The sequence below is a fragment of the Platalea leucorodia genome (assembly GCF_965183815.1).
Source record: "Platalea leucorodia genome assembly, chromosome: 6".
Taxonomy (NCBI): domain Eukaryota; kingdom Metazoa; phylum Chordata; class Aves; order Pelecaniformes; family Threskiornithidae; genus Platalea; species Platalea leucorodia.
The window spans coordinates 77571740-77643012 of NC_138828.1; the positions used below are offsets into that span (position 1 = coordinate 77571740).

The window sequence follows — 71273 nt, forward strand, 5'->3', positions numbered from 1 at the left end:
CAACTGCTGCAAAGCAGTACCTAACACCAGCACAAACGCCAGTTTTTGGCCCAAAACACGAGGGAACGTCGTTGCACGCACGCTCTGGTGTTGGCGTACTGTACTTAGGGCTACGGTGGTTACACGCTCGTTGGCCACGCTGGCCTAAACCGCTCAGGACGGCTTCGTGAGGTACCAGCGCCCTCCCCTCGGGCAGCGGTCCCTCAGCGCGCCCGGCCTGCGTGACCTTCCCGGCACGGCGGGGGATGAGCGGGCTGCGAGCCGCGGCCCCGCCGCACGCCGTTTCCACGGTCCCCTCGGGTGAACAAGCCCCGCGCTGCCTCCGGGGCGGCTCACACGGCCTTCTGCAGCCCCGGTACCGGCAGGAGGTCCCTAACAACCCGCCCCTCCACCGGCTGCCGGAGAAGAGAAGCGCTGACGCGGTCGGCGTGCCTGAGGGGGGACTACATCTCCCAGCATGCACCGCGCCTCGCCTAGCGCCATGCTGACGCCTAGGACTACAGATCCCGGCATGCTGCGCGCCCCGCGCCCGCCGGCGGCTTACCGTGCGCCCCCGAGGACTACAGTTCCCGGCGTGCCCAGCTCCGCGGGGCGGCGCTATGCAAACGCGGCCGGCGGTGGCGGCTGGGCGCTCCTGGGCGTGTGGGGATCGCAGCGCCGGGCCCGGGCGGCGGGACATGAGCAGGCCGGCAGCCCGCCGCCGCCGCTAGCCCGCCGCCGCCGCCCAGCCGTGCGCCAGCGACAAGATGGCGTCCATGCTGCTACAGACCTGCGGCCGGCGGGCCTGCCGCCTCCCCCGAGCGCTGCGCCGCCAGCCCCAGCTGGGTGAGGCTCCCCGTCTCCGGCGGCGGGGAGGGAAGCGCGGCCGCCCCGCGGCCCGGCCCGGCCCGGCCCTGGGGTGCGGTGCGGTGCGGCGCGGCGCGGCCGCCCGGCCTGCGAGGCCTGTGCTGCCGGCGGCGCCGAAGGCTTGGGAGGGAGGGAGGGAGAGAGGGGGAAGGGAGGGCGGGCGGAGGCGGCGACGACGACGTCTGGGGGCTCCCGGTGTGGGCGGAGAGGTCGTTGCGGGAGGGAAGGGCCGCGGCGGGGCCCCGGCGGAGTCCCCGCCGCTCCGTCCCCCGTCAGGGAGCCGGGGCTGGGCACGGCGCTCCCCCCATGCCGCCCTCGGCCGCTCCCGCTGCTCCTCCCGGCGGGGCCCTCGCCGCCCGGCTGCCGCGGCCGGGGATGGGCGGCTCGGCTCTTCGCATCTGCTCCCCTGCCAGGGCGGTGTGAGGGGGCGATTTCCCCTCCTGGCAGTTAGGACACATCCAGCTCTTAAATGCCAGCTGGCCGAGGAAGGAAAACCGTGTGGTTTTTATTACGGTACAGGAGTAAGTGACTGCGTTTCAGTCCTGGCAGCCTTGTTCTCAGCCTAGCTTGGCTGTGAAGTCGTGTCGTCACTTATCAGTAGCCTTTAAGAAGGTTACTTTCTTAGTCAATGGTAGGAAGGAAATGTGAATTTACCTTTTTCCAAGTGGCTTTGAAAGCTTGGGGAAAATAAAAAGGAAACACAGTGCGTGTTGCTGTTTCCATTAATAATCAAAATAATTTGGCAGTTTAAATATCTGTGGGTGGTGGAGTTTAATGGCATGAAACAGCTGATAACTTGTGACATACGTGAGGCCTGTGGTTGCTTTTTACGTCCGTGAGCTGGAACAGCAGGGAATGGCAGCGAGGAATGAGTGAGAGCTTAACAGGAGCGGTTTGTCGCTGAGGTTGAGCCCTGGCTGGTCCCTGGAGTGCTGTCAGTGAGAACAGGGTATATCTGCACATCCACGTTCTGGCAAACCTGATCAACCATATGGATGCTTGTTCGTTTTGATAAACAAGCTGTCTTCTTGGTTACCAATAATCACTCAAGTGTGGTAGCTTGTTCTAGTTGATGTTTTTTTTAGCTACTGCTATAAAGACATTTACTTAGGTTGAGCTTGTACAGTGACCTGAACAAAAAGCTGAGGTATCTTAGCCATCCAGTTTATTTAAAACAGGGAAGAAACACATCCATGTACTTTCAAGTTAGATGGGAGCTTTGATTCTTCTTGTGGCATAGCATAAGAAGAAATACTAATGATCACTACATTTTTGCATGTTATAAATCTCACTCCACATGAAAATTCTCATTTGTTGAGATACTGTGATAGAATAAAATCATTTGTGTGCTGTGATGCATTATACTTATGATATAATCAATGCTTTTAATTTGAGTGTTAATCTATTATTAACACATTATTCCGTGGTGTAATTTTTCATATAGTGTTTTGCTTTACTTAGCTCATCTTCTTTGCTTTACGTGTAAGTAGTCTAAGATTAATTTAAAGCTAAGTGCTTCTGAGAATCCTAAATGTTCTTCCCGTAAAGATGAAGCTGTTAAGTACTGCAAGCTTATACTTCTGTAGGGACTTACTTCATGTTAGCCTTTTATTTTTAAAAGCTTTAAACATAGCAACAGTACACAGCTATTCTACATTTAAAACTTTGTTTTTGAAGTTTCATTGAATTTAAAAGTAAAGTTTCTCATGACTGCTTTTCCATGAGGAGTGTGTTAACATATAGCTTTTCTGGCACTACTGCCATTCTTACTTCCAAACTGAATAATTCTAATGCAGGTTTCTTAAATGAACAGTATTGAGTATGGTAAGGTACATTCACCTCGTTTAGACAGTCCTGGATATCTGTATTATCTTAGAAGCAAGGAGTATGGACTTTGCTCCTTTCTGAAGAAAGTATATATTTTATTTCAGGGCTCGCTTGCCCTTGGGTAGCTGATTAGAACACACACTGCAAAACATAAAGAGCTTTTGTTGTTGAAATTAACAGTTATTTGCAGAATCTTTTGGTAAAATGATGTTTCTGTGTGCCCATTCACACTCTGAATGGCTTTATGACAAGAAGTGTTTGAGTCAGCATGTTTTCTTATGGTAACCTTGGAATTTTGTTCTTTGGCCCCTTCCTTAGAATTAATGAGTCTGGTTGGAAAAAAAATAAAGATAAGTGAAGTGAAAGCGTCCTGCTGTTATGGAGTTTTATCTGAGAAACTCTAAGCCAGTTTTGATCTCCAGATCACCCTTCTTTGTCCTAGGGGTACCTGTCCATAGCAGGTAACGAGGAGCAGCTGAGGGAGCTGGGGTTGTTTAGTCTGGAGAAGAGGAGGCTGAGGGGAGACCTTATTGCTCTCTACAACTACCTGAAAGGAGGCTGTAGTGAGGTGGGGGTCGGTCTCTTCTCCCGAGTGACAAGTGATAGGACGAGAGGAAATGGCCTCAAGTTGCACCAGGGGAGGCTTAGATTGGATATTCGAAAAAATTTCTTCTCTGAAAGTGTTGTCAAGCATTGGAACAGGCTGCCCAGGGAAGTGGTTGGGTCCCCATCCCTGAAGGTATTTAAAGGCTGGGTAGATGTGGTGCTTAGGGACATGGTTTAGTGGTGGACTTGGCAGTGCTAGGTTAATGGTTACACTCAATGATCTTAAGGGTCTTTTCGAACCTTAACGACTCTGTGATTCTATGTCCTCTACTAGTAGGACTGTCATTTTTGGCACCTAGGCTTTGTGTGCTTCCTGGCACTCAGGTGATAGAAAAGGTTACTGTGCTGCAGCTTATCCCTCAAGACTTCGAGTATTTCTTTGCTTTTCTCAGCTGTTCTTTAAAGTCAGGGACATCCTTCTCAGATGGAAAGAAGAAGAAATTCAGCTACTGATTTTTCTGTAAATATTGGGGAGTATCAGGATGCCTTCAGAGATTCTCAAGGCTTTGACTTTTGAGCCAGAAAGAGACAGGTTTTTCCCTGGCTCTACTTGCAGTGGCCGTGAGTACCTGTTAAGAGTTTGATAGAGCTTGAGATGGGTAAATCCTTTTCCTTTGACTTCATAATGCCATAGCTTTTGCTGTAATATCAAAGCCTACTTAGCATGGAACATCCCTTGATTATTGAGATTTTTATTCGATAAGTTAACCTATCTCTTTTTTTCCCTTCCTCCCCCTTTCCATACCTTCTGATTGCCCCACCTGATTTTAGAGGTATCTCTTCCTCTCATAATGAGGGTGTTTTGGAGAAGGCTTTTGGTGATCAGCTTTGGGTGTTGCATTTTCTCAGATACAACTGTCTACTTCAGGTTCTGTCATAAGCTGTATCTTAGCTTAGGTTATATCTTAGCTTTGGTGATAGAAAAGTTGATCACTAGCCTCTAAAATGACCTTTATACCCTGCTGTCTCTTAGGATTGACCAGAAATAATAGATTCCAGATGGGTGAAACAACCTATGGCATGCCTACTCCAGCCTTTAATTTTTGTTTTGGTTACAGTGAATTCTGAAAAAAATTGGCCAAAAAGAGTAGAGACATTTGCAGTATTGCTCATGTGCTCTTCCTTTGTTCTGCCCAGGAGTCTTTTTGCACTTGGTATTAGCTCACTATTTAGTTCTTGCAGCTAGGTATCGCTACAAGAGGTTTTGTAAATTTTTTTATGGAGATTTGATTCTTTTCTAGTGGGCTTGGGGATGATTTTCAGTGATTGTAGATTGCATACAGCCACTAGGTAGCGTTTTCTGTAGCTGATGGTGTTTCCACAGTGTTGGATGGTCCAAAGGCTTTCAGGCATGGCCCTTTACTGAGGCATGTGAACCAAATCGGATAATTTATCATTTGATGGGCTCCTCAGTTTATTGCCAGAATAGATGCTTCTTGTCACTGTACCTGGATAGACGATGCCTGTATAGGTGTCAGTCTTCCTTGTGGGCTTCATTAGTTATTATTAGGACTGATTCTGAGTTAATGTTTTGAATGAAATTCATTTTGGGGAACACGCCATTTGCTGGAAAGCTGTTTCATATTTCTTGGATCAGTCTCTTGCCCTTCAGGACAATTTGTATCCTTTGCAGTGAGGTTGAGAGATAGAGCTATTTTTATATGGTGCTAATCAAAATGGACAGCAGTGTACTGAAATGGTGTTGTGGTTCCACCTCTCTAGTGAAGTCTGTTTAGGTTCATACTCACACTTTTTGTGTTGTCCTGCTTAAAAAAAAACCCCGAGCATTTTCATCCTAGACACTTGCCAAGTGCTCCATTTGGCTCATCTAATACTGTGTTGTCATGGAGCTATTAAAAATTACACTTGCTTTCAGTGAAGTTGTTCTGCAATATAGTTACTTGTCTGAAGGACTTGGAAACCTGTCTTCAGGCAGTTGAACAAGTGCAAGCAGTACCTGGCACACCCACAGAGTTCGACTGTATGTGTGGCCGGTTTGCTTGAACACTTGCAGAGGTGTCAGCTGTGTTACAGAATTGCTTCCCACCTGTTTTCTCCTTTTTATCCTATAAATTGGGATTACAGATTGAGAGAAATAAGAAGAACAAGACATGTGCTTTGACTTATGTTGGAATAGGATGAGGTCTTTGGGCTTCAGTACTTCACAAGGTTATTGTCAAAGCAAAAAAAAAAATTTCAGTCTTGGCTGGTTGTGATGCACAATCATCCAAAGTGTGAATGTGCTTACAAACAGTGCACCATAAGGAAGTCCAATTGCTGTTAAGCAGCATCTTTCTTTGTGCTTTCGGTAGTAGCCATTCCTAAATAAAGGTCGGTCTTTTAAATCACATTTGTGTACAATTTGCTTTATGGATAAATGTCTTCCTGAATTTCAGAATTAATGCTAATTATTGGTATTTTTCTAGGTAACTTGGGAGATCGGGCATGTCTTAGCTGTACATCCCTGAGGCTGGCAAACAAAATGTGAGTAAATATGAACTTTTTTCCTAAACTCAAAACTGTGCAAAACCATCAGCTAGTACGCTATCATAGAATGTAGGTTTAAATCTTCTAGTCAAAGTGTGAAAATATTAGCTTCAGCTTGTGTTATTGACAGGTTAAAGGTAGTCTGAATAGTACTCTCTTCACCTGCTTGGTTGTGTGTGGGAGAAGGAAAGTGAGATCTTCCTTTTTTCGCCCACTTCCTCCCTTTTTGTTTCACTTACGATATGAAAGCAATAGAATATTAATCTTGTTCTTGAGTGATTCCAGGTGATATCACGGGATATCATGGGCTTCTTGCATACTTTCTCTGTGGGGTTCCATAGAGTAAACATTCAGTCAAAGCTGGTTTGAAAAACGCAGTTGACAGTTAGGAATGTAGATTATTTGAGTTGTATCTTTATTAAACCAAAGTAGTCTACGGTATGTTACAGCCTTGGGTGAGGCCCTCCTAGGAGATGGTGTCCTCTTCTGAAAACGAATCCAGCTGCTGTGTGCTCTTATGGAACTTAAGGAGTTGGATGTTGGCAGAATCCATTCTCTGTTGCTGACTTGGCTCACAAGGCATACTTGTGGATACGAATTTCCCAACGCCTTTCCATGGAATGTTTAAATATGTATTCTCCGGTTTATTTACAGTCTAACTGCCCAGGAAACAGTGACTATGCTTCAATTTCCTAAGTTTCCATTTTAACATAAGGATGTGTCTCTAGACATAACTCTCATACAAAACAAAGTAATTCCTTTCTTTTTTAGTCATGCTAGTTCTGTATCACTTACTGTATAATTAGTTATGGGAGTTTTTTAATACATAAAGCATTTTAAAATCTCTGCTTGCTTTTGACTAGGTTGTTATATGGGGCCTCTGTCTTGGAAAAATGGAAACTTACAGTTTTAAGTCTGTTATATGAGCAGCAGAATATTGGGACAGAAATTCTTGTTATTCTTTTGAGAAGTTTTTTTGTTTTGTTTTTTAACCAAAAGCTGCTGTTAATGTAATGTTGCTGCTTAAAATAAAACAAACTAGTGCCCGCACCCCATGTGACACAGATCCAAAAGCAAGGGACTCTAATGATAGAAGCACTGAGGACAGCTTTGGGTAGAAGTTCTATGTCTGACATCCTGCTAGTGAAACTGTGTTCAAAGAGGCACATTTCTTGTGAAATTTTTTTCCGTGGCAGATTGAGAACCAGTTCTGCTGGCAGAGCTCCCTTCCTCTCTGCATGCAGAAGAGTGTAGATGTATGTAGGTGGAACCTGGTCTGTAGGCCTGGAGCTCTGCTTTTGGGAAATGACTTAGTCAGGATGGATTGGTTTCTGCAAGTATTTTAATCTGGTTTTGAATATGTACTTTATTTTCTTAAAGGAACCATAATTTTCATTAGTTAATATCTGTTTTCTAGCTAGTCAAGAAAATGTTTTTTGTAGCTGTGTATCAGCAGTTGTCTGACCAGTGAATGGTCAGATGCTTAAAACTTTTAAGGTAGAAAATAATCACGTGTCTTTAACAAGTAATAATTTAGTCAATTTTTTTTGTACAAAGCTGTATTTGAATGATATTAAATGGATAAAACCATTAAAGTAATTTAAAATTCATTGGATGCATGTGATAATGAAGCTTATAAAGTACTTCTGGCTGAAAATCGAGTGAGTGAGGCTAATACTGCTAATACTTATAAGTGTTCAATAATTTTTTTTTTCCTTAAAGCATTACTCAGAACTGTAGAGCCACTTGCACCTATTTTCTGTTCATTTTCTGAACCTTTCATGTTCAAATACACGTTCTGATTTTGTTTCGGTAGTACAAGGGCTCAGTGAAGAAGCACCCCAGTCATTTCTGTCCTGTAGACGACTTAATGCTGCCATTTCAGTTTGAGGGACACCTAATGGAACTCAAAAAATATTTTATCTATTATTTTAAGTTTGTCATACCGTTTTATAAAAGTATGTGCAATTCTACTATAATGAATAGTTCTTCTATGTGGATAATGAGTGTTTGGGATGTTTGAGCAATGCATCCCTTCTAACTTCAGTTTACATTTAATTAAAGGAAAAGAACAAAATTCTCTATAAGGTAGAAGAGTGTTGGTTCTTTGTGCCCCAGCACAGTACCATGATGGAAAGTTTGTGCATAAAGTTTCTGCTGAAAAAGGAAAACTAGATGCTTGGAGATAATCAAAGAGGAACGCTAATGAAATTGGATTTCTCTGATACTAGTTCTCTTCCTCTAACTTACCACCTATCTCAGGTCTACAACTTGTGTTTTTTTCTGAAGTGTTTTGTTCAAACAGGAGAAGTACTAGAAGCGGCTTTATGTTACTTGTGGATTTACAGATCTATTTTCAAATGTAGCTTTCTAAATGGGAAGCACTTCTGGCTGCTACTCTTTATGTAGTTGGAGTAAAATAGCTACCTTTTCAAAGTTGTTTAATGGAAAATTCTCTGCAGGTTATTTTTTGTCATGAAGTAGAGCCAAGCATTCTTTTCAGATATAGATATCCTGATCTTGAGTCACAGGTTTGGATTTTTTTGTTAAATATGCAGTAAATATTTCTCAAATGATGCATTTTATAAATACATAAACTTATATAACTATACAAATATATATAAACAGCTTATGATCTGTTGCTAATTCTTAAATGCTTTTTTCTTCTGAAGGACTGTACACTTTAAATATTGCACTAGTGTCCCTCCTGTTTACGCATACTCCAAAAAAGATCGCTACTGTTGTTGGACTAAAGGATCTGAACAAATACACTTTACTCTTACGAGCTCTTCTTCATGGACGCCACTAGCAACCATGGGTGTTTTAGGTCCCCGGTATCTTCCAGTTAGATGGTGGCATTCTTCACGTCCCCTTCAAGATGACTCCATAGTTGAAAAGTCACTGAAGTCCTTAAAGGACAAAAACAAGAAGTTGGAAGAAGGAGGTCCTGTATATAGTCCAACAGAAGTGGAAGTTGTGAAAAAATCTATTGGACAGAGAATTGTGGACGAACTGAAGCACTATTACCATGGTTTTCGATTATTGTGGATTGACACAAAAATAGCTGCAAGGATGCTCTGGCGGATACTTCATGGAAACACTTTGTCTCGTCGAGAACGGAGACAGGTACTGAGTAAACACCAATTTCATTTGAGCATGCTTAGCGATTGCTCCATTTTTATTTGAACTGAGTTGGTTCTTTCTGTTGTCTTCTGTTCCTAGAATTAAAATTGCTAGGTGTTTTTCCCTCCTTCTCCCTATATGAACACTAAAAACCTTGAATTTGACTCCAAAACATTTTAGTCTTGTTCCCCATTATTGTCAATAAATGTGATGTTTTCTAGCTGGAACAGCAGAGGATTCTTCTGTTCTGTCATGTGGACAGCAGTTGTGGTTTGTTCTCAAGTTCTCATCCATGTGCTACATGTGTGTACATGGTCACTTTCTCTGCTTTTTCACTCCAGCTGGAAAAATAGAGGGAAAACACTTCTAGTAAAGGTTGGATTTGTGCCAGTTCTGTTGTGTGTGTTTGTTGTGTTTTTTTTTTTTTTTTTTTTTTTAAAAAACAGAAGAAAAGCTGCAGGCTGAAATGCATGATTGATAATCAGATGTTAGTACTATCTCAGTTATATATAAAAGTTAAATATATTTGTGAGATAATTTTAGTCCAAAGAAGATAATTTGAGGAAAGTTTTTGTTTTATACTTTTATTTTTCTTTATGGCATGTAGCTTACATTTATGAAACTGTAAAAATGCAACTGATAATTTTAAAGAAAAGAGGGGATAGAGATGAAATCTCGAGTTCAAAATGAGAGTGCTGTCAAATTAGGATAATATACATGCATTTCAATAGTAATTTCAGTTTGTGGATGAAGTAAATATCCTTATTCAACTAGAATTAAAAGATATGTGGATATTTAAAAACATTTGACATGAGCTCTCGTATATGGGAAGACTGCAAAATAATAAGCTGTTTTAAAACTGGTATAGTTTAAGAATTTTTTTTTGAAAGAATACATTGGTATTCAGCATCACCAGTTCATTAGCAATATATCAAACATGCTGATGTAATAGTTCTCATTTTACTGTTTCTAAAGACAAGATGTTTAAGCAGTTTATACAGATAAAATATTCAAGTCTGTCTTCCTGCTTTTTAAAAAAAACCAACCAAACAAAAAACATTTCAGCTGTTGCTGAAAAAAATGTACTGGAAGAAATGTTGGAGAGTGAAAAGTGTATGTACTCTGGCAGCCGGAGTGAATAGCGCTGCTTGCAGTCACGGTCTGGTTCTCTGCAGCTTGTACACTGTACATGCAATGTGTTAGGTTCACATCTCTACCTTCAAAAATTTTGTTAAATGATCAAAAATATGAATATTTGTTCATTGTTTTAATAATTTCCTGATAAAATTCAGTATCTAGTTGAACATTTTCATGTGTAGTTAAAAACCATCACATCTTAGTGCAGTATGCAAAAGTTCTTTTCCTATATTTGCAAGATTAGACAAATAACAAAAATTGTTAAATGCACATGTAGCAGTTTTCATCTGTGATTACATTTGGTCTCTTTCTGCAACAGCACTGGTTGATGGCATGCGGTCTCAGCATCTTCGTGCTACTTATTTTTGCCCTCTTCCTTATGCTAGTACAAGAGTATGTTTGGCAGCTGATCCAGCTGAAATGTTGCTCTGCAATAAATACAACAGTCTGTGCTGACATAAGAGAGGGGATTATGTAGTGCCAGGAAAGAGTAACTGAGGATAGCGGGGGAAGGAGGACCGCAAGATTTCTTGAAGTAGCAGTTCTGGCTTGTGCTGGCTTATTGAGAGCTTTGGAAAACTTGGAAAACCAAGTGAGACAAATTAGTTCATGGTTTAAAACAGGATCAGAAATCCTCCAGAGGGCAAGACTGGAACCATTGGTTTTCCTGCCTGTTTCACGTTCACTGAGCCATACTTCTGAGAAATTATACAAACAACAGTAAAATATGGATATGATGGAAACATTTCTGCTGAAAGATCGGGACTGTATTCTAGAAGGCATGATCCTTTAGAAGTAATACGTTATCTTCGGACACACATACATTATTCCGTCAATAGATGGATTTATTCATTTGACTGCCCTTTAGTTCTGTCATCTAGTGATGATAGAGCTGTCTTTCTCGTATTTCTGTAGTGGTCGGCATTTGGCCTTCCTGAATTTTTTTTTTTTTTTTTTTTTTGGCAGATGTGCAATTTCAGTACCAGTTCCATTATTTTAAATAAAATACAGTAACAAGCGATTGGACTAGAGGAAATGGCCTCAAGTTGCACCAGGGCAGGTTTAGGTTGGATATTAGAGAAAATTTCTTCCCCAAAAGAGTTCTCAAGCACTGGCACAGGCTGCCCAGGGCAGTGGTTGAGTTCCCATCCCTGGAAGTGTTTAGAAGACGTGTAGATGTGGTGCTTAGGGACATGGTTTAGTGGTGGACTTGGCAGTGCTGGGTTAACGGTTGGACTTGATGATCTTAAAGGTCTTTTCCAACCTAAATGATTCTATGATTTATTTTGGAGGTATAAATTAGTGTTTACATTGACGTAGCCTGTCTCTTATGTAATGATGCGTGTGTCTGTATGCATGCAATCCAGTGCAGAAGATGTAGAGAAAATAGTTTTGAGAACGACAGTAATGTTATTTTCTCAATCTAGGTTTTGTGTTTTCTTTATATGGAGGCAGAGGACGTCCTGTCTCTTGAACGGAGTCATGGTAGGCTTAGAACTTAGGGTTGGTGAAAAGCAAGCCAGCCTACAGCTGAATAAAACCCTTTACATGTGCTTTTCTAAAACCTTATTTTAAGTTTATTTCAACACAGTTCATTTTTTATCAGTTCAGCCTTAAATTGTATACTGACTGATTTAAAGAAGTCTTAAAAGTTTGATGCCAGATTAGTTACAACTTTGCAAAAGTTGCTCCTGAACTTTAAAAAAAAAAAAATTTGAAGTATGTACTGCTTTAAATGTATTAAACTGCATATGAACTGACAGTCCTAGAGAAATCTTATCTTCATGCAGCCTGACAAATGAGTTATTTCTGCCTGCCCTTTCCTTCCTCTTTGGCGGCAATAATGGAAAGATATCCAAGTAATCTAACCACATTAACAAGCAATTGCAGCATGGCTAATGCGAGGGAGCTATTGCTTATGTAAACCAAAAGTCAGTTCCAAAATTCTGCTTGTACAGTTGCTGGTAGGGTTTGGATTTAACAGGATCACATATCTGCACTTAGGAGAGAAGGCAGGAAGAAGTAAAACATGCAAAATATGATACTGGCTGTTAAAAACGAACTGCTCTAGTGCTGTTTCCTACAGCAGGACGGTTCAGGACATGGAAGTGAGATGTCGAACGCTATGGAGTTTGTGGCAAGTATATCAGCTTTACAAACTCTTCAGCCCCGCAGAGGAGGGAAAAGTGGAACACGTGAACTGTAGCAGCAGATACAGAGTAGTCACAAGTTTTTCATGCTGTGCTGCCAAATAATGCGTGTGTAATTATGCACCATTGTATTAGGTTCCCATGAAAAGTTGTTTCCCTTGAGTTAGCAGAGGCTGCAGTTTCATGATCTATGTAAGCTGATCCAGGACAGTGCTGGTCGCTGCTGCGAAAAAGGCCAGTCCTGCTCGGTGCTCAAACCGGCTTTTCCAACACCTCCCTCCCGCCCTTTTGGTTTGTACTGATCCTTCCTCGCTTGTCTGTGTATGTATTTATGGGTTAGTTTTAGCTGGATCAATGGTGTAGCTTCACATTGTGGCTGCTAGTGTGCGTTCATGACTCTTTACACATTATCTGAGGTGAGCATTAGGTTAGCTTAATCCGGTTGTAAAACTGCTTCCTTAGATACGGATTTTGCCTTGTACAAATATTTGCATGCGCTGTCTAAAGATAGATGCTGGGTAAAAATAAGAACTCTGTATTGCACTCTGTAGAAATTTTTGAGGGTTTTTTTAGGGAAAATGTACTTGTTTTTCTGACTTAAAATATTCTTCCAAACTTCCTTACATCTTTTTGAACTCTCTGGTTGTCATTTTTCTTCTATTGTTGTAATGCATGAAAATATCTTTGAGCCTGTAAACAATGGACCAAAGCATCCCTTCTGGGAAACGGAGGTTTTTATATACAAAGAAAAATGTCGAACTTTGCATCTGTGGAGTTTTTGCATTCCTCAAACTGTATGTGAGATTTTGGCTGGTTTTACGCTAAGAAAATTATGGTTAAAGTTTTACTGGTTCTGTATTCTAGCAAAGCAGTCCTAGCGACATGCAATCTATACTGGTTGTTGCTGCTGTTCCCCTGGATTGGCATGAGCTGTGAGGAGGGGATGGAGGGGGAAGCATGCATTTACTTGTGTAACAGCGTTTAGGTTGCCAGTTTTTGCCAATCATCAAGCTGTGTTTATCAAATCATGATGTTGAATGGCAGTGCTGTGGCAGTATTGCACTGTAGTGTGTGTCTGACCTTCAGCCTCTGATTTAGGCACTGACATTATTCCCAATAACCAGTTATTTGCTTTGTAAAATAAGGTAGAGTTAAGCAAGATCTACACTCCCCAGTATAAACCAAGTTATTAAGCTTCCAACGAGTACTAAAAGATTTGATTGTAGACTGTACAGCCTAATATATACATTTGTGGGTATACAGAAATCAGAAGGACAATATTTATTTTATGCAGTTCAAGATTCAGTAATTAATGCATCAGCCTGCTTCAGAGGATTACTGCTCTAGAAAAGCAGTGATTTAAAAAAAAAAAAAAAATCTGCCAAGCTGGGCTCATTACCCTGGATTTAAATGTACATTACAATTGTTATAAGGCAGAGGGGGAGGGATCTTTCATTTTGTTCTTGATTACTTAGTCCATAGTAGCTCATGCATGTAAGAAGTGGTGGAGCACAAATAAAGATGAATAAAAGACGTTAAGCAGCTTTAACGACAACAAATGACCACCTCCTGTTTTCAGGTGCTTTTAAGAGGTTTAAATGAGATACTTGTTCAGTAATCCTATTGAGACACAGTGAGGCTTTTGAAATGCTTTCTATAGTGTTGAAAACTGGTGAAACTCTAGCACTCGGTAGTATATAGAAACTTGAAGAAAAAGATACTAAAAACTGACTTTGTCACATACTTTTTCTGTGTTATTTTAAATTTCCTTTGTAGCAAATATACATTTGTGTGCTTAAGTGATAACGTGGATGATCATATCAAGTATTTTTTAAATATGTAAAATTTTGCTTATCAATACATTTCTTTTTTCTTTTTTCCTACCCTTCCAGTTTCTTCGAATATGTGCCGATCTTTTCCGCTTGGTCCCTTTCCTGGTTTTTATTGTTGTCCCATTTATGGAATTTTTGCTTCCAGTAGCTCTTAAGTTGTTCCCTAATATGCTTCCCTCTACGTTTGAGACAAAGTCTAAAAAGGTAAGCAGGTCTGAATTTACCATCCAGTAATATGTTTTGAAAAAATTAGAACTTTCTTTGGTAAAGAAAGAAATTAGAAAAATTCTAAAAATTAGAAATCTTTCTTTGGTATCTGGGGAATGCTTTTGTCTGTCTTTATGTTGTTTTGATGATCTTGCTGTTAACATTTAATAATGAAACTGTGCCACCCTGATTTACCTTTTTGTATGTGCAGGTGCTTAGCTATCAGGGCTGTAAGCTTCTCTTGTCTTTTTTGCTATCCTTATCTCCATTTTTTATGACCCTTACAAAGCAGAAATGAAAGCACTGAAACTCTTTTTCTAGTTTGTATTAATATGGGCAGACTTCATTTTAACACTTGTAGTCCTTATTCTTGATGCAAGGATTTTTGTAGGTATACTAAATATTTTAAAAGCTTCTGATACATTGTTTTGTTTAAACTTTATTTCTTTTAGTTAAGTTCTCTGGGAATTGTTTAAAGCTTTGTAAAAACAAACCAAAAAGCCCCAAAAGTTTTCACTTTCAGAGCACAAAATACTTAAATGAGGTTCGTACATAGTGAGCTCCCAGTGAGTCACAGATGTAACCAATCATGATTGTATACTTGGATCTAAGTAACCATTAATTTCTGGTTCTGTGATAAATTCCTCTTTCTTTGGATGAGATGTAGTGTAGGATTTCTGTGCTGGATACAAGAGTTGGGAAATGCCCAAACCAAAGTTGGTTAGTTTCTATTTTTTTGTTACTAATTCAGAGGGTGCATGTTACTTTTAGCAGGTGAGGCCACTCATGCTGCACTTCACTCTGTTAGCATTGCATCTCACTCTTCGTGGAGCTTTGAGCTGATCAACATATTTTTCAGTGTGATTTGGGGATCTTTGGTAAGAGTGAATGTCCTCTTGTGATGTGCTACAGCAGAAGTTCAGAAGTACTCCACATAACTTGTCTGAGGGCAGAAGAAATGGTATTTATTGCGCATATTTCTGGAAAGAACTTCTAAAACCAAATATTTTTTTTTAACAGGAGGAAAGATTGAAGAAAGAATTGAGAGTAAAGCTTGAAGTGGCTAAATTCCTTCAAGACACGATTGAGGAGATGGCCTTAAAAAATAAAGCAGCCAAAGGAAATGTTACAAAAGATTTTTCAACGTTCTTTCAAAAGGTAAAATTTTTAAAAAATTTATATTCTCTTCCAACCAAAAAAATAGCTTGGTGTTTTATTTGGTCTATGGTAATCATCAGATACCTTTATTCTGTTGGATTTGAAGGAGCAGGATGTAGTAGTTCTTTTAGGATAGATTTCTTTTTTGCAAGTAATACTTCAGTATGCTGAAGTTTTACTGTTCTTAGATTTGGTATTCTAGCTGGTACTTTCATTCTTTGTTTCATTCTAGAAGCAGTATATTTCTGCTCATTCACTTCCAGTTCTCTTATTTTGTTAATAAGTTAATTCTAACATCAAAAAGATCATGTGCTCAGTGATTACTCATGTAGATTTTGACCTCCTTTTTTTTTTTTTTTTTTTTTTTTTAACATTGGGTGTAAAAAGTGGGAGAAGGAAGTTCTTTCCTAATTAACTGATTACAATGTAGTGGAGGAAAAGTAAAATTTTTTTTGTCAAATTTAATTCAGCTTATAAACAGTTCTTAAATGCACAGCTGCTATACTGCTGAAATCCTTTTGGGTACTGACTAGAACATGGTATAATCTGGGCTTTTGCTAGAATGTGAGTGCTGTGTTTCGTACAAATTTTTTTTATTTCAGCAGTTGCTGACACAGACTAAATGTGAGATATCTGCCTCCTACGTTGATGGCCTTTAGGTTTGACAGTGTTTCTGTTCACCAAGTTGTAGGTAAGGGTAAGGTATTCCCTGGAGAGATGAAAAATACCTTCTTAAATCTTCTCAGGATAGGATTTATCTTGGTCTGCTCACACTTCTGATTTCCCTTAATTGTGGGGCTGTTGAGTAAGAGATTGAACCAACAGCCACCAGCAGGTGCTTTGCTGAAAGTAAGAGTGTAGTCCCCTCCTTTGGGGAGAGTACGTATTTGCATAGAAAAAGGCACATAAGCCTGGGGATTTCAGACCTGAACTTTACAAGTCCTGTCAGCTAGCTTGAGCTTTTCCTGCTTGTCAGTGCCAAGAACGAAGTTTTAAAGGGTGGGGTAATAAGATCATGTTGATAGTGCCACGTAGGTTATCTCAGATAATGATACTGGAAAGTTTTGCCAGTCAGTATGTGCCTGCAAGGTCCATGTACTTTGAAGCTTCTCTTCAATCATCTGTTTCTGTTCTTTTTCGTCTGCAGAAAAGTTTAAATGGTTAGTTATAGCAGTTAGTAGCTGAAGCACTGTCGCTGCAGACTCTGGGAGCACGCCACTGCCATGCTTCATGTTTGGAACATGTCATTTTCTGCTGAAAGAACTGCTACTGAGAATTTACATGTGGCGGTTAATTTCTGTGGAAATAAATGACGTATCACTCCGCACTTGCTGGAGGAAGTCCCAAGTTCCTCTGACTAAAAAGAAGTTTCATGCCCTGCATTTCTTGTGTGTGGGTGTGCTTTTTACAGCTATTTATTTCTCATTTGTACCATGGAGAGAAACTTTATTGATCTCATTTCACTGTACTAGATAATAGATGTCAGAGCAAGAAGAAGTTTAAATGTTTCCCACTTTCTTGCTATTCTTTTATAGCTGCTTCTGTACTTAAGTATTTGATGCTGCAAGAACCACTGATTACAGGCTTAACATGTTTGCTGCAGAATTCCAGAATTTGTGTTGCTTTGTAGCTAGTGATGTACTAGAAAGTTTCAGGTCGTACTCTCAAGAAACATATGCTTGGCTCTGCCAAAATTCAACTTTGAACAAGGAAGAAAATACTTTCTGTATTTTTAAAGTTCCATTTTGGCTTCAGTAGTGAAGGAGCTGGTGAAGTGGAACAACAAGGCCTTTGACCTTTCTTTCTCTGAGTTGGTTTCTCTGCTACACAAGTGTCCTGGAGGTTAATGGACTCAAGACCATCTTCCAAATTTTTATATTTTCCTGTACTCACTAGCTGTTCACTAAAAGATTTGAGTTGGCAAATAAAACAGGTAGGCATAGTAGGTCAGGCTGTAGGTAATGTTAGGTTTTCAGACTGTACTTGATGTCACTTATGTTTTCTTTACAGGGCTTAAATAAAGGTAGAGGGAGTGGGAAAAGTGTTTTTTGGATATCTGTGGACTTACTGTTTAGACTGAAGGTGTTAAGTGACTGGGACTACTTCATTGTTAAGTTCTGTAGATTTTGGATTTGGTAATGTCAGTAATAAGCATTCAATGGTATACTTAAAATAGAAATATACAGGTGATAATGTTTTACTATGACCTGATGAGACTAGGGAATGATTTCTTTTCTACTTCTTTGAACTGTTATTTCTGCTTCCAGTATTTGGATTTAATTACTGGGAAGTTCTATTTGGCAACACATAACTTAAAAGCTTAACTTTGCATTTGTACAAGCAGTTACATAGAACCTTCCATCAAGAAGGATGCAGAGTCCTTTCCCAAATAGTGGTTTATATTTTGCAATCACTTAAAGTGCAAGTGCATTTGCATTGAGGTGCTGCAGAACAGCTAGGACCTGGAAGCAAAACAGTATTGTAACACATGTAGTTGTGGAGAGAATGTAGATAGGTAAGTGTCCAAATCGTGTTTCATAGGGACACCAACGTTGCAAAATTTTTACTGTTGGATGTACTTCTCACTTTATCTTCACAGGGTGATGCTTTTAATGTGCTTTTATATTTAGTAAGTATGGTACCAGAAAGAATACTTGCCCATGTGACTTCTGTAGCAACTATTTATTTGCTCAGCTATAATTTTTTTTTTGAGGTATCTCATGGCAGTGCCAACTGAGATAGACCTGCTCATTAGTATACAGGTGCATCTATTTTTTTTGTTAGTATTATCTTGAGTTTATTATGTGATATTGTTGGAAACCATCAACACCATCAATTCTTTTGCCTTTTATAGTAAATAAGTTGGTGGGTTTTTTTAATTTCTTTCATGTCTTCCTTGTGTCCTATTTCCTGTCCCAAAATTGATGCAAAGTACTTGATAAATGAAGGGAATATTTTTATTGTTCAAAATAATGCCCAACCATAACATTTGCTTTGAAAAGCTTTGTGTGTGTGTGTTTTTTCTTACAGATCAGGGAAACTGGCGAAAGACCCAGTAATGAGGAGATCTTAAGGTTCTCTAAACTGTTTGAAGATGAGTTGACTCTGGACAATCTAACCAGGCCTCAGTTGGTGGCACTTTGTAAATTGTTAGAACTTCAGTCAATTGGCACAAATAATTTTCTCCGCTTCCAGCTGACTATGAGGTTGAGAAGCATAAAAGCAGATGACAAAGTGAGTCATTCTAAATAGGCATTGGTTAATAATTTTGACATGTAAGAGTAATGAGTGTGTGTGGATATATGTATGTCTTTCTAGGCATTTTCCTTTTTTGTCTTAATAGTCTTATTTTTGAGCTAATTTAGAACAAAAAGGCTTTTGAAGAGCTTAAAATCAGAAGTGTCCTTATTTGTAAAGAAAAACCTGACCTTTTTTAAAATCTACCATTAATTGCAATGAAACTAATTATATTACAAAGAAAAGCATTTCTATGAAACTGTAATTTGTAAGGGATCTGGTAGAAATATTAACTTAGAGAGAGATTGACATTACAATTACGGAGCTGTTAAGACTAGAGTATGATGTTCACTGTTTAAAAAGTGGAGGCTATTTTGTGTTATCACAGCAGCCTCTAGTGGCCGTTTTAAAAATACTGACTTCTGGGTGTGCATCGATGGTGGTTCTTCAGTTTTGAGCTGTTACATGTTAAAGTTTATTTTACGCTTTGTGCAGCTGATTGCTGAAGAAGGAGTTGATAGCCTGACTGTTAAAGAACTGCAGGCAGCTTGTCGTGCCCGAGGTATGAGAGCTCTTGGTGTGACAGAGGAGCGTCTCAAGGAACAGCTTAAACAGGTATGTTTTTGCAAGACTGAATACACAGACCTATTCCAGTTGCTAGCTCTGATTTTTGTTATGAGTCTGAGAAGTCATTTTGCTTCTGTTCTCATTAAAGGCTTGGCTAAGGTCTTTCTTCTTAATAAGCTTTTGTCATGTGTACTGTGCAGGTATGTAGTAGCAGTGAGTTTCTGGCTTTTGACTGGGCCATGATGTTTTGATGATGCTAATAGGTACTTAGACTTAAACATATCCAAAATATGTTTGCAATTTTGGCAGCTTGTCTGTTAATTATTTGTATTACTCTGTAAGAACTTTTTGTCCAAGTAGATGAGTTCTTTGTCTTTTGGTGTTGCCTGGTTTAGAGGAAGATGCATGTGAAACAAAACACTTTTTCAAATATTCATGCAATACTTCTTGAAATACTTCTTCAAACAAAATACTTCTTCATGTATTTCAATGCAGTTGCTGTAATTCTTAGCTGCTTATAGCCTGTAGTTCCTGTGCTAGGATATTGACTGATAAGTAGTGGTAAAAAAAAAAATTAGTATTTACTTTTTTGTGTACGCTTGACTTGATCTATAAAAAAGAAAAAAAATCCAAAATTTGAAAGTTTTTTTTATGTATTGCATTTATAGTGGTTAGATCTACACCTGAACCAGGAAATCCCTACTTCGTTGCTTATTTTATCCAGAGCCATGTATCTTCCAGAAACGCTTTCTCCAGCTGATCAGCTCAAAACAACACTTCAGACACTACCAGAGAGTGTTGTAAGTATTGATGTGCATAGTCTGTAACCAGCTTTCAGTATCGTCACTGAAAAATCTGTTCGGAGAAGTAGGTGTTCTTCTTGGTTCCTTTCTTTTCCTTGAAAAGCTAAACCATGTATAGGTCTGAGTGACCTTCAAACACAGAAGTCGTCAGCTTATATGTGGAGGGGTCTGAGAATAAAGCAAATAAAAGGCAATATTTCATTGCATGACAGTAGACAGTAATAGCATGAGAAGATTTAGAATACAGTTTTTTACTTGTATAAAAAACAATTTACGTTCCGGGCAATATAAAGACATTAATACGTGAAAATGTTGATATTGTTGTGTAGAGAGAGAAATGATCTGAATAGATTATTGCCAGTCTTGAGAGAAAGAGAATGAAGCATATGTATGATTTCAGGGTGGAAAGTTCTCATTTTCAAAGAAAGAGAATCATCTTTTTCTGAGAAATGCAAAAATAGGGTACCTTTTGGGGGTTTTAACTATATTCATTAGCATACCTGTACTACCTATCTCAATAAGGATATATAAACCTCTTACATTATGTAGACATACATATTTGTGCACACGTATAGACTTCAATAGACGACTTACATTATTTTTAGGCCAAAGAGGCTCAAGTCAAAGTGGCAGAAGTTGAAGGTGAGAAAGTAGATAACAAAGCGCGGCTGGAAGCAACACTTCAGGAAGAGGAAGCCATCAGAAAAGAAAATGAAGAAAAAGAGATGGAAAGATTGTCTGAAGCTGCAGAGAAAGCCAAAGAAACCCTTCAGGTTGCAGCCATGGTAAGTTCTGCTCTCAACTATTGAGAAATAAATGTCAGTGATGTAAAAACTAGTATATTATAAGTGATTGCCTTTGCTCTGGGTGTTGCCTGCAAGACACTGGACTTTAAATCCACATATGGATGATGTGGGAGAGTATGAAAACAGACTGCAACATGGAAGAGTTCACTGTGAAACATAAAATATTGTCTCAGTCTTACGTATCTTTGATTTCTTTTTCTTCTTAATTAGTCATAAGAGAAGCCTTTTATTCCTCTAGCAAAGGTGATGGTTTTGTTTGTTTTTTGATTTCCCCCACCCTGTACTTTAAATGTTCTTATCTTTGGCTTTTTCTATTTGTCATTAACCTGATAATGTCATTGTATAATACTTGAGTATAAAAGCTGCTGGCCTGCTTTAATGGTGAATTAAGCCTCAGGAGCTCGCAGACAGTTCATTAAGTGTAAGTGGGTATTTTAATGTGAAACTACTCAATTTGTTGCAGTTTTTCAAGGTTGTCTTCTCATAAAAATGTTGGTGTCTACTTTGGCAACTGTTTCTATTTTGAGAAGTCATTCTTTACTGATGCTAATACAGATAATGTTATCTTTGTTTTAATTAAAACTTCATGGGTCTTTCAAATTTAGAAAGAGGTGGAATCAGCAGTAGATCTTGAAGCAGCTGCTCTGCAAGTTAAAACAAGTCAGACGGCTATTGATACTGAACAAGAACTGGCAAGGGCAGATATGGCGATGCACTCGGAGACACTGAAAGATACAGCACCAGTATTGGAAGGCGTTAAGGTAAACTATGTTTTTATACTTTTTAATGTAAAGATTCAAAACATCCATGTACGAGCCATAAGTTGCCTGCCTGTCCTTCGGTTTTAACTCTCTCACCACATTGTCAGTTAAAAACAGCTAATTAGTAGATTGCAAATTTTTAACCACCAATGCAGAAATCGAAGTCAGCACAAAACATCTCTGAGTATCGCCTTCATTTATGTGTGTTATTGAAACTAACGTACCTATTTTGGGGGGCATTTGCACTGGCTGTAGACGTAATGGATCTGTGCATGTTTAATAGTTACCACATGAGGAGGGAGAGGGCGAGAGCAGGTAAAGATGAGTGCTCCCTTCTTTTGAGGGGTGTAGCTAAGACCAAAGAATTAAGTAAGGAACTAGGTCTGGACTAGACTGTAGTGCATTTGTATCGACTGCCTCTTTTAAACCGATACGGGCAGTGTATGTACGCTATAAAAACTTTTCAGTGTACTGTCACTATTTCTTTTGTATGATGTTGAACATAATTTATACCACTGTTAAAGTAACAGTTCAATTTCTAGTATTAGCATACTTTGTTGTGATCAGAGCATACTGTTTGTAATCATTTGCTACCTGGCTGGCCTGTAGCTCCCCAGATTCTCCTCCTTGCCCTTGTTGAAGATAGGAGTGACATCTGCTTTCTTCCAGTCCTCAGGAATCTTCCCCGATGACCATGTCCTTTCAAAGATCATGGAGAGTGGCCTCTCAATGACATCAAACAACTCCCTCAGCACTTGTGGTTGTATCTTTAAGTCTCATGGACTTGTGTGTGTTCAGTTTGTTTACATATTCTCTAACCTGATCCTCCTCCAGTGATGGTAGATCTTCCTTGCTCCAGACTTCCCCATTGGTCTCAAAGACCTGGGATTCCTGAAGGCCAGTCTTACCAGTAAAGACTGAGGACATTACTACCCCTGCCTTTTCCATGTCCCTTTGCAACAGGTTCTTTGCCCCATTCAGCAGCAGGCCCGCATTTTCTCTTGTCTTGCTTTTGCTCTCGCTGTACTTGTAGCCCTGTATGTTAGGGAGCGTTTTGATTGTCTGGAGCTTAATGATGGTGATGATAGGGTTGAGTGTTTATGGGTAGGAATTGGGGGGAAGGCCAACAAGGCAGGTATCATGGTGGGAGTCCGCTATAGAGCCCCAACCAGGATGAAGAGGCAGACAAAATATTCTAGAAGGAGCTGGGAAAAGTCTCACGATCACTAGCTCTTGTTCTCCTGCGGGACTTCAACTTACCAGATGTCCGCTGGAAATACAACGCAGCGGAGAGGACACATTCTTGGAGGTTCCTGGAGTGTGTGGAAGACACTTCCTGACACAGCTGGTGAGGGAGCTGGCTGGGGAAGGCACCCGCTGGACCTCGTTTGTGAACAGAGAAGGCCTGGTGGGTGACGTGATGGTGGGAGGCCATCCTGGGCACAGCGATCACGAAATGACAGAGTTTTTGATTCTTGGAGAAGTAAGGAGGGGGGGGTCAGCAGAACTGCTGCCTTGGACATGCGGAGGGCAGACTTTGGCCTGTTCAGGAGCCTGGTTGACAGCGTCCCTTGGGAGGCAGTCCTGAAGGGCACGGGAGTCCAGGAAGGCTGGAAATTCTTCAAGAAGGAAACCTTACAGGTGCAGGAGCGGACCGTCCCCACGTGCTGAAAGACGAGCCAGTGGGGAAGAAGACCGACCTGGCTGAACAGAGAGCTTTGGTGGGAACTCGGGAAACAAAGGAGAGTTTATGACCTTTGGAAGAAGGGGCAGGCCACTCAGGAGGACTACAAGGATGTCATGAGGTCATGTAGGGAGAAAATAAGAAGGGCCAAAGCCCAGCTGGAACTTAATCTGGCTACTGCCATAAAAGACCATGAAAAATGTTTCTATAAATTCCCTAGCAGCAAAAGGAGGGCTAAGGAGAATCTGCGTCCTTTCTTGGATGTGGGGGGAAACGTAGTGACAAAGGCTGGGGAAAAGGCTGAGGTACTCAATGCCATCTTTGCCCCAGTCTTTAATAGTCAGACCAGTTGTTCGCTGGGTACCCAGTCCCCCGAGCTGGAAGACAGGGATGGGGAGCAGAATGAAGCCCTCATAATCCAAGGAGAAACGGTTAGTGACCTGCTACACCACTTAGACACACACAAGTCTATGGGGCCAGATGAGATCCACCAAAGGATGGAGCTGGTGTAGGTTCTCCCCAGTCCACTTTCCATCATCTGTTATCAGTCCTGGCTAACCGGGGAGGTCCCAGTTGACTGGAGGTTAGCAAATGTGATGCCCATCAACAAGAAGGGCTGGAAGGAGGATCTGGGGAACTAGAGGCCTGTTGGCCTGACCTCGGTGCTGGGGAAGGTTATGGAGCAGATCATCCCGAGTGCCATCACGCAGCACGTGCGGGATAAGCAGGTGATCAGGCCCAGTCAGCATGGGTTTATGAAAGGCAGGTCCTGCTTGCTAGCCTGATCTCCTCCTATGACAAGGTGACTCGCTTAGTGGATGAGGGAAAGGCTGTGGATGTTGTGTACCTGGACTCTAGTAAAGCTTTTGACACAGCTTCCCACAGGATTCTCCTGGAGAAGCTGGCTGCTCATGGCTTGGACGGGTGTACTCTTCGCTGGGTAAAAACACTGCCTGGATGGCTGGGCCCAAAGAGTTGTGGTGAATGGAGTTAAATCCAGTTGGCAGCCGGTCACAAGTAGTGTTCCCCAGGGCTCAGTCCTGGGTCCAGCTCTGTTTAATATCTTTATCAATGATCTGGATGAGGGGATCGAGTGCACCCTCAGTAAGTTTGCAGATGACACCAAGTTGGGTGGGAGTGTTGATCTGCTGGAGGGTAGGAAGGCCCTACAGAGGGACCTGGACAGGCTGCATGGATGGGCCGAGGCGAACTGCATGAGGTTCAACAAGGCCGAGTGCCGGGTCCTGCACTTGGGTCACAACAACCCCTTGCAACGCTACAGGCTTGGGGAGGAGTGGCTGGAGAGCTGCCTGGTGGGAAATGACCTGGGGGTGTTGGTTGACAGCCGCCTGAACATGAGCCAGCGGTGTGCTCAGGTGGCCAAGAGGGCCAATGGCATCCTGGCTTGTATCAGGAATAGTGTGGCCAGCAGGACCAGGGAAGCAATCGTCCCCCTGTACTGGGCACTGGTGAGGCTGCACCTCGAGTGCTGTGTTCAGTGTTGGGCCCCTCACTACAAGAAGGACATGGAGGTGCTGGAGCGTGGCCAGAGGAGGGCAACGAAGCTGGTGAAGGGTCTGGAGCACAAGTGTTATGAGGAGCGGCTGAGGGAGCTGGGGTTGTTTAGCCTGGAGAAGAGGAGGCTGAGGGGAGACCTTGTTGCTCTCTACAACTACCTGAAAGGAGGTTGTAGCGAGGTGGGGGTCGGTCTCTTCTCCCTAGTAACAGGCGATAGGATGAGAGGAAGTGGCCTCAAGCTGCGCCAGGGGAAGTTTAGGTTGGATATTAGGAAAAACTTCTTCACCAAAAGGGCAGTCAGGCACTGGCACAGGCTGCCCAGGGAAGTGGTTGAGTCCCCATCCCTGGAGGTATTTAAAAGACAGGTAGATGTGGTGCTTGAGGACATGGTTTAGTGGTGGACTTGGCAGTGTTAGGTTAATGGTTGGACTTGATGATCTTAAAGGTCTTCTCCAACCTAAACAATTCTGTGATTCTATGTAGAAGCCCTTCTTGTTGCCCTTCATGTCCTTCACCAAACTTAACTCCAGGTGGGCTTTGGCTTTCCTGAAGCCATCCATGCATGCTGGGACAGTGTCTGTGTATTCCTCCTGGTTCACCTGTCTCTGCTTCCACCTTTTGTATGCTTCCTTTTCGTGTTTCAGTTGTACGTTGAGTTTTATTTGTAGCTGAGCACTTTGTTTTTGTCCATGAGGTTTGATGTCAGGATTTTTCTTGGTCCTAGTGTTACTTTGCAGAACAACATTAATTTAAAGTATATGTTTTAAGTAGAAAAATATTTTCAGTTTTCCTGGACAGCATCATTATCCACCTGCTGTTGTTATAACGTTGTTTACTTTAGAATGCTGCCAAGAAAGTTTTTAATGGTAATAACAAAATGGAATTCATCCATGTTGAAAAATGTAAGACTGCCAGCTTCTTCAAGATGACTGATTTTATTTTAGGCAGAGGAATTTGTTTTCAAACCGAGTTGCTTGCTTTCTTTTTTTTGCTAAGGTGAACTATAGCTATTGTATTAAAATCAGAAGTGAGGCTGATGCCTAGATATTAACAGTACACTTGAAACTCTTTCTGACTTGACGAAGGGGCTGGATGCCTAGTTTGTGAACTGTTCTGTAGTTGTTTCTTGGAAGTATATCATCCTTCTGGTCTGTGTTTCTGGCATCCTCATTTGCACATGTCTTTCTGTACTCTACTTATGTGGCTGTTCAGAGTTTAGCCATTCAAAATAAAAGCTGGTGTTTGGGTAAGATTAATATGCTAACTGTAGCTAGTGTTATGGGACTTTAGCATTTTTAATTAATTATCTTGAAGTCTTAAGTATTCAGTGGGAGTTAGATTTTTATTCTCAGCTTTTCAAGGGACAGGTATACTTCACAAACTATGGATGTTCATCCTCATTCTCACAAAGGTTGTTAAAGATAACTTTGCTCCAGCTCAACTTCCTTAACTTTGATCTGCAAATTTTTTGTGTAATTTATCTTTCCTGTACATAGTGAATTGTATCTCAGTTGTTTGGATTTTTTACCCAGCAAAGAAGGAAGTAAAACGTTCTTAAATGAAACAATTAGGTACAGAATTTCAAATAGCCAAAACTCACATAATGAGTCACATTAGCTGAACTTAGTACTGGTGCACTTAAAAAATATGTACCATAGCAAAATAATTGCCGTAGCATTTATGATCTCTGCATTAACCTCAAAATGCAGATCTCTGTATTAGCCTCAAAATGACTATGACAATATTGACTCTGAACATGGGGGGGGGGGGGGGGAATCTTGAGTCTGTCTTTTCTGGTATAAGACCTGAAATCTTTGAGGAAAATCACAAATGTGTCTTTCACTAATTTGTATATACTTTCTGTTACAGGGTGAGGAAATCACTAAGGAGGAGATTGACATGCTGAGTGATGCTTGCACCAAGCTTCAGGAACAGAAAAAATCACTGATGAAAGAAAAAGAGGAGCTTGAGGAATTGAAGGGTGATATCCAGGAGTACAATGAGGTGAAGAATGGGGCATGGAAGTTCTTTTTTTATTTCTGTTCATGTTTAGTTTTAGCATAAATGATCCACAAATTTAAAGATTATCTTTCTTGGATGTCTGTTAGCCTGTTGTTGGTAGCCGAGTGAATGATCTTTGTATGGGACAATGCAGAGCCTCATTTGTATAACGTGTTTAAAGCCTACTTAAAATCACTGGAGTGGTTCCCACCAGACAAGAATCCTGTTCCTGCTCTTATTCCCAGGGTAACTAGACTGACAGGTGCTGACTAACTGCTGCGTGCTGCAGTTTTTTCTTACCAAGCATAGATGTCAGTATTACAGATACTTCGAGTTAAGTAAAATGAATCTTATCCGATCTTATGAAAGATGTGGAAAATAACATTTAAGGGGTGCGTGAAAAAGGCAGCAGTGTTAGAATTTATTGTTCTAATTCCAGTTTGGCTTTATGTGTCTATACGTTTGCATTTCATTTACAAATGGCTCCTGTCTAGAAATGCTAGTCGAACTCAGTAGTGTCTGTTGTTGAGAATTCACACCAACAACAGCTTTTCTCTCTCTTGACCATTTCTTTTAGGATTTGCAAGAGATAAAAGAGCTCTCTAAAACTGGCCAGGAAGAGGTAGTGGAAGAGTCAAAGGCAAGCAAGCGATTGACCAAGAGGGTGAACCGAATGATTGGTCAAATAGACAAAATTATTAATGAATTAGAGACAAGTCAAAAGATAGTGGATGCAAAGCTGGATGGTGGTGAGAGTCCTCCTGCTGGGTAAGTGACTTGAGAGCACCGAACGTGTCTCTGACTGCGCAACTTGAGTCTTGCTTTTGTCTGATGTGTGATTAGAAAAGAATTAGCAAAGAAGTTGTTTGGAATGTTAAAATAATTTAATTTAAGAACAAAATTAACAAAATTAACAAAATTGTGCTGTAGATCTTCTCTCTTCTAAGGTCTGTTAAATACGGTTAAAATAAGGAAGGAAAAAAGCAGGTATAATTCCCTAGATGCTAGTCCTGAGGGGGTTCTGAAAGTCAAAGTGTCGATTAGCATCTTACCATCTTGTTCAGGCCTGTAGCACTAACGGTGATGCAGGTGAAATGAGGCCTTTAGTCATGCTCCTCATGCAGGCGGCCTGCCCCCGTGTCTTTGACTGAAAAGGTGTGCAACGGTATGGTAAGCATATTCATGTTTGTTCTTTAGTAGTGAAGATGTCAGTGAGGAAAAAAATGGAATAAAATCTGCTCTGTCTCTGGAGAGAAATGGGGGAACAGGTCTAGTGGAAGTAAGGAGATGATTTTACATGGTCCCTTTCTGAAAATTTTCTTCATTTCAACTTTGACACACTTGCAGTTTTTCAAAGAAAGGTATTTCTTGATAGCTTCATTGCGAAATTCGTTTATCAACACTTCCCCAGGTCTTAATGTTACTGGAGAGTCTTTCAGGGGATCATGTGTTGAACAGTCATATGTTGCATGTTACAGGCACTGAAATGCCTAAAAGCTGTGACTGTAGTTCTCAGTTTGCAATTATGAATGCTGTATTAATCTAGTTTATGCTTGCACCATTTTGTGTGATTCATTAAGAGAGCTTCCCAGCTCCCATAGAGCATAACCTAAACAGAAGTAAGGATTCCGCTTTTGTTGCTTCCAAACTTTGTTTTTCCCAGTCCCCAGGGCAAACAGTCATTTGTTTCAGATTTTGTATAATAAGATTAAGGTGGCTCTATGAATGGTGCTACGGAGAAGTTGATCAAAACCATCCGAATTTGTAAATTAAAAATACAATATAGAATCTGCTTGTACTGAATGTAATTATACTTTATGTAGTGGATGGTTTTGTGGATAATTTTGTAGGTGATTGTGGATGACTGAAAATTATTAGTTTAAATATTGCTTAATTGTCAAAGGCTTGCTTTTTAACCTTCAAGTTGGTGCAGTCATTACCAAGCCATCAAGAGTCATAGAAATGACACAAGTCCAGGGCATTTAGTGGCAGCTTGAGAAATGCTCCTTGAATAAAAATCAGTCTGTGCCCAGAGGTTAGGGCCAGGTATGGAGCTGGGACTAGACTGATAAAGCCCTTCTGTTTAATATTTATGGGGTTCACTGTCTCCTGCGTTTCAGCTAGACCTGTGCTGGAAGGTGGTTCTTCAAACTAACAAAACTACATAGGCGAGCAGAGGCTTTAGGTTGCAGAAGACAGACAACTTCAGCTTTGTGAGATCAGTGAGCAGAGAGTGGAAACATCTGAAACCTGCTAATCACGATGTCAAGTTTAGCCCTTTCTTCTACAAAGTCTTTTCCTTGATATGAGCAAATGAAACCTATTTTAATGAAACAGCTAAATTGCTAAAGCGATTAGTTCTCAGCTTTTGTTGTCCTATGATTTTTGTTAATTTTATGTAGGTCAGCCTCTCTAAATCTAAAAGGATGATAGGTGAATGGCACTGCATCTTTGGTAAATGGGGCAGGGCGGTGGACAAAGGGCATTAGATAGACAGTCTGGGCAGCACAGAAACTGCTAAACTTTATTTTAAATGCTACCGGATACCAGTATTTGTGCAGTAAAGCATGTGGAAACCAAAAGTGTGAGATTTGATGGTAAGATAAAGATTCATTTGAAATCTACTTGCTGATCAGTAACTCATTTTGCTTTTTTTGCATTCTGTTCAGGATTATAAATAAATAATGAGTGTTTTTGCAAATGACCCGCAGTGTAGCAACTTTCAGTACTGCCTTTTGTCAGCTTTACTTCATTGGAGTAATTGCTTGCCACATACAGATTGTGCTTCCTCTTCAGGGAGAATCTCATCAGTATTGCTGAACTAATTAATGCGATGAAACAAATTCAGAAGATTCCAGAGGAGAAGCTAACTAGGATTGCAGAGGCACTAGATGAAAACAAGGATGGCAAAATTGATATAGATAATGTTGTTAAGGTAAGTCTGTGGACTACTTAAAGAAAATAAGGCTGGCCATTCTTCAAACATTGTACCTGTTTTGACTTAAATTCATGTTGCTGTCTTTTGCAAAAGTCTTTACGTGATGACAGTGAAGTTTTTGGTAATGTATTGTAAATAGATCTTATTAGCATCTTCAGAATTTATATGGCTATTTTTTGGTGGGGGAGGAATCTTTATCCTGTGTCTGTTACCCACGTTACCTTTAAAGCTGTAGGTTTTCCTATGTGCCTATGTCAAGTTCTGTAAAATATGGTAATTTTGTTGTGCTACTTATGAATGGGAGGGAGGATAGGAAGGAGCTTTAGAACTACTTTAGGAATACCACTGTTAGCCAAAGTCTTGACATAATGCATGTAGATATACTTTATGTCAACACAAGATGATAGCTTCTCTTGCCTGCTTGTATACCTTAGATATTTCATCAAGACCTGTATTTCCTATGCGTGAAAGACATCAGACCATCAGCTGTCCTTTAGGTCCTTTGTAAACAACCTGTGTTCTTTGCCTGATTTGTCCTGTTTTCTCATCTTGCAGAACATTCTCAAGTTTTCCCTGCATTTCTCCTTCATTTTCTTGGTTTTGTGGGTTTTTTTTGTTTTTGTTTTTTTTTTTTTTTTTTGACTTGGTAAATTTAGAGATGTCCTGAAACTTACTTCCTTACAAGTAATTTTCCTACTCGATACAGAAATAGCGCTTAATCTATGGCCAGCTAGAAAATACAGTATCAGCCTTTTGAAACCCGTTTTTCCTCTCTACGGAAGTTGTCCCAGTGCTGATTATCTTCCCCATTGCTCTAAACAGCCACTGTACATTTAGCAACACAGGTAAAACGGACTTCTGAATTCTGCATATAATGCAGAATAATTCTAGGAACTTGAGGAGCTAGGCCAAGAATACATTTGTACAGAAAGCTATATAAAGGAATTTGGAATCACCTGCTAAATTACTTTTTTTATTTTGCTTTCTGAAAGGCCTACCTCCCTCTACTTTTAAGATTTTGTAAATTTGTGCCTATTTAGTCTTTTTGATAAAATTAAGCCTATAAAATAAGTATTGTCTCAAATAGTATTTCAGCAGGTACTGAATCTGAGCTTTCCATTGGAACAGATACAATAAACGAGTCTGTTTTACTAATGCTTTAAAATGTGAATCTTTGTGTGCTGAGATCAAAAGTTCTAGATCATTTGCTTTAAGTTTTAGCTTTTTTTTTAATACTCTGGATGTGTTTGAGGCACTGGTTGTGGTTTGAATTTGTGTTTTGTGTAAGAAAAAATGCTGTTTTTCTTGAACGTGAGAGAACTGATTACTTTTTTTGTCTTAACAAAATTTGTTGTATGAAAATGCCTCAATCACGTAAAAACTAAATGCTCTCTCAATTTCATTTTGTGTTCATGTAGGTAGTAGAATTGATTGACAAAGAAGATATTGATATTGGTACCAGTCAGGTTGCTGAGATTATGGCACTGCTTCAAAAAGAAGAAAAACTGGAAGAAAAAGTGAAGGCAAAGGAAAAGCATGATAAGGAAGCTGCGGAAGCAAAGAATTAAGCTTCAGGATCTGAAGCTAATCCCAATTGTAACCAAAACCTTGTATATCTTTCTGTGTCTGATGGCTATGTATTACTTGAGCTTTGTGATTATGGGAAGTGTTTTGAGCTGATTCTAGTAATAAATTGTAGATAATGTTTTCTGATATATGGAATGAAATTTCCATTCATCAAAGAAGTGATTTACTGTCATTCCATACAGATGAAAACAAAATACGCTTCCCTAGCTGTGCTCCTGCCCACAAAATCATGTATTTGCACTCATTGTGGTGGTACAGTGATCCATTAAACTTGCAAGTTTGCTGCATAAATTAAGTGTATCTATCATGGAAAAATGTTTCTTATTTATTTTCTTTCATCATTACATGGGGCCCAACCTTGCTCTGCTTCTACCTTTTAGCTTTTTCAGAATTTAATACAAATTTTCCCTTCCGTCACAATATTACATATTTTGTAACCTGTTAGTGAAGATTGTGGCTTCAGTAGTAGCTCTTTAGATTGAGTTTTATTTAAGCTAAATATCACTAAGCTGTTGCCTCACTGACAGAGAATGTGGCATTCTAATCACTTTTATGAATTCATGATTATTGGGTTTTTTTCTGTTGAAGGGAAAATCGGATTTATTTTTCCCTAGAATGAAACTTCCCATGAAGTTTGCTTCTTATGGGTGCCTTAAATTTCTTAAGTCTAGGGAATAGAGGATGTCGCTTCTACTTAAAATTCCATGAATTACTAAAGCATTGGAATCGCAGGAGCCTTTAAAATAGTTTCAGAACACAATCTGTCACACAGTAAAGTGAGTTAAAGTGTTTGTCTAAATAGCAAAATGAAAATAATCGTAAGGGGAAAATGTCAGTTGTGATCTTTTTGCATGTATTTTTTAAAAATGCAATTATCTCTGCATATTTGTCGGTTTTCATCTGGTAATTATTTACACCATAACTAGTTCTCTTACCTCGCAATTCTCATCTCAGGTATAAAATCACTAACCAGGTATAGTCCAAGTACATAAATACTTTCATCTCATGGCCTTGCTTACTGTGCAGTAACCAAGTCGTGTCTGGTATTGCCAGTGCTTTGATTACATCATTGGCTTTCTAATGACTTGCTTATAGTTATTGTCTTCAACTATGTGATTAAATACTGACAGTAGGTCAAGGTTTACTCATTAATGTCTGTCCTTAGTAGTAAATTTTTAAGTTTAAAAACTAAAATACCAACTCTGGGATGTTCCATAATTCCCGGTAGCCTGAATTTTCCACTCTTTCTTAAAATCTGTTATGAAATACACAGTGTGACTTGAACCAGCAGGGTTGTGGATTTTTTTAATTTTATTTTGCACCCAGTATTATAAAATACATGAACATTCTTGATTTTGTGTACACTATAGAGAGCACATCTTACAATGGCGCTGTACGCAGTGATATTGAGGTGGGCAGTTAGTACGTAATGCTTTTAGTCATAGTTGCATATTTTCGTAGAACATGTTGACTCTCAAGCGTATTTCAGCATAATTCCATGTTCAGTATTTATCTAGATTGGCTAAATTATTTGTAAAAACTTATTTGAAGTTAGTGGAACAAAAAAAAGTTTTGACAGTCTCATGGCTTGCATGGTGGACCATTGTATTTAGTTGTTTCCAAAGCAAAATATACAGTAAGATGTACAGTATAATTAATTCTAGAAAAAGGGTCAGTGTTTAATTCAAGTATTGAGTTCATATTCTGTACAGTTTGCAAAGAAAGCTGCTTACGGTAAGCAAGATCCTCCTGAGAATTACTGTAATTGTATCTGAAGTGTAAAATTGCTGTGAGAAAGCTGAAATTTCAAATCAGTACGATCTTCGTAGTTAATGTACCCCTAAACAAGGGGACTGTTCTCCTCCTCCTAAATCGAGATTAACTTGGAGATTTCAGCATGAAAGTCAGTTTGTAGATTTTGAAGATAGGACTTCACTAGATTCTTTTTTTAGGCCAAAACTTAACTTAGATGAAAATGAAAAAAGAGTAAAACTCGTTTCACAAAAATACAATTTAAAAGCTAATTTTACATTGTATAACTTACAGTTGGAATTAATGGGCTTTGAAGTACGCTAAATTTTGCAATTGCATATCTTCAGTTTGAAAACAATGTGTAACAATCTTACTTGACATTCCTGAAACATAAAGATAGTCTAAAATTGTCTGCTACCTTTCATGGGCTATCAAAAACCTAAGAATTGTAGGCACTTGAATGCGTGCAAGTTTAAAACAGGGAGGCAGCAGAAAAAGCTGTTTTCAAAGATTTATTGATTAAAGTTTTACAGAGCTTTAACTGTCCTTAGAGGAAATTATCTGATTTTAGTTATTTGGGAGTTTAAGATACTGCTGCTGTTCTTTTTCCGTGTTTACTGTTCATTTAAATTTTCTGTGGATTAAATAAGAAGGGAGCCAAAAATAGCTGATTTTTTTTTTTTTTTTATGAAGAATGTCCTGATTAAAATAATTCTGATACATTTATTGAACATTTTTAGCTTTTGGACTTGTTTGAAATTTGGCATGTTGTGAAATTTTAACAGGTTGCATAAAATACATTTGAACGTCAATCACAAATGTCCGTTTCCCCCTAAAGTTACTTAAAGTGTTTGAAGGACGTCCGCATCGACCACAGCGAAGCACTTTCCCGGGGAATATTTTCCTTCTGCTGTTGAAAGTAGGCGAACCCAGGACAGCTGGACTTGAACACCACATGCTCTGCAAGCTGAAGGAGATGAGGGAGCCCTCGGTGATTCCCACCGGCCCGGTTCTGAACCTTCCCAGCAGCTCTGCCCAGGCGATGCGGACAACTCCAGCACAGCGGTGGCTTGCGGGCTAGCTTCAGATCATCTGCTTTCTTGTCTTTCGTGTTGACCAAAAAACCCAGAAGCTGCAGTACTTTCAGAGAAAGGATGACTTCCGAGTGTACAGTAACTGGTCAGAACTTATTCCTGAATGAATATTTAATCAGGAGATGTAAATATTTGTTAAATAATTAAAGGATGTATGAGATTTTGATGACCTTGTGACTTACGCAGGCAAAGCCTCTAAGCTCAGAGTTAGGTAATCGGTAAGACCATTGGTGGGGTTGTTTCAGATTCAAATAAGATCAGATTTGGATTATCAACTATTCAGGGGAAGAAATGTAAAACATACAAAAAGCTTTAAAAAAAAAACAATTTAGCAACAGGGACGAGAAGTAAAGTAGGATGTCACTTCTTTTTTTCCCTTCAACACAAGGAGGTTATAGGACCTATTTTATTGAAAAATTTGGTTCCATTTCACGTTAACTCAAAAGGTATTTTTTACTGAGATTTTCATCACTGACTGCATGCTGTGAGAGTAAATCTGCCTGCAAGGTAAGTACTAGAAAGCTAATGTAATAGGCAGTTCGTCAGCAGGACTGCGGGCAGGTAGAGGATATTCTCTTGACAGGATAGTATCTTACACTTACGTAGGCTTTGTCTGGGGGGAAAAAAGTTACATCTTTTATACGACTCCTAAATACTTCTTGTAACTTTATATCTACATACCTTGCTAATCATTTAAACTTTAGCTACTTCAGCATGTATTTAAATACTTTTAAATTGTTTATATCAAATTATTGGGTATATTTAATTAAAAGAATAATCCCCTGTTCTGTTCTCTGTATGTATTCCAAGTTTTGCTTTTCAGTTGAATTTCAGCCCGTGTTACAAATTTAAGTTGAAAATCATTTGTCTGTGCTCTGAGCATACTGGTCCTGTTTGCCATAATGCAGTATAAAATTTTTAAGTTAATTAGAGCTTGTGTCCTTTGTTTAGTTATAATAAATGTATCATTTTGAAACCTAATCTCTCCAGTGCTTTTGTTGCTTTTGATTATTTAGTGTTAATTTATTGCTGTTCAGGTGAGATGCCAGTCACAGAGCTGGACAGTGGGGAGCTGAGTGTTATAACTGGGTAGAAGAGGGCAAGCGAAGGACAAATCTTTAAAGCGGGGGGGGTGGGTTGTCCGGGATTTGGGGGGTGTTAATTCTTGCAAAAATTCCCGTGATGAACGTGGGACTGCTTGCCTGGTGTAGTGAGTTGTGCTAAGCCATTCTTTCTAACTATTCGATTTTAGGTATGAAAGTGGGGAGCAGTGTACTCTTTACTGTAAGGAACTCGTGGAAAGGCTGCCATCTATTCCAAACAGAAATAAATCTCCTTAGGAAGGATCTGTGTTTGGTCTTTGTCCAAGTTAGGGGAGAAAACATGATCAGAAATGGTTCCAGAGATTGATTATTTTATGCAATGCCCTGCCCCTCATCCCTGATTTTGCAAAATTACAGGTATTCCTCCGTCCTCCTAATATTCTTTGCAAAGTTCATCTCGGCATATAGCAGACTTTTAAGTCTTGGGCATATCCAACAATATGCTTTTTCAATTAAAAGCTGTTACTTCTCCTCCTGAAGCCTTGGCAGCCTGGGCAGGAAGGCAGAGAGAGCCCGAGCCAGCGAGGTGTCCCGTCCGCCCCGGTCCCTTGGAAATAACCGAGCTACCTCAGGCGTCGTTTGTATCGCTGCTGTTTGGGCAGATCGGCGCTCGTCCCGCGCCAGCTGTGCTCGGCGCCTGCAGAAACGCATAGCGAGGACGATCCGGACCCAAAAGGTGCGGGGGTCCTGTTGCACAGGCCCGTGTTGACAAAAGCGCTTAGCCTGCCTGCTTTCAAACGGGATTTGGGAACGTGCAAACATCGAGTCTACTTTCTAGTGTCAAAGTATTGCAACAGATGTCTGAAAACAACCTCCTGCCTTGGGATGCTTTCGGAATAGCTTAATAGATAAGCTAGGTTGGGTTGCAGCTTTTTCCTTTTTTTGCTTAAAGCCAAATATCAAATAAATGGCTTAAAAAGTGGCAGAACTTGTTCCTTTTAAGCTTTTGCTTTAAAAATTTCCTTTAATGGTAGACTTATTTAGGGTGAATAGGACTGTTGTGCAGCAGTGCGGTAAAACAGACGAGCAGAGAAACTGGCTTTGAGTTTGTAAATTAAATGTGGACATTGGCAAGAAAGAGACTGACTTCGGGATCCAGTGTTGTCCTTGCTGAGGTAAATTGGTTACATCAAAGAAGTTACACTCTTTTCTAAACCTTTATTACACATTTGTAACAATTACGACTAGTTTTTTTTACAATCTGAAGAAAAAAAATGGGGTTTTTTGACTCTCTTGCCTTGATGTAGGGGGGAAACAAAGCAGTGGTACCATGGCCAAGCAGAGCGCTGGCCAGTCTGCTCGGTGCGTAGCTGGTAGGCACAAGCCACATTCAAGTCTCGGAAAGCCTGAGGCTGGAAGGGACCTCCGGAGGTCGTGTAGTCCAGCCCCCTGCTGAGAGCCGGTGTTCCTGGGCCGTGTCCCGTCGGGATTTGAGTATCTCCAAGGACGGAGACTCCGCCACCCCACCGCGTCCTTTCTGGCTGGACCTCTCCATGACCTGTGCCGGTGTTTGATCACCCTCAGGAATAAAAGAGGTTTTTTCTTACATTTCCCTTGTGACAGATGAGGATAATCTATTATTGCAGATTTGAATTTGTGCAAATATACACAGAGGGAATGGTACCTGACTTCACTAATTAGAAATAATAGATAACGGAGATACTGCTGTAACTTCATGGGGATGGAATCTACTTTTACATCAGGCTGGTAACGCAGGTGTGTAGAAAGCTGGTCAGAAAAAACTCTGACTTCATAAAATCACGGTCCTAAAAGTATTAATATAGAAGTTTTGTTGCAAGCTATTTTGGTGAAACGTCCTTTAAAGGGTGAACACATACACACAGCGGTGGGGGAGAGGTGGATAGTCTTGTGGTTGGTTTATCGACCTGAGGCTCTGGAAATCCGTGTTCAGTTTATGCCTGTTCTTTCAATAACGCATTGCTTGGCTCTTGTGCCACTGTAACGTAAAACCTCCTTGGCAATGGCTGGGCAGGTGGCAAGTTCTCCAGAGCAGAGTGGCTCCGTGCAAGGAGCTGGTACGGTATTTTGTAGTGATAAGGCTTTTAAACACTGAATGCGGACAGTGACAGACCACACCAAACAGTTCCTCTGGCTGAGGAATCTCACTGTTCTCCCTGCTTGTATATCGAAAAGTGTTTCTGGTATTTTCTTGAATTATTTCTCAACTCTGATGTGAACAGGAGGATGTTTGTAGTGTGTTTCTAATCCCCGTGCTCTGTGCTCACTTCCATTTTTGTGTATTATTGGATATAAATCTTTCTCAGTAGTTAAATATCCTTCACAGGTCAAAATTCTTTGGGGGCTCATTAGCATGTAAAATTTTACCCTTGCCAAACCTTCTGTGGTTTTCGAACATCAGTTTCTCTCATCTAACTGGCGTAAAGGATTTCTGCTATGCAAGAGATGGATCTAATTCAGATTTGCCTCTTTCCGTCTAGTATTTCTCTTTATGTATATTGGCAGAGCAGGCCCCTTCATGAATGGCCTGATTTATGTCTCAGGGAATGCTGCAGCCAGCAGTTCAAGATGTCAGGTCTCCCGTGCGTGTTGGGAGCGGCTGCGGATTCTCCTTCCCCCTCCTTTTGTCTCAGCTCCAGCCCGAGAGCCAGCCAAGTTCCTTCCCCGTGTTTTCTAACCCTGTTTTCAGACCCTTGGTTAAGCGAGATCTTCAGACTCCATCCTAAGGAGAGCTTCTGCAAGGAGCTGAAGGGCAACTGGGGGAGATGAGCAACAACAAAAAAAAATTTAAAAAAAGTCTTAAGAGACTTAATAAATTAAGATGGGACTTAACCACCTGTTACGCAGAAAACCTGGGGATCTCTGCAGCCTACTCTTGTAAATGTAAGATTTTTTCTCCCCCCGGATTTAATCAGGTAATACATCCCCAAGTAGTAAGCAAATCAGCAGGTTTTTCTTCTCCATCCTACCTACCCCCCAACCTTTCCCTTTTCTCTATCCCTTACTTAATATGCAGCACTAAGTAGGAAAGATTTATGGAGGCCTTCTTGCACTTTAGTTTCTCAGTACCTTGCTTTGCACTGGTGGAAGTAGAGTTGAAATATAGCGACCGTTAGTGTTTCCAGTGAACGCCTCCTGACTAGATGGTTTTCAGTGCTTGGTCTATGTAAACTCAGTCATTAGCAGCCTTCATCAAGCTCCGCTCTCGCCTTCCTCTAGCCTCGTTACGCCAGCTCCACCACGGCCCCTGCGCAGCCTCTGCATGCAGTGCTCCTAAGAGCAGCAGGCTTTTATCCTTCCCTTTGAACCCCGTGTGCTCGTAGCACAGGGAACTGCGTGTGCCCTTCCGTAAGCCACAGCATTTCAGGGGAAAATGTGCTCTTAGGATGAGTCTTCAAAATCAAGAGTGACATTGAGAGAAGGCACACATGTCCCTATTTTTAGACCTACATTTTGCAACCAGAGTTACCCATCCAAGTTCTGTGATAAAATGAACACCGTGGTTCCTTAGTGACTCAATATGATTTAATTTGAGGTATATCTAAACCACTCGGGTCATCTTTTTCCCCAGAAACTCCTTTGTACCCACTCTGAAAATGAGGTCCTTTTAGGTACCTGGGTTTTGGACTTGCAAACTCAAGAATTGACTGATGTCAACCCAAAAAAACCTCTTCAAATAACTGGTGGGTGAGGAAGCATTAACAGAAAAACCTTACTTGTACCTCCTAATGCCTTTGTGATCAAGAGAAATCTGGTGTGGCAAATAGTTCAACTACCCAGGCTCGTGCAGGATCTGTAGCAGTGAATGGAAAGAGATGTGGGGGAGATCCGATGGTGTTAGCACTTTGGTTGTGCTTTCTTCCCCGTAATTTGCCCTTGAGTGAGCAGGGTACTACAGTACTTATTTTAATTTTGTACATGTGAAGATATCCTCAGTCAAGAGAACTGTATCGTACCACCAAGCTTGGTACTCTTACTGAAGTCCTTGGGGAAAATCAGGGACTTCAAGGAAATGGGATAAAGTCTTTATAAACCTTTTTTATATCTATTAAGCAATAACACAGTGGCTGATAAAGCAGATATGTGTCATAGAATCGGAGAATTGTTTAGGTTGGAAAAGACTTTTAGGATCATCAGGTCCAACCGTTAACCCAGTGCTGCCAAGTCCACCACTAAACCATGTCCTCAAGCACCACATCTGCTCGTCTTTTAAATACCTCCAGGGACGGGGACTCAGCCCCTTCCCTGGGCAGCCTGTGCCAGTGCCCGACTGCCCTTTTGGGGAAGAAGTTTTTCCTAATATCCAACCTAAGCCTCCACCGAGACTAGAGGGGGAGTGAGTTTGCCTGTCCGAGCACAAGCACCAGCATCACCCCGGGGTTTGCCCCCCAGGAGCTACACCCAAAAACAAGACACTGCCCCCCCCAAACCCCCCTGCTCCCCCAAATTCCCCCAACCCCCCCAAACCCCCGCAGCCGGCCGCCCTCCCCCGCGGCGGCGGGGCGGCAGGAGCGCTGGCCCCGCACTAGATGGCGTGCGCCCACCGCCCACCGCTCGCCGGCCCCAGCCCCGCCTCCGGCCGGCGAGCTCCCGGGACGGGTGCAAAGCGCCTTAGTTCCCTTATTTCCTCCTGTTCCTGATTTTCCCCAGCTTGTCTCTACTCCCCGTTTCTTATTCTGCTCTCACAGGCTCTGTTTTCCAGCTTGTTGTTTCTCAAATCTTTCTTTTCTTCCACCGAGGATGCTGTTAATGCACCGTCATACTCCTGCACCCCGCTCAGTGCTCGGTCCCCCCCGTGCCCCCTTTTCCCATGTTTCATCGCCTCTCTGCTTGTCAACACGATAACGCTTGCAAACCAGAACAAACCTTTGCTATCCGGTCAAATGACCTGGTATGATCAGCCACTGGAATTCCCAAAATTAATCCCTCTTTAAAACATAGCATCATTTCTAGGAAGTTCTCCGATCTCGGTTTAAAATGTGGCAGTGAAAGAGAATCCACCACAGTCCTTTGGTGAGCTCTTGTACTCGTTCATTGCTATCACTCTGTGGTTTGTGGGGGTTTTCTTGTGGAGGAAGGGAGAGGGGAAAGAGTCGTTAAAAATAGAAAAATAAGTGAACTCCCCACCCTTGGAAAATCAAGCAACAAAAAGCCAAACTGTCTCGAGTGAGCTGGCCCAGTGCCGGTTCCTATTCATTTGATTTCAGTTGGCTCAGTGGAAAAGCCCCTGACAACGTTTTCTCTGTGGGGCTGCTTATGGGCTGCATTAACGTGGGCAACCCTGGAGCTGCACAGCTCCTCCAAAAGTTTCCCGACTCTCCGGTTAGTGACCTGCCTCCTGCCCTACCCAGAGCCCGGCCCGCTGGGCCGGTGACGTGTAGCGTTTGCTTATTGACTCTTCAGTATTGACACTGCAATCAAGGTGTTCGAATGCTACCCCATGCAACGCTACAGGCTGGGGGAGGAGTGGCTGGAGAGCTGCCTGGCGGGAAAGGGCCTGGGGGTGTTGGTTGACAGCTGCCTGAACATGAGCCAGCGGTGTGCTCAGGTGGCCAAGAGGGCCAATGGCATCCTGGCTTGTATCAGGAATAGTGTGGCCAGCAGGACCAGGGAGGTGATCGTGCCCCTGTACTGGGCACTGGTGAGGCCGCACCTCGAGTGCTGTGTTCAGTTTTGGGCCCCTCGCTGTAAGAAGGACATCGAGGTGCTGGAGCGTGGCCAGAGGAGGGCAACGAAGCTGGTGAAGGGTCTGGAGCACAAGTCTCATGAGGAGCGGCTGAGGGAACTGGGGTTGTTTAGCCTGGAGAAAAGGAGGCTGAGGGGAGACCTTGTTGCTCTCTACAGCTACCTGAAAGGAGGCTGTAGCGAGGTGGGGGTAGGTCTCTTCTCCCTAGTAACAAGTGATAGGATGAGAGGAAACGGCCTCAAGTTGCACCAGGGGAAGTTTAGGTTGGATATTAGGAAAAACTCCTTCACCGAAAGGGCAGTCAGGCACTGGCACAGGCTGCCCAGGGAAGTGGTGGAGTCCCCATCCCTGGAGGTATTTAAAAGACAGGTAGATGTGGTGCTCGAGGACATGGTTTAGTGGTGGACTTGGCAGTGCTGGGTTAACGGTTGGACTTGATGATCTTAAGGGTCTTTTCCAACCTTAACAATTCTATGATTCTATGATGTGCCTTGTGGGTTTTTTGCCTACCCTGGCTGCAGAGCATTCGATTTGACGCCACATGTAGAGGTGACATCCAAACGCCCCTGAAGATACGGTCCTTTTGCGATGGTTTAAATTGCTAATTTGGGTTTGCATCTTCCCGCAGAGCCCAGCGCTTTCCCGTTGCTATAAAAGCAGCGGTGCCGGTGTGCAAACAAAGGCAGATTCGGCTCTTGTCTCAAGGGCTTAACAAATGTATTACTCAGTGCTATAAACACTTAGTTAACAAAAACTGAAAGTCCACTCTCATTTCTTTGGTATGAGGCATTTTTAGGATCAAATGCTAGGTCAGTTTAGAGTGGGTTACGCACATGTGATTCAGCGGTTTGGATGTGATGCTTCAAATGACTCAGGCATGTTTTAAAAAAAAGTAGCTTAGTGAAAAGGTATGAATCAGAGAATCAGAATAGCTCAGACTGGAAGGGACCCCGGGGTCATCCAGCCCCAGCTCAGAGCAGGGCCAAATTCAGATCAGGTTGCTCCCAGCCTTGTCCAGTTGTGTTTTGCTTGTCTCTGGGGGTGGAGATTACACAAATGCCTGGGCCCTGTGTCTGACCACCTTCATGGTGATCATTTTTTCCTAAAATCTGGTGGGTATGTCCTGTGTCACAGCTAGTGTCTGCTGCCTCTTGCCCTGTTGCTGTGTGCCCGCAGGAGGAGTTTGGCTCCATCTTCTCTGCCCCTTCTCATTAGGTAGTGGCAGGTTGCAATAAGGCCCCCCCAAAGCCTTCTCTTCTCCAGGCTCGGGAGGCCCAGCTGGCTCAGCCTCTCCTCGTACGCTATGTGCTCCAGTCCCTGGCCATCCTGGTGGCCTCTGCTGCATCCAGTCCGGTATGTTCATGTCTGTCTTGTGCTGAGGAGCCCAGACCTGGACCCGGGACTCAAGGTGTGTCTGCCCAGTGCTGAGCAGAGGGAAAGGACCATCTCCCTCGACTTGCAGGCAATGGCCTTCCTAATGCAGCCCAGGATGCTGTTGGTCTTCCTTGCTGCAAGGGCTCATTGCTGGCTCATGGTCAGCTTCTCCACCAGGACCTTTTCTGCAAAGATGCTGTCCAGCTGGTCGATGACCATCCTGTACTGGTGCATGGGGTTATTCCTCCCAGCAGCAGGGTTTTGCATTTGCCACCATACCACTTCATGACATTCCCATCAGCCGGTTTCTCCAGCCTGTCAACCTCTTCTGCACACAGCCCTCCAGCGTAAGGACAACCATGAGCACAACGCTGAACATGCCGCTGAACAACAAGGGTTGAAATGGAAACAAGGAGGTCACACGGGTAATGCACAATGTGGAATAGCTGAGTCTCACTTGTCAAATCCAAGGGGTTATTCAGGGTAAAACCAGTTTAATGCCAGGCATGGAATTGATGACAATTTACGCAATTAGTACTAAGTGAGCAAACTACCATGTGGTGCTATAGAAGGTCTGAAAAAAAATATTAATAGACTGTTGGTTCAAATGTGAAAGTGCTAAACTCATCGACTATGATGTGCTCTAAAAATAGACTTGAGCCTCTTCATCAAAAAAAATAATGCCTCCCATAGGAAGACTTAACCAGGTCTAAACAGAGAGCTTTCTGGCTGATGTCCAACTACTATTTTTTTTTTAAGTCCTGTAATTAACTTTCTTTTCATTACTTTCTGGTGGGAAGTTTTCTTTTTTCTTTTCCCCATTTCAGTTAAGCAGTGGTGTGTGTTCAGTTGCTACGATGAGGAGAATAATGGCATTCCTATCACTGTGAAACGTTATAAGTTGAAAAGTTTATGTGATTTTTGTACATACTGGTCTTACAAGTTGTAAATGACCCGTTCATTATTTACGCTACATGGGTTAAAACTTTAAACAAAAAGTTGTTCTTCAATTCACCTTTGAATCACATGTTTTCTGCCCTACATGTTTTCTGGATGCGAACTATAGCAGTATGGATTTTTTTTCAACTTATTTAATAGTGCTGGTAGCTGCAGTTTGGAAGCTGCTGTGCAGCAGAGCTGGAACTCACTAGACCTTTGTCCAAAGTCAATGGCTTATGGGGTTTTTGTTCGATCTATAGATATCTCCGCTGTTTGCCCCAGGTCTCCCTGCCCTCCCCAGCAGTGATTAAAATGTTGCCTCAATAGTTCAGAGCTACTGTTTGCTAAAAAGTGCTCCACAGCTGTAGTGACTGTGCGGTTGTTTGTTTCCCTACAGTATCTAAGGGTTATAAAAAAACAGATTAAAACCCCGAACCATCTGTTTCTAAGTCCAGGCAGAGCCTGAATCCAGGCGAGGATTCCTTCGGGATTGGCGTCAGAAGGCAATCGGATGACTGCAGATCACCGTGAGAGCAGTGGGTTAAAAAGTATTTTCAGATTGTAATGAAACAGAATATAAAATATAATGATATCAACAAAAAATTCAGTGATATCTTCCATATTGAGTTCCACACTCTCTGGCTCCCAGCCCCAGAACGCTTGGTTTACGCAATGACTTTGCCTATAGCTGCTGTCTAGCTACCAAGTCTTTACATCATGCTGTAGCCTTGCCCACATAGAAACCTCCTGAGTCTCTAGTGCGAGCTGAAGAGTGGTGAGCTGGAAGTTAACTATTGAAATAAACCCCCAGGCAGTGGTGGAGTCTCCCTGCCTTGCTGTCTTCCAACCAAGGTCGAGTTGTCATTCCTTGCATAGGATGCACAACTCCTTGGGGGGGAAAAATTACTTTTCAGAAGGAGTTAACCACAAACCTGCCATCAGCAAGACAAATTTCAGCAAAGACATAAGCAAGAAGGTGTGATCCAGTGCACAAATTCCTAAAGAGAAGGCAACAGCTGGTGAGGCTGCAGCACGACGGAGAAACATCTGGAAGCTATGGGAGACTCTAATCCGAGTGGGACAGCGTGACGCCGTTTGTCTGCCTCCTAAGAGCTTTCTGGGCCAGCTTCATAGCAAAGCTGTGTATGAGATAAGGGAGGTGGCTACATCGGTTGTCGATGAGGTCTGAAGTACAGTACACTGAATCCAGGTTTGGGTATTGCTCTTCACCACTAATACCGATGAACTGGAGTGGGTCCAGATTAATGAGAATAATGAGCAGTTGGTTGCTGTGCGGAAGAGTTAACGGCATTGCATGGCTTTAATCTAGAAAATATGGGACTGAAGGCAGGGAACACCCAAGTTCGGAAACCTTTGCTGCACAGGGCCTGGTGCTCTGTTCTCCTCTGCAGCTGCTGGGGTGATACACGAGCAATCAACTTAATTTTCAATGAAATTACTGGAACAGTGGGGTTTCTGCAGACTCTCACTAGCGCAACTCGAGACATTGCAGTTTCTAGTGTCGGCTGGAGGTTGCTAGGCCTGTGACAGCTGCTGCAGCTCAGCAGTTGATGTGTTAATTTAAACCAACACCACTCATGCTTTAAGTTATTGCGCCAGACTACGGCGTAGAAGAATTTGGGATGGGACTGCAGGATGTCCCTCATCCAACGCCCCGCACAAAGCAGGTCCCAACCAGATCAGGTTGCTCAGGGCTTCATCCAGCTGAATTCAAGGACTCAGGCCCAGGATGGAGATGCCACAACCCCTCTGGACCACCTATTTGTGATATCTGACCACCTTTATAGTGAATTTTTTTCCTTATATTTAATTATAATTTCCTGTGTTGCAACTTGTGTCCATTGCCTCTCCCCTATCATGGTGCAATCAATAATGTTAGTTATTACTTAATAAATCCCTCAATTAATAGCATGTTTCTTGGTAACTGCCTACTAGGCTCTAATTTCATGATGCTGCAGAAGTGGAGGACGTGCACCATTCCCACTTTGGCCGGGTTTGAGCATCGTAACAGGGCGACTGTACCGGCCAAGCTGCAGAGACGCTGCTCTCCCCTCGCATCGGTGCCTCTCCCGCCCAGCCCTGCTCGGCACGGCCGGCTGCGGCTCCGGGAGCAGCTGCCTTTTTGCAGGGTGATGAATTCATCCCTGTCCGTAGTTGGTGCGCAGTGGTTGCAAGCACTCTGGGATCCTTGGGGATGAAAAGCTCTGTAAAGACTGGGGTTGTTTATTATGATGATTACTAAAATAAAACTTTAAAATGCCTTAACGTAAGGATTTTATTAGAACGTTTACAATTTGGGGTGTTTTATGAGGGGAGAAATTATTTCCAAGAACCAGGTTAGAGTAAGTCCCCCTTAGGACGATGCAAAAGGAGAGTTCCAGGGCATTACAAAATTAGCACGGCTATAGCCTTCTAAGCTTTTGAGATCCCTTAGTATCAGGGGGAAAGGGGAAAGGAGAGTCAGGCAGCCAGAACAGGAATCTGTCTCTGTTGGGAAACCATTAGAAAGCTGCAATGTGGTGGCTGGGACCCAGGCAGAATTTGAATGTCATCCCTTTTCTATAAATAATGCATAATCATCATCAAATTTTCGAATGCAGAACCCAGAGGGAAATAATCGCTCTTGATTGAACTGGGATGTAACATTTTGGACTGGAATTCAGAGGTCCCAAGTTCAGGGGTCCCGGGTGGTGCCTCCCAGCTGCTGGGTGCTCTCCTCTCCCTCCAGCATCTCGGGAGCAAAGGGATGAGGATGCTGCACCAGAAGCAGCTCAGAGGGCTGCAGCCTCTTGCTTTGAGGGTTGTCCCAGGTTTACTGCAACCCCCACCAAGAAAATGGGATGTTTACCATGAGTAATTTTTCATCTCTGGACCACGAGTGGAGTACTTACCACCTCAGTCCAAAGGCACAGGGCTGTATCTGTGTCAGCTCAGAGTGATGCAACTCGAACAGAAAACTTTTGGGGCAAATGTTGGAGTTCCTTGTGGGAATTCAGCGTGGACAAAGAACAGAGGGCACGTCCCATCCAGCTTTCAGGAGTAACGCTGCTCTGTGTCTGGGATGCTTAAGTGGTGCTCAGTCACTGTGCTGTCCAATCCACTCATGTATTACTGTCATGATACCCTACGCACTGTCCCATTACTGTCGTGATACCCTACGCACTGATGGAGTAAGGCCTCGGTGGTCTATACTTTTGAAGTTTTGCGAACCTGGCTCCAAGGAGGTGTATAATTCCGATTTTGGTGATAAAATTATGCTAACAAAAGTCCTGGTGTTTTATGCCACATCAGCTTAACCCGCATGTCCTTGCGGCTTAGAGCACAAGGTCTGGCTTTGCCCTTGTTCCCTTTCAAAGCCCATTCACCCTGTCTTTGTGCGCCTTTGTGCTGGGCATGGGAATTTGGCTGTGACTTGACATTGCTCAACTCTGCTCCATTGCAAGCAAGCAAGGATAAACTGCTATAACATTTTGCCCTGTTACAGTCTCCCAGGATGGTACAAAATATCACAGCCTCTTTCTGCTAAGCACGGAAATCGGAGAAATGCCCCTTGCTTAGCGTTCGTGATGTGAACGGACAAGGCATGAGCAAAGGTTTGAGACCAAAATACAGGAGGGTTAAGCAACTTGGCAAGTCAACAGATGTGCAAAGTGGCAAATGAAGTGTCCCACGTCCCCGCAAGTGTCCCGTCTGGTAAGAGGCACTGTCTTGCTCACCTCCTACCTTGCTGCCTTTGAATTGCTCTACATACAATGCATTTCTATGGGGACTGGCTTATTTACACAGCCTGCCTTCCCTGTGCCTGAACTAGAGAAGAAAACTGGTGGAAAAGAAATGAAGTGGTTACTAATTAGCAATTAGTTCATTAATAGACAACATCTGCTTCTCATTAGGCAGGGAGAGATGAAAAAGGCTGAATCTCACATCCCTAGTGACTGGTTGTTTATGGAGCCTGCATTAAACTAGAAATCAGGCTTTTTTTTTTTAAGTGTGATTTTGTCCACCCTGGAGATATCTGTGTATCGAGGGCTGAGCAACGGTGAATGCCAGTGATGAGACAGGGCATTGCGCAGCGCAGGGGACTCGCCCATGAAGGATCCCTATTCTGCTGGGTGCTCGGGGACCCACCCTGCCCTGCATCCCGCTTCGGTGCCAGCTCTGCCTTGTCCAAATTCCTGACCTTGGTATGGGCAGAAACGGGAAGGAGGCTTCTGGACTTGGAAGGAGAAACTGGAATTGCCCCTGCAGTGAATTCGGTCAGGCTTGAGCTTGGGCTTTGAGATACCAGTGAGAGCAGTCTCCTGCACCAGGTGCCCAGATCCCCTCCCAGACACGCAGCCCGCTCAGGGGAGGTGATGGAGCTGGAGGTTAGTTTGCTCTTGTGAGCTCTGGGTGCAAAATCTGAATTACTGGAAGAACACCAACAGCTAAATGACCAAACCAGTTTTTAAAGCACTTTGAATAATCTGCTTCCCCAGCCACCTGGGTACTTTGGGAAATACCTGTCACTGTACAGGGTGAATATTTCAAAGCAGGAGCAGGAAAAGGTACCAGCTCCTCCAGAGCAGCAGTGGTTTTCTCCTAGAAGACAGGGAGGAGGAGGAGGATGAAGAGTTTCACATGGGAAGCTGTAAAACTGAAAGACCACGAAGTCCAAAGGTGAGCTCCTTGTACACGGCCTGGATAGTGCTAGGCAGGAGATGCCAGGGAGCTTCTTGCAGTTTTATTTTCTGCTGGAGAATCTGGAAACTGTGCGTGTGAGGAAGCAGGGCTGTCAAAGAAAACAATTATTAACAGTGTTTGGGAAAATGCAAGCTATCTTTCCCTGGCTGTATTTTTTTAAATGTGTCCCCGTCCCCTAAATTTTCCCAGACTCTTCTCAGTTATCTTTCTGTCCAAATTTCCTTCCCTTCCAAAGCTGAAGCACTTTCATTGTATTGAAATTAAATGGAAAAAGAAATCCCCAACTAAACTTGAAAGCGATTAAAAAATTTTAATATAAAGAGCCATTTTTCCTTGAAAACCATTCAACTGGCTGTAATCAAATCCTCTCCTATTAAAGCAGCAAAATTCCTCTAGATTTCAGGAGCGGTGGGACGGGCACGCAGCAGACTTTGACACTGACGGGGCAGCGGACTCCTGATTGCATCAGCTACGAAACTCCTTTCCCCTGTCACCGCATGGATTTTCTTCCTATGGATCAGAAGCATTTGGATTTTGGGGCTTGTCTACTAGGCAAAAGTGTCCAGAAAAATCTATTTTGCAAGAGCTGCTCTGGAGCTGCTGCTCATCTGAACCCGATTGAGGGAGTGTATTCCAGAGCAATTATTTTGCTCTGGAAGAGAACATTAATTATTCCATGGTAAAATTACTCTTATTGTGGAAGACAGTGGTCTGAGCAGGGAGCTGTTCCAGAATGGTGATTGTGGAATAGCTTATTCTGCAATAGCGATTCTGGTCAAGCTCCCCGTGTCGGCAAGCCGTGAATCCCCGCTGCAGCACGGGTGGGAACGCACCCAGCACACGCAGCCTCTGGCTTTACGGACAGCTGTGTGGCTGTGAACTGATGAATCCAATAAAGTTATGATTGTGCTTGCCTTTGAGCGAAAAAGAAAGATCTCTACTAACACCACCGTCTCCTGGACTTTTCTTCTCTGTTAACCGTTACACACTCATCTATCTCCACGCAGGTACACGGGGTTGCTCGCCCATTCTCCCCTTCCCACTGAAAAGCTGGCTTGTTTTATTAATGTTTCCTAACTCTCTCAACCTCGTGGGCTTTTCCCCTCTGCCCAAATGGATGCAACCCGCTTTTATTTTAACCGCATCAGTGAGTTCTTGTCAGTGCTCCTTGGATTCCTTTTTTTTCCCTGGATGGCCGATGAGGTTAAACGGCAGCAGGCAGCTCTCTGGCCCCACGGTGCCCACAGCGAGAGCATCGCCGTGTGTCATTACCCCATGTTTACAGTCTTCTCAGGCAGCTTTCAGTTGGCATGACAGTGTTTTCCTGGCCAAGCCAACTTGAATTAATTTGGAGCATAAGATTTCAGGAGACAGTATCAAGTCCTTTAGTGAAATCCAAATAGATTGCAGCTGCTCTGCTCTCTATTAACCCCATCATTTTGTAATTCTGTCCAAAAAAACTGGGGGGAAGGGCAAAGAAAGCTGGAGTCTGGCAGGATTTTGATTCCATAAAATCAAATGTGAGTTGGAGAGAGTGTAAGAAATGTTCTCCTGGAGCAGGGTAGCAGGTCGGTGTGGCGGATTTCCTTGTCTATAACATGGACTTCTTTCTTTACCTCTGCATGCCTCTTTTATCCACAGTTAATGATTGGTGTATTTCCCCAAAGTGTCCCTCATGGCTAGTATAAAATTTTCTGAAGAACCTCATGACTTTGGCTCCTGTATGTTCTTAGCTGCTATCAGCTTCCAGGGGGGCTTCTGGTCCTCAGGGATGGGTTCTTCAGAGTAGTTAAATGTAAAAAGTAATAATAATTAAAAAATCCCCAGCAGCCCCAAAACAAAAGAGAAATAACAAAACCTGAACCTTTGAGGATCTCAGGTGAAGCAATTTGAAGGGGGAAAAGGATAAAACCAGGCTTGCTAAATATAAGCCTGGGGGCAGCATGGCAGCGTTTGAGGGCTGATGTGCTAGCGAGGTCCTTCAGTCTGCCATCTCAGTGGAGGCAGGGGATGGAGATCCATGAGGCAGTAAAGACGCAAGGGTTGTTGATGTGTTAGAAACCACGGAAGCGCCTGAGAACGGTCACATAGGAATTAGGGCTTCTGCCCCCAAAAAGGTGGCAGGATCACCAGCCCAACTGAAGTGCATCTACTGATGGTGATGATAGGGTTAGGTGTTTATGGGTAGGAATTGGGGGGAAGGCCAACAAGGCAGGTATCATGGTGGGAGTCCGCTATAGAGCCCCAACCAGGATGAAGAGGCAGACAAAATATTCTAGAAGGAGCTGGGAAAAGTCTCACGATCACTAGCCCTTGTTCTCCTGCGGGACTTCAACTTACCAGATGTCCGCTGGAAATACAACACAGCGGAGAGGACACATTCTTGGAGGTTCCTGGAGTGTGTGGAAGACACTTCCTGACACAGCTGGTGAGGAGCCGGCTGGGGAAGGCACCCGCTGGACCTCGTTTGTGAACAGAGAAGGCCTGGTGGGTGACGTGATGGTGGGAGGCCATCCTGGGCACAGCGATCACGAAATGACAGAGTTTTTGATTCTTGGAGAAGTAAGGAGGGGGGGGTCAGCAGAACTGCTGCCTTGGACATGCGGAGGGCAGACTTTGGCCTGTTCAGGAGCCTGGTTGACAGAGTCCCTTGGGAGGCAGTCCTGAAGGGCACAGGAGTCCAGGGAGGCTGGAAATTCTTCAAGAAGGAAACCTTACAGGTGCAGGAGCGGACCGTCCCCATGTGCTGAAAGACGAGCCAGTGGGGAAGAAGACCGACCTGGCTGAACAGAGAGCTTTGGTGGGAACTCAGGAAACAAAGGAGAGTTCATGGCCTTTGGAAGAAGGGGCAGGCCACTCAGGAGGACTACAAGGATGTCATGAGGTCATGTAGGGAGAAAATAAGAAGGGCCAAAGCCCAGCTGGAACTTAATCTGGCTACTGCCATAAAAGACCATGAAAAATGTTTCTATAAATTCCCTAGCAGCAAAAGGAGGGCTAAGGAGAATCTGCGTCCTTTCTTGGATGTGGGGGGAAACAGAGTGACAAAGGCTGGGGAAAAGGCTGAGGTACTCAATGCCATCTTTGCCCCAGTCTTTAATAGTCAGACCAGTTGTTCGCTGGGTACCCAGTCCCCCGAGCTGGAAGACAGGGATGGGGAGCAGAATGAAGCCCTCATAATCCAAGGAGAAACGGTTAGTGACCTGCTACACCACTTAGACACACACAAGTCTATGGGGCCAGATGAGATCCACCAAAGGATGGAGCTGGTGTAGGTTCTCCCCAGTCTACTTTCCATCATCTGTTATCAGTCCTGGCTAACCGGGGAGGTCCCAGTTGACTGGAGGTTAGCAAATGTGATGCCCATCAACAAGAAGGGCTGGAAGGAGGATCTGGGGAACTAGAGGCCTGTTGGCCTGACCTCGGTGCTGGGGAAGGTTATGGAGCAGATCATCCCGAGTGCCATCACGCAGCACGTGCGGGAGAAGCAGGTGATCAGGCCCAGTCAGCATGGGTTTATGAAAGGCAGGTCCTGCTTGCTAGCCTGATCTCCTCCTATGACAAGGTGACTCGCTTAGTGGATGAGGGAAAGGCTGTGGATGTTGTGTACCTGGACTCTAGTAAAGCTTTTGACACAGCTTCCCACAGGATTCTCCTGGAGAAGCTGGCTGCTCATGGCTTGGACGGGTGTACTCTTCGCTGGGTAAAAACACTGCCTGGATGGCTGGGCCCAAAGAGTTGTGGTGAATGGAGTTAAATCCAGTTGGCGGCCGGTCAAGTGGCTGCACCTCAAGTACTGTGTTCAGTTTTGGGCCCCTCACTACAAGAAGGACATTGAGGTGCTGGAGCGTGTCCAAAGAAGGGCAACAAAGCTGGTGAAGGGTCTGGAGCACAAGTGTTATGAGGAGCGGCTGAGGGAGCTGGGGTTGTTTAGCCTGTAGAAGAGGAGGCTGAGGGGAGACCTTATCGCTCTCTGCAACTACCTGAAGGGAGGTTGTAGCGAGATGGGGGTCGGTCTCTTCTCCCAAGTAACAGGCAATAGGATGAGAGGAAATGGCCTCAAGCTGCGCCAGGGGAAGTTTAGGTTGGATATTAGGAAAAATTTCTTCACCAAAGGGGTTCTCAAGCATTGGCACAGGCTGCCCAGGGAAGTGGTTGAGTCTCCATCCCTGGAGGTATTTAAAAGACAGGTAGATGTGGCAGCTAGGGACATGGTTTAGTGGTGGACTTGGCAGTGTTAGGTTAACGGTTGGACTTGATGATCTTAAAGGTCTTTTCCAACATAAATGATCCTATGATTCTAATGTGGTTTCACAGATCAAAAGGTGGATTTAGAGATACGCCAGCCCTATGCCTTTCAGCACAGTGTGACTTTTACTGGTGATCTACCATCCCTCCAGTCTAGAGGACAGTCAACTCATTTTTGGTGTTGAAGAATCCCAGAGAAATGCCTGTGGGGGCTGGCTATGGGTGGTGTTGGAGTTTATCACTTTCAGATCAACTGGAAGTGTTTCCTTACACACATTTAAGATAATTTCTCCCCTACCCTCTCCTCCCATTCCTTGTTAACAAAAACTTCCAGAGACCTAATACCGACAAAAACACTGGATGCTCTTTAGGACTTTGCAAGCCGTTGACCTCAATAGTGTTGTGGGACACAAATGAAGTGAGAATCTTGCACAAAATGCTCTGTGTTCTTTTTTTTTTCTGTTTAATTGATGTTGGCTATCTGTTGGCCTCCTAATGGGTCATGGTTCTGTTGGCCTCCAGGTGTTTAATATCTCTTCACTCAGTCATTGATGTGTTTCTTCTTCCCCCCCTGCATTATGTGGCTTCTGTCCTTGTAATGATCTTTGGTATTTGCAATTCACCACATGTAAGTGTGTCCTGGTCTTCAAATTCATGATGAGAAACCAAACCAGAAACAAACATCTTGATGATATAAAGGCTAAGCAGTTAATTCCCTCACTGGGATAAGAGAAGAGTTGCTGAGCAAGCTTATTTGTGTATGTTCACTTTTTCCAGCAAAGAAGAGATTTCTCTTCCCTAACTACAAAGCCGGCTGGCAGTTGCTCTTTCCTGCAAAAATATCCTGGCTTTGCACTTGCACCCTCCCTGCCGGAGGAACCCGCAGCCCAAAGCGGGTATTTCCATGCACAATGTCTGTGGCTCGGCGGCAGTGAAGATGTAACCAAAGCCGTGAGCCTGCTCAGGCTCCTGTAGGAAATGAGACGTTTGCTATTGCTTCTGCCGAGCGGGGCCAGGCTGTGGTTACATGCTTCGGCATCAACGCAGGCTGCTTTGCTGATCTCAGGGTTTCCTCAATACAGTCTGTGTCAGAGTACGGAGAGAAAGAGATTAAAGATAAAACTTTGGGAGATGATTTCTGGGAAGCTGCTGCATTCATTTTGCTTTCCTCCCAACCACAACATCTCTCCAAAATGCCACACAGAGCACTGAGGCTTCTTTGCCACCTACTCTCATGAGATACCCTCAACAGCCAAATCCCTCTCTACTGCTCATGCTCTCTTCCTCTAAAAAATTTTTCTCTTTATTTTCCCAGCTCCAATGTACAGTTTTAAGTGGAAGGGCTCCTTCTATATATTACTTTCCAAGGAAGTAGTTTCTGTTAGGACATTTCTTTACTAATACTTATAATGCATCTTAATACAGATTTCATTTTGCTGTTCTCAAAGAACAGAAATTCAAAAAGAAATTGTTCCTGTAGAAGTACTTCTGACATATTTGAATACTAAAGGATGAAATAAATACCCTATGCCAAAGTCAGAAGAGGAGGATTTGGGATGCCTTTATGCTGCCTCTAGCTCTGGTACTAACTCTCCATGGGAACCTTGCTTAGATGGGACCCTGTACCAGGAGAGGGTGCCTTGCTCCCCTGAAGCTTTGGCAAAACTCAAGCTTAGCATCTCCATGTCTCATTTTTCCTGTTTCCAAAGCATAGATTGTACCACAAGCCCAGCTCAACTCCAGATGTTCAACTGATGCCAACCAAAGCAGCTCCAGCACAGTTGGTGTTGGCCATGTACTCATCTGCTTGCATTGCTTGTAGCTCTTATCCTTCCTCATGTCTTCTCCCCCCCCGTGATTTATTTGTCCCTTCATGCTGCCACATCTTGATTTATGCCATTGCCGCTGATGGCAGGGCCTTGCCTGGCTGCTCTGCGCCTGGCGCGCTCTGCGCTGCGGCAAAGGTAATTACCGGCAGCAGAGAGCAAGAGGTTAATTCCAGGCTCCTTTCCTCTGCCTGGACCAAGCATAAATTCTCACCAGAAACACTATGCGAGCAGCTGCCACTCAGTACAGAAATTAATAATTCCAGTTTTAAGAAAGCAAAATTTATGTGCACTGCATAACTGGAGAGGTAACATTTAAGGGTATTTTTGTGGGTTTGGAACTGAACCTCCTATGTAGCGGTTTAAATACTGATTATCTCAGTTCATTTTCATTCAAAACCCAGCATGCGTGATCTGAAGGGAGCAAATATTTCTAAAAGGGTCTAGAACAGTAAGTCTGATTCTCAGACTGATGGAGAAACATTAAATACGTGTTTTCCTCTTTCATTACCCTTGCTTTAATTAGTATTATGCTTCTAGTAAGGGGAGTGAATAATATTTCCCCATTTGGCACTCTGTTTCATTAAGCAAACTGTTTACTGTTAAATCAAATTTAGTTGGCTCCTCCTGTGATATAAAGATTTTAGCTGTAGCCCATGAAACAGGCTGATGACTGGCACCATCAGAAGGGGAGAAAATTTGTACGATGAAGTGAGGTTTTCCTCATAGCCATGATAGTTTCAGTCCATCAGCAGGATGCTGTGCACACAGGCTCAGGTTAGTGTGTACATGGGCATACGTGGCATGGAGAATCTTGCACAGGGTGTGAGAGCTGCATTTCTGTCCTGCTGGCTCAAAGCCCAGAAGTCAAAGAGGACAGGGGCCAGCACAGACCCTGCAAGGGGAAGATGCAGGTACATTCCCAGTATTTTCAGAAGATCTCACTGATGCTGATCACTGTTTATGGTGCAGCTGTGGTGCCTTTTATTCAGTTTGTCTTACCTGGCAGTCACCTCTTGCAGTAGCTCATCCATTAGTGAGAATTTTGCATAATTCGGTGCAGCTGGTTATTTTTTAGACATCATGAAGGGAACCAGGAAAAGGGATGCATAGTCCACGGTTTACATCTGATGGTCCAAAGCCAAAGTTATGGTGCAAGTGCAGCCCCAATGATCTGATTCCTGCTGTGGAGCTGGAGAAAACCCCAGAGCAATAGCCACAGGTCAGGTAGTGTTCAACAGGGCTACAGCTCTCAGCAGCAGAGAGGCTGGGGGACTACCCAGCTGAAATGTCTTATTCATCCAGTAATTGCAACTGGGATCACCTGGAGAAAGCTCAGCTCCAAACCCCAGAGCCCTGAGGGGTGTAGTCAGGACAGTTTGTTTCTGCGGTGCAGCCCTTAACTGGAAAGGCTCTAAAGCAGCTGAAAATGTGGATCAAAAGCATGTGGGAGATTGCACCAGCATTGGACCAGAGAGAGCATGGGTTGGCCCTGCCAGATTCTTGTAAGTACAGGAGTTGTGACAGTGATGTGGGAAATTTAAGATGTGAAAGATGGATTTGGTGGCAGACCTGGGGAGCGGATCAGAAGCAGCTGCTGGGGATGCAGCAGGCGATAAAGGAAAGTGTCTGACTGAAGAGATTTTGCAAAAGGAGCTGCTTGAGGAACACATTTTTTATAAATTGTTTCCTTAATGATCTTGGCATGAAAAACTGCAGTTTGCTGGTGGGGATTCCTCCTGTGCGTTTCCCACTGTTGTGCCTGCTTGTTGTTTGGTCTGTGACTTGCAGTTATTAGTGAGCAGCCTCAGGTTGGGGTTTCATCTGAGCTGCGGAGGGAACAGGACATGGCTGAACGAAGCGTGGGAGAACTATGCTCTCAGCAGAGGGCAAGAAGCTGTTTCCTGAACCACAGCAAACGCTGTACCAGGCAGGTCATCTTGGAGACAACATAAATATCTCCTCTTCCCAATTTCTGCATTAATAGGAGGGGCTCAGGTGAACAAGTATATAATTAACAAAATGTTAATTTTATTAACAAAATGTTAAATAAGCATGTTTATGCTTATTGGCCCTTTGGGCTGTAAGGGAAGAAAGCAGTGACGTGTGTAGGTAAAAAGTTTAGCACCTTTGGCTGAAACTTCATGTTCAGGACTAAAGCAGCTGGTGGCAGCGGCAGGGAGGGCTCAGCCCAGGAGGAGCAACAACGTAAAGCCTGATGGAGGAAAGTCACTCCTTCAGAAAGGATTTGGGGGTTGAGGAGGGACTAGGTAGAGAATCAACAGGAGGATCCCTAAAAAGTGATTTTTCTAATCAGCTCTATTCTGTGCATGTCTGGCCAGGCAGCTCACATTGATTTGATGCTGAACAATTCTTACGATTTTAAAAACTGCAACAAATTGCAAGCACATATGCTTACCTTTAAACACTCACGTAGCTGCATGTCTAATTATAATTATACGCCTGTGAAAATTTTTGGTGGACCCAAGGACTTAATCCCACAAACCTCACTGATCACATCACTGTATGTGAAATTACGCTTGCAGGATTAAACCCTGCCTTCAGCTATGAAGCAATTAATTGTTATAAGCACAAAACATGCCAGGGTGGGGGAAGAAGGGCCAGGTTAAAATACTTAGACTGTAAATGAAAGAAGATCTTTCACTACTGGTAAGTATGTATTTCTGTCGCTAAGGCCTGTTGCTGGGGAAGCTGCTGTCCCAGGCTCCTTGCTTATAAGGATTTACCCCATGTGACACAGAGGGAAATGAAACCTGATTTTAAGTCCAGCTGTGTAAGTGCGTGTGTGCCAGAAGCAGTTTCCCTGGAGAGTCCGTGCAGTTCATCGCTCTGGTTTGCAGATTCCCTGATAGCCACTGAGCTGCCGGAGCTGTGCAAGCTGCAGGCAAGTGGCTCGCATGGCTGCAGGCGCGGGAGCAAACCGCTGCTGCAGCTGGGAGGCAACCACCCACCTGAGATTGCTGTGGACCAAACCATCTGGGAATGCCATGTGAATGTGTGAGGAGGAAAAAAAAAAAAAGAGTTGGTTGAAACACCCAGCTCTGAGTACTGCTCCATGGGAGATATTTCTGCTGAGGCTGGATTGGAAGAGCGCGGTGGTGTGTGCGTGCTTAGGAAAGGGAGTGCATTGCCAGAAAGAAGTTGCCCGGTTACCTCCAACGACCTTCATCAGCTCAGCTGCAGACTTTAACACACTTTCCACTTGTTTGGGGCTGTGCTCAGAGCCCTGCTCCTGTGGAAAGGATCTTTCTTCTTGTAGAAAAGATCCTTGCTCAGTTCTTCTCCTGAAAACCTTCCAGGATGCTTCACCCAGTCCCCTAGCACACACAACCACAGAGAGATGAGGTTTTGCAGAGGACCACACCTCTCTGGTTACTCAGGTGTAAACACGAGGTTCATAAGTAAAACACACTGAAGTCACCTGGTTATTGAAGAGGCCTCTTCCACAACCCGATGGTTTGCCTGCTGATGGTGAATCTCATCCCTGTCTAGCGTAAATCAAGAAAAACACTAGTTCACCTGTTGGTGGCATTATCCCCTATTGTAAATGATCACAATCCTACTGAAATCAACTGAAGATTTAGATTGAACTGTTTATCCCTTTCTCTTTCCTTCCTCAGCAGTGAGGACATAAACTGGGATTTCCAAGAGGTAAGAGAAGCAGTTTGGAACTAGCCCACAGCCCTCTCTGCTGAGCAGAAGGCGATCCTTTGCCTTCAATAAGTTTTAGAGCAGTGAAAATGTTTGGTATTGGCATTGCAAATGTGTGGAGCAGCATTAAGCTGGGTACACGTAAAGTAAAGTTGGATCTTTCCTCATTCATTTCATCTGAATATTTGGGGGTAGGGAGAAATGGGACGTTCTTGGACACCTGGACTTTTCTTCCCATCTGTATTTGCCTGTGTTTTCAGAAATGGTCTGTGAACCCTTCTAGGGATGGAGCTGCAGCAACCACAATTCCTGGGACACAAGGATGGGCATTTCTGACAGCTTTTTCAGAGCTATTTGCTACAGAATTTGTCTTATCTGTTTTTGGTTTCTCTGCCATTGCTGTCTTAGAGCTGAAGTGGGCAAGCTAACCTGTAAGGGCAGTGGGAGGCAGCTGCTGTCCCGTGGTCTTGTGTGACCGCTGACCTGTTCGGCGTGTCTCCGCTAAGATGCTTGTTGCCTGTATTTGAATGAGTAGGTTGCAGACGTTCAGGATGTTCTGCCAGAAGCCCCAATGGTTTGGCAGATTTTCTGAAGCTCATGCCCCTTCTTGCTTTCATTGATGTCCGTCTTAATTATTTTATATATACCGTTCCTCCCTGCATGAAAGAGTGTTTCCACAGTTCTGAATGTGTGAGAAGGAGGCTTTGTTGTCTGTTATTATTCATGTAATTAGGCAGTACTGGTAACTTTATGTAAAGGAATATGAAAATAATTAGGTTGCTTTCAGCCAAGCTCATCGCAAACAACAGAAACCCCTGAATTCAGATTAATTTCATGCTTTTCTAGGGTTGCTGTAGTCTTTAGGTGAGTTTAGCTAGTTAGGCTGATGGTACAGCCAGTCTCTTTGGGGCTTTCTGTCTCTTTGTTTTTATATATCAACCTCTTTAAATCATGAATTAAGCCACTACCACTAATAATGGCTGGGAAACATTCTCATAGTTAAAACTAGCCTAGCCCACACGCCTTAACAATCTGCAGTGAAAACACTTGTCACCAGCTCCGCTGACAGTGGAGCGTGTAAGTCTTAAACAGAAATGGCTCTGTAGGACTAAAGAAACAAATGGAAGGCTTGCTGTTTTATTAGCTCAACAAACTACATTTCGCTCCTGTCTCTATTTCCCTTTCTGCATAGCAATATATGCCCCGTTTCCAAAATGCTCATGTAAACAATGGGGAGGAAAGCCTTTTGTGTGGCTTTTGCTAAGATTGCAGGTTGTGTGGGCAATGCAACTCAACAGAATTTCAATGAGATTTGCAAGCCTGTATGCTTATGCACAGGGAAATATTTCATAACTCATTCGCTCTTAATTGACTTATTTTCTTGCACATAATAATTTATATAAAGGCAAAAAGGGAAAGTGCTTTGACAAAACAGTCAAGACTGTCTTTGAAGAATCCAAGGAAATTTTGTCTAGATTTATGGGTAGATTTATTCATTCTGTAATTAAAGCGCTTTGATGCAAAACTGACATACTGCAGAATTTGTAAACTACTGCTCTGCTTGGTGCTCTGAAGGTCTCTTCTCTCCATTGGTCAATGTTCTGCTCTGAATTGAGTATTGTGCATCGTTTTGGAGACCACTTGAATTTTTTTTTTTTTTTAATTTTGATGTTAAGTCTTCACTATTTGGCTCCAGATGTAACTGAACAAGTTCAAGTTCCTGTTGTCTGTGCTGTATCCTCATTCATTCTTGATGTCTTTATAGACATAGCTTTATTATGACAGTGAAGAGGGACTTAGGTACCACTTGCAGCATCCAAACTGATGTGCATAATGAGCAATTCAAACTGCTACCTACTTTACATTGTGCAATAAATACGCTAGGCAAAGTGTGTGTGTGTGTGTGTGTGTGAAACTCTGACAGCTCTGAACAGTAAGGTCTGAACTTAAGCAAAGTAGTGGGGCTACACTAAGTTCATGCTGAGTGCTCCAGCAGACTGTGAGTGTGGCTTCCCATCTCCCTGTTTGCAGACAGCTCTTTGCAGGGCTGAACACCTGTACATTTTTGGTTTGGCTTTGTTTTTTCCCATCTCCCCCAGCAGTGCAGCATCTGTTGTTTTATGTACTGGTGGCAGCTTCAGAAAAATGCAGATCCTACCATGGTTGATAGACTCTTAGCCTGCATAGATGGCAAGGCAAGAAAAAACCCTAAAACACACACACAAAAAAACCCAAACCCAGGCAGATCACTTTGGCCGTCTCCTACAATGTGTGACCTTTATGCTTTTACGTTAAGAAGTTTCAACACTATATGAGGTAGGCATGGAGGCTGGGTAAAATCTTTCCCTCCCAACTTTTTGCATCTCTGGAGTTTTGAAAGAGTCAGTGGATTTCTTATAAGAAAGGGGTAAGGCTATTGTCTTGCCTCCTCTCTACCTTTACCTACAGAGGCAATGATGTGAAGCTACAGTCTTCATCTTGACTACAAGACCGTGGGAGCAAGGTGTATGGTAGAAGGCAGAAGCCAAGTGGTACTGTGTGGGTCAAAGCTGACACATGAGGCTCAGATAGGCAGACTTGGGAAATGGGAAGCAAAACGATATCAGCCACAACCTATTGGTAAGACAAAAGTAAGAGGTGCACATACCATCTGAAAAAGAAGTTAAATTGCATGGGTGTGGTTAAGGGACTACGTTGGAGTGATGGGGCTGAGAAGCATGGGCTCATGGGCAACCAAGGTAGGGTGCCTGCTGCCTGGCTTCTTGTAGCGTGGAAGAAGCCTTGCGTAGCAATGATGTGCAGGCCAGGAAACATCCATATTTGGTGTATGAAGGTCCGTCTTGCACACAAATCTGAATGCATTCTGTTAAATTTTGGAGCTTTCCAGTGTTTTAACATGCGGATGCATGGTCTCAACCTCCTACTGGTATGCAGTAAAGAGCCTATTGAAGTATATAGGATGGAAGAAAGTTAATAGGAGGACATGGAACAGGTTGTAATAAAAACAGTCAAACATATACCAAGGGCAACCACATTCTTCCTGTACTGGCTAGATCCTACTGTGTTGCATTTGCTTATGAATATCGTTTTGTGCTACCATGTAATTGTAGCAGCAGAACCTGGCCACAGAAACCTCTGGCTGGACAAGCCTGGTCCTTGGGAGCGGTGGATTTACGTATGTTGGAGTAAGTGGTTATGATCAGAGTAAGCAGGTGTATCTCAGAAGGCTGAGAGTGGACTGAAGTCCCCAGAGTGGTGGTGGTGACTTGTGGAAAAAGCAGACCCTTGGGAACAGCAACCAGTCTATGGTGGCCAGTGAAATGGCTATCCTGGATCTCGAGGGGCTTTGTTCTAACTTCAGCTATGTCTACTTACCTGATGTGCTGACAGTGGAGGGGTGGCTTCACGGGCCCTCTTCTGGGAGGAAGAGCCATGTTTATTCTTTGGCATTCCTTTGAAATAGGCAAGGAGCATCACTAACATTTCTAGTTCACCAGTGAAGAATGGGGCTATGGAGCTTGGAGGTGGGACCCTTGGAGTTTCCTACTGGTGAACCCAGACACCAAGCCTGGTGGGGCGAACTCCCTTTTCATGGGAAGATACTTAAGAACAATGCAAAAGATGGGCCCTGAGAATCTGGACATTGAGACTGCGCTCTTTTCCCTGCCCTGTTGCAGAACAGCTCAAGGTGCTTCATCCTCTCTCTGAAGTCTCTGGTATGAACTTTCTCAAAGCCCATTAGCCAAAATTTTTGTGGCATAAAGTGTGAAACCCCCCACTTCCGTATACAAAAGGAGGACTTGGCGAAGCCCTGGTAGGCAGAAAGGTGACTGCTCCAGGAAACCCCACCAGCAGTAATGGAGGCACCTCTGGTGCCATTGGCATCAGCATGGTCTTTTGTTTTGCTCTTGGCAAACACCAGTGGTGCTGATCTCCTAGTGAGAGGATGTGAAGGGGAGCCCTGCAAGCGGGGTGTGAGGTTGGGGTCCCCGCGAACCCAGAGTGACTCCCGTGGCAGAGCTCCCCACTGGGGAAAGCCTCTGTGCTGAGCCTTGTTCCCATCCACACTACTGCAGTTGCTGCTCTGGAGCATCAGGCAAAAATACTGCTTTCAATCTTGTAATGTGCTGCCCAAGCAAATGTAAAATATTTAATCTGGCATTGCCAAAGGGGTGCTTTATGACTTATGCCAAATTACATTATATAAACATAATTAAAGGGTTAGCTTTGTTTGAATCTGTCATTCTAAGCAATAAAGATGTCAGATAATTTAGTGTTACATTTTGATACTCACCCTATTAAGCTAATAAACGTTTTTGTGTGCACATGTATGTATATGCAAGCAGTGTTCATGAAGTTAGGTGGTGTGTTTGGTTTGGTTGTTTTTTTTGTTTTTTTTTAAAGGTGACCAAGTCTAATGATGGTGATGGAGTCCAGGAACATTGTCTGGTACAAAACTGTCTTCCAGTGTTTGCTTTTGAGCCTGGATGCCTGTGATTCCCAAAGCTGCTTGGGGAGGCCGAGAGGGGCAGGAGTCCCCCCCTGTGCATTCGTGGCAGCAGGGGTCTGGGGAGGGGAGCAGGGAGGTGCTGGCACCACTGCTGGGGCAGAGCTGGGCTTATGCTGGGGGGAGCTGTATGCATTAAAGGTGGGACATGACTCCTGCAGACCAAAATTGCCAAGCTGTGATGGGCAAGGATTTAACAACATGAAACATTAAAAACACATGATGTTTCTCATGAAAAAAGGGATTTTTAATGAGTTGTTACTTCTGTCTGGCAGACCCTTCATGCCTGATACATTTCATTTTGTCTAGTAGAAGGTAGCATCCACTTATCCAGTGGGCGTCACTGAAGGTCCACCACTTTAGCCAAGTCTTGGCCTTGTTTTTCAAGGCAGGGGAATGGAGGTGTGGTTAACTGGCTTATTGAAGATGAGGCAGGATTTGGCCAGGTACCTGCTTGTGCTGTGGGTACCGAGCAGCCCCGGCGCAGTGTGAGATGGAGCAGAGCAGTTGCTAGAGCCCAGGGCATGTCCATCCTTAGCTGGTGGGGAGCTGGGGCAGTTTCGGCTCACGATGGTAGGTGCTTCGTACACCGGGGCTGGTGCAGGCTGACATGCTGGGTATGCACTCTGCTTCTGGAGCAGAAAACCACCCTCCCTCCCCCGGGTACTCTATTTCGAGACCTGTGTTACAACCACTAAATCAATGGAAAAACAAACGCAAATCCTGTCAAGTACTAGGACAAATATTTTCAAGGTTATTTTAAGGTTTATAAAAAAATATTAAACTAGAGAGTAAAATACACTTTACATGATTAAACTGTCCTAACTTTACAGTCACGCACATGGACTCTTTGCTGGGATACAGAAAGTAAAGATGCCTCTAAGACTTGCATTATCAGTGTCTGAGAGTATTTATGAATTACTAGGTGCAATTATTCTCTTCAAATCTGTTGTCAAGATAGGCTTTGTTTAAAGCTGGCTTTCCTTTTGGCTGCTGTTGAGTAAATGCACCAAGCCATAACATGCTGTTCATTCACCTCCCCAGAAGAGTGGGTGCACACAGAGCTGAGTTTGTCAATCGTTCACCATTCATATAGCATAAAGCCTCCTATTTAATATTGAGAAGTTGCTGTTGGATGCCTGAACAGCCTGGGCATACTAGAGGATTAAAAAAAAAATAGTTCAATTAAAGACCAGGGCAAAAATAGATTCACGGGTTTTCTGTTTCAAATTAATCTCTTAAAAGCCTCTTTCCCAAATTTCTTCCATTCGAGTTTTGGAGCCAGTCCTAAATGCTGGGTCTGAAACCCCAAATTACACCGCAGTTTGTGCCCACGTCAGTGACCAGCTGGATCCAAATAGCAGATATAACCACATCGAAAGCCGGGGAAGCTTTGAGTCTCTTGCCTAGGTTCAGCAGAGCCCCTTTGCCTTGTGGATCCTCTCTGCCACGCCGGACCCCACTCTGTCCCCCCCCAGCCTGTCCACCCCCTGTCTAACCCACCCAGGGCCAGCCTGGGTAAATATAATCTATTATATAAATATAATGGGATCTGTTAGCTGTGAGGACTGGTAGGGGTTAAGTCACTTATAAGTTCAATTAATAAATTAAGCTCGGTGGGAGACCTGCAACGTTTCCCAGTTGTTCTCCAAGTATCACAACAAACCTCCTCATTTTGGGAATGGTATCTAGGGGGGTATCCGGCTTTCTAATGTGGGGTTTGGTTTGGGCTCATCTCTACCCAAAATATTATTTTAACCACTCTTTGTATTTCATTTCCATACTTTTCCTTCAGTATGCTTTGAGAAAAGATTCTGCCAAAGACAGAAATGCTTTGAGCCCTGGAAAACATTTTTTTTGCCGTGTATATGGAAGGCAATGTTTTGCTTGGCTTAGCTTGTAAAATACATGGCACAACCTGCATGAAATATTTGAGGCTGTGAGGAGACATGAGCAATTCTTGAAGGAGAGAAAAAAAAAAAAAAAGAAAAAGTTAATCTTCGTTCAATGGTCTCATTTGCTTATAGCCACACCCAGACAGGAGGTGTGAGGCAGAGCAAGGAAGAAGAGTTGATTTATGAACTTGTAAAATTAAAGTTGTTATAAACTTAAAAAGAAACAAAACAACCCTGCAAAAAAGCTCAGGCTCATGGCAAGGTTTCTACATATGTGAGCAAGAATTAAACCATTAACGTTTGATAAAAATTCATGAGGCTTTCGAAGCACCAGGGGCTGAGATGAAAGCTCTGCCTCAGTGCCCAGGTTGTGGGGAAAAGGGCTGCCAAGTGCCCCCATCCTCACCTGGGTGGGCTTCTCCTGTGGAGGGTCGCAGTATGGGGTGGAAGGGTAATGGCAAGCTAATAGGGTCATAGGATAATTCAGGCTGGCAGAGACCTCTGGAGGTTTCCAGTCTGACCTCCAGCTCAAAGCAGGGTCAGCAGTGAGTCGCTGCCTCCGTGGGCTCCTCTTCTGCCCTTGGAGTGTCCAAGTGGCTCCCAATAAAGGTGTGGAGAAGAGATGGCGGAAACAACTGAATCTAGCTTTACCTGTTCTTTAGCACTGAGCCCAGACTAGAGCAGCCCCTGGGTTGCCTCGTTTCAGGCTGGTGCTCCTTAGAGGTCCCAGCGTGACGAGGGGCTTAGGGGTAAAGCAGAGTTGTGGCTGCTCAGCCTGCAGCCCATGCCCGTTCCTCCATGGTGTGGTGCAAAAGGACTGTTTGACTTTGTGTCTGAAATGATAACTTTGATCTCCATCCATTGGTTCTGCCTGTGCCAAGATTTTGGCTACAAGAAGAGGCTGTGATAGCGAGCACTGCTCCCAGGTGGTGTGTTGTCACGCTGCCTGCCAGCTACACGTTGGGTTGAGGCAAGAGGAATTCACCATCGTTTGTACCCTAATGCTCCCAGGGCCCTGTGATATCACACCAGAGCAAACCAAGATGATAATCCTACCTCTCAGATTTCCAAATCCAAGCCACAGCTCTGTGGAGGGGTAAGATGTGGGCAGAGGAAGACAGAGCACCAGCGGAGGATGAGGGACATTAGCTGGCTCCTCGGCACTGCTCCTGCCTGCAGATGGTGGGCACTTTGTGCTCTAGTTTGCTTGTAGTTCATTGCATATTGCCTTACCTGGTGGTTTTCCTAACATGCCTCCACCTGCAGCCCCTGGCAAAGCAGACCGTGCCCCAGTTGGGAAAGCTTCTTGGTGCAATGCTGGAGGGCCTGGGAAGGAGAACCAGGGCTTGGAGGACCCAGCTGGTCCCCGAGACCACCCCCCTTGCTCCATCCAGGCACCTTTCCACTTGTCAGGGGAGCTTTTATTTCTCCAGAGCAGATAAAATTATTAGGATGGCAATAAAATAGTAAGGCTGAGTCTCCGTGGGCACCTCGCAGGGTGCTGCTTGTTCACTTCTGAAAAGCACTGATTTTTCTCTTAAATTGCAAAGTGTCCTTTGGAGGTGTCCTGGGGTGCTGCCAAGGGAAGTTTCTTCAGCTTAGGGGAAAGTGTGTAGATCTGGTAGCTGAGGGTCAAATGGGATCAGCAGCTTGGGAAGCAGCTGGTTTTGGGAGGTTTGTACAGCCAGTGGTGGTGTGGGCCACCTGCCTCGGGTGGCCTCCATGTCTGCAGCAGAGCGTGGGCTCCACACTAGAAACTCAGTCATGTCCCATGTCTCTTCAAAGCCTCTTATTTTGCTGGTTGCTTGCAAGGGTCTGATAGGCAACACTGGTGTTTTGGAGGGGAAAGAGGAGATTTATAGACTTTTAAATTAAAAAAAAAAAAAAAGTGTTGCAAAGAGTCTGACACTGGCCAAAATGCCTTGACGCCACCATTCCTGCCAGTAGCCCATGCTGTGGTTGGAGCTACAGCTTGTCCTTCACAGCATGCTGGTGCGCGGTACTTAGCATGTCCATGTGTTATTTCTGGAGGCTACCAAGACTTCATTTTCCTCTGCAGGCCTCCACAACCACAGTGCAAGTCTAGTCAATAGACCAAAAAAGCTAGAAACTGCACTTCTAGCAGGCAGCGTTGGAGACCAGATGATGCCCACGGTTGTTCCTATGGCTTCTGTCTTCAAACACATCTTTTCCTGCAGCTGGAGCAAATCTCGGCAGAGACACAGATGTTGCACTGGGAGGAATGAGAGTAGAACAACTGATATGACCCTGGAAGACAGCTGGTTGCTGATACAGTCTGCCTGTGATGGTTCCTCCCAGCAGAAGCAGCTCCTCTAATCTGCCTATCAACCCTTGAACCACCCAGCCTGATCTCTGTGGTTCATCTCCAGCTTGAGCTTTTATCATAACTGACGGTAAAAAATTGCCTTTTGAGTGGAAGAGAGGTTCTCCCCATTTGGCTCCGGAAGCAGAGCACGTGTGAGGGGCCCTGGCACTTTTGCTGGAGGAGTCATTAAATCTGTTTAATTTGGCCATATCGGTATGCCTGGTGCCTGCTGCGTGGCAGGCGAGCAAGCACCGATGCACCTACGCTTCGGCACCCTCCTGCAGAAAGACCTGGGCTTCAGGAGGGGTAAGAAGGGAAATAGGAAACAGGAAAGCTGCTCTTGGAGAGTGATGGTTTGCCATTGCTTGATTAGGATGATTTAAATAACCCATTAGGGAACAGGCAGGAGGAAGGAGCATCGCCTCCCGTGCTCTGCCAGTGAGAGAGATTCGTTGCTATTATCTAGCAAGCAGCCTCTTTTTTTGGAGCCATGCACAGAAGCTGTGGGGCTCACAGGAGGATGGGCTCGGGGGATTGAAAAGGATGTTTTTGCTTAGGAGAGGGGGAAGCGGTGAGCAGCTGAGACAAGTGCAGCTGGTCTCAATCAGCTGAACCATGAGGGAAGGGCGAGGAAGCCAACCTGCTCCCCACGTGGGGGAAAGAAGAGCCTTTGAGGAGGCAATAAAACTCTTTGAGACTGGGGAATGGTTGCACAGCGCAACACAGAAACACTGAGTGCGATGCTCAGCTATCCCTAGGCTTTGGGTGGGATTTGGGAGGAGCAAGGCTGGAAATGGAGTATCTGGGGATGAGTGATGGAGCTGTGGGGCACATGTCCCGAAACGCCGACCGCTCAGTCAGAGGGTTGTTTCCACCTTCCTTGTCCTTACTGCTGGTGGTGCAATGACCTTGCAATTTCTCTTGGTTTAGTGCATGGCCTAGGTGTAATCTGGAAGAATTAAAAATTGGGCAAAAAAAAACCATCCAGGCTCTTCAGCGTAGCAAGCATGAGTCCCAAATGGGCGCTCTTTTTAGCCAGACAGGTTCTGCCATCCGTGCTTGGTTTGATCTTCCAAAATAACAGGGTGTGAACTTTGATATTTCCATGTTGTATGGCAAGAAATAACGTGTCTGTAACAGTTTTAATCCTGGGTATTACCTCTTCTCCAAACTTCAGAGATATACTGATATACACACCCTGCCTTCCCGCATGCGGGTGGATAATTAGGAAGGAAAAATCCTGTTGTCTGTGTGTTGGTACATGTCCTTCTAAGCAATCCCATTTTCCATAGGGATCACGTGCAGCTGAAGTGCAGTTGTTATTGGGTATCCTGCATGCTTTGCAGTGCGTTGTGCTCATGAACAAAAAGTGAGACAAATTTCAGTACCTAATCATTTTACACAAGAGAACTAAACGAGAGCTTCAGAGCCCTGTGCCAATATGGGAAAGAATAACGTGTCCAGCTTTTCTTAGAGGAAATTTCAGGATGGTATAAATTGAATATATTGGATTGAACGATATGTGGATTGTTACCTTTGATTTTTTTAAAATATCTTTTCACGATAAAGGTAAAACCAACAAATTAAACCCTCTAATTAAAATCCTCTTGGCTGGTGATATGAAGAGCATGTAAATGTTTCCATTTGCTAGCTACACTTCCAAAATGGGGATACAGAAATGCACAGCCTACGCTACCAAAAGGTAGTATTTCTTCCACTACCCTGACACGAGCCTGGTCCAGTTGTCTGCATCTCCGCACGTCATGCTGCCACGAGTCAGGAAAAAAAAACAAACATTAATCTAAGGCAGTTATAGAGAATCTTCTTTCTTGTTCTTTTTTTTTTTTTTTAAATGATTACATAAATGCCTAAATGCCTTTTTTTTTTTTTTTTTTTTTTTTTTTTTTTTTAAAGAAAGAAAGAAAACCCTTGCACCTTCCTCCAGGTGCAATACCGACTATTGACTAAGACAAGACAGTGGCAATGCCTCTGTTTCTGCTTTAAATTCAAATATAACTGAGTTTTTGTGACATTAATTGAGTTATTAAGAGTGCTGGACACAGTCTGAAATCTGAGTGCATAACAGGAATCTGTACAGTGGTTAAAGAGTTCGGGGAAAAATTATACTTGGAGTTATAATGAAATAATTCCGGAGTATCTTCACTGAAATTAATGAGTTTATTTTGGATTCATTCTCTTGTAAGTAGGAGATTGGCAGCAGCAGGAATAAGAAAGTGGCTTTCCCTGAAACAGGAGAGAGAAAGGAAAGAATACAAGCTAGGAAATGATGCAGAATTGGTTTCTTAAGAAAAACACTCTCTGTAACTTTTTTGCCTTATTGGACATTTTTTGGGAAAAAACAATTGTAAAAAATTAAGTGGAGTGATAAAGAGGTGTGTGTGAGGGAGACGGGACTGGTTTGGTTTAAAATTTCAGGTTATTCACAGGGTCTTCTCTGATCACATCATATAAAAAAAAAAGGCAAAAAATAAAAACCCCGAAGAGGGAAAGGACAGCAGCCCTACCTCTGGCAGTCCTCAGCAAGGCGAATGTTTCTCAGGGGGGCAGGCAGCCCCTCGGATCCACTCCTCTTCCCTGTGCCACGCAGCAGTGGGTCGTGTACAAATTAAAGACTAACAAGCAGTGCTGTTCCCAGGTTGGGCTTGGGGTCCCTCTTTCATTAAGAAGTTCAAACCCTGGTGTGCAGCAAATCTTCCGCTGTTAGGGGGAATCACACCAGGTGCAAGTGCAGCCCAGTCGCTCAGGTGAATAAATTGTGACAAATTCCCAGGATTACTGTGTTTTCAACCTGTTTTTTCTCGTGTTACATCCTGGGCTGCAGGAGGGGATGGTCCCTGTGCCCTGCTGAAGCCCCAAAGGTCTGAGGTTCCTGGGGACCACAATGTCTTTGGGGTGAAGCACTGCTTTTTGTGCCCCTTGACACCAGGAGACATCGGACCACCGTGGCTGGAGATGCCAGCTGCAGGGCTGGGTTTGACCTCTGCTGGCTCCCAGCATCCACAGTTCCTATAATATGCTGTTTGCCAGTCCACAAATACAACGTACAGCCCAATTTGAAAGTTGTGGGGATACTACTCTTCATGTGGCTTGTGAAGTATTTGTTGACCCAGCCATTCCTGTAACCAATTTGCAATTTCCACCCATTGCACAGGAGATTTCCAGAAACAACTGAGTCGTCAGGTCAATGACATTCTGTCATCACTGTTTTGAATAACCCCCAGGCAGGCTGGGGTGCCTTATGAGACCATCTGCAACCTGTCCTCTGTCTTCAGAGTCTTAAATATGGAAATCCAGTCCTGCAAAGAGACCTCTGCGGGCACAGCACATACTCCGTTATAACGGGAATTGCAACGTTCTCGGGCATGGCTGTGAAGTGTTTGCAAGCTGATAGTGCTATAAGTTTTGTTCAAGTGCATCCAAATGGCTTTAAAGGAAAAAGGAAAGCACCCCAAAAGATATCAGCCCTGAATTGGTTAGGCAGTTGGATTAGATGGTTGTTGTAGGCCCCTTCCAACTGAAACTGTCTATTCTATTCAAAATATCTAGGAGTTGATATTTTGTTGTTCAATCCCAGACACATGCAGGTATGCTTGTGCTTATCACAGGAGTAGTGTGAAAAAATTTAGGTCAGTTTTACGTCTTCATTCCTTGCTTTTAAGGTATGTATAGTCCCAAATGCTGCCATTATTGTGGCATCATCGCAGGTGACAGTGTCATTTGGCAGTCCTGGGTACGTCGTTGAAATGAGGGTGAATAGAACAACCCAACCCTTCCCCCGGCATGAGGCACTGAATACTGAGTGGAGAAAGCTTCATTTAAAGGTCTTTGATAGGTATCTGTGTATTCAGGGGGTCTAATTAGAGATATGTGGTGTGGATGAGCAAAAGCTGGCTACCGTTTTGGCAGCAGGATTATTCAGGGGCAACTACTGGCAAGAGTAATCAGATGGATGATGAGCCAGTTTGCACCTAGAGCTCATGTGAAGGGGGGAAAAAAAGGCTATGCTTCAGCTTAAGGGAAGAGGGGAGCCACTGGAAGAAATATTCAGCACACGGAGGTGTTGACGGGACTGATGCTGAGTGCATGTGGGCTGGATTTTTTGCATGTGGGTTTGCAAACAGATGGGGTCAGGTACCGCTGGTAACTCACCAGCTGAGGAGCTGCGCATAGGGAATAACTCTCTTGTGTTCAACAGGCAGGAAAAAAGGGTGGAAAACAAGTTAAATTGCTCACAAAGAATTAACCTGGCATTTACGTAATGGTGAATGGTTATTTTAAAGGCCAGTGAGGGATGTCTGTAGAGCAGGGAGTGGATTATGAGGTGGAGTTAAATCTTGACATGTATAAAGTCCTGGAAAGGAAAGGATAGGCTTTCAAAGTGAGCGTGTACAGCTGCTCGCACTTGTTCACTAACCCTTCCAAAACGTGTCCCGTGGGCATTCCCACACAGCATCAAGCGAATCGCTGATTCAGGAGGAAGCCACGTTGCTGAATGGCAGATGTTCAAGTTACCACTCGCCCTCTGCCCCCTCGGATGGCGAGGCTGCTGGGGCCTTGCTCCAAATCTGCCCTTCCCTCCCCCTCTTCCAGCCCCCTCACCCACCCTGTGCTCAATATGGACACTTTGATTCATTTTTCATAAATACAACTGTGTGCACAGTAATGTGCATCGTGAGAAAAGACAGAGCTTAGAAATACCTGGTGGATGCTGCTGGGGTAGAAACACCTTCAAGAAGGTGAACCTGGAGCGTTTTTGCCCCTGCTGTATACTAGGTGATGGGCACAGGGCTGAGAGTGGTGCTGGGGGCTGCGCATCATGGTTACACCCTCCACCTGGAGCAAATTACCTTCAGCTTAGAGGTGTAAAGTGCT

At 43.4% G+C, this 71273-nt stretch overlaps 1 protein-coding gene across 4 annotated transcripts; it reads left to right on the forward strand.

Annotated features, from left to right (window-relative positions):
* The first annotated feature begins 628 nt into the window (after positions 1 to 628).
* Positions 629 to 35091, forward strand: LETM1 (leucine zipper and EF-hand containing transmembrane protein 1). 4 transcript variants are annotated; one of them, XM_082316348.1, is made up of 15 exons: positions 629 to 825; positions 5706 to 5763; positions 8439 to 8892; positions 14069 to 14212; positions 15236 to 15373; positions 18404 to 18607; positions 19106 to 19225; positions 19846 to 19977; positions 20586 to 20765; positions 21392 to 21547; positions 26619 to 26753; positions 27328 to 27518; positions 29529 to 29685; positions 31107 to 31284; positions 33813 to 35091. In XM_082316348.1, the coding sequence occupies exons 1-14, from the start codon at positions 747 to 749 to the stop codon at positions 31254 to 31256; spliced, it is 2298 nt and encodes a 765-aa protein (XP_082172474.1). In that variant the 5' UTR covers positions 629 to 746; the 3' UTR covers positions 31257 to 31284; positions 33813 to 35091. The 4 variants fall into 4 exon arrangements, with proteins under 4 accessions (XP_082172474.1, XP_082172475.1, XP_082172473.1 ...); XM_082316349.1 differs by having other exon boundaries at positions 33866 to 35091; XM_082316347.1 differs by having other exon boundaries at positions 31107 to 35091.
* The last annotated feature ends 36182 nt before the right edge of the window (positions 35092 to 71273 follow it).

What these genes read in the sequence shown, in the direction of transcription:
- LETM1 (XM_082316347.1), top strand. Translation starts at nt 747, where the DNA reads ATGGCGTCCATGCTGCTACAGACCTGCGGCCGGCGGGCCTGCCGCCTC. An exon ending in CCCTTCAGGTTGCAGCCATG is followed by an intron (nt 20,766 to 21,391) that starts GTAAGTTCTGCT and finishes TTTCAAATTTAG; the next exon opens with AAAGAGGTGGAATCAGCAGT. An exon ending in ATATCCAGGAGTACAATGAG is followed by an intron (nt 26,754 to 27,327) that starts GTGAAGAATGGG and finishes CATTTCTTTTAG; the next exon opens with GATTTGCAAGAGATAAAAGA.